The sequence below is a fragment of the Ascaphus truei genome, chromosome 7 (genome assembly GCF_040206685.1).
Source record: "Ascaphus truei isolate aAscTru1 chromosome 7, aAscTru1.hap1, whole genome shotgun sequence".
NCBI classification, from domain to species: domain Eukaryota; kingdom Metazoa; phylum Chordata; class Amphibia; order Anura; family Ascaphidae; genus Ascaphus; species Ascaphus truei.
The window spans coordinates 59,863,182-59,935,270 of record NC_134489.1 but is presented as its reverse complement, the minus strand read 5'-3'; the positions used below and the strand labels follow the sequence as shown (position 1 = coordinate 59,935,270).

General features: G+C 44.6%; 2 protein-coding genes across 6 annotated transcripts in view; both read left to right on the top strand.

Annotated features, from left to right (window-relative positions):
• CARF (calcium responsive transcription factor) overlaps nucleotides 1-7,267 on the top strand; it is a 28,453-nt gene extending 21,186 nt beyond the window's left edge. For all 5 annotated transcript variants that reach the window (XM_075608588.1, XM_075608587.1, XM_075608585.1 and 2 more), the window contains 4 exons: nucleotides 1-14; nucleotides 1,775-1,884; nucleotides 2,403-2,697; nucleotides 4,643-7,267. The exon at nucleotides 1-14 is cut by the window's left edge and continues 62 nt beyond it. In XM_075608588.1, coding sequence (XP_075464703.1) covers nucleotides 1-14; nucleotides 1,775-1,884; nucleotides 2,403-2,697; nucleotides 4,643-4,764 — 541 coding nt within the window. In that variant the 3' untranslated portion in view covers nucleotides 4,765-7,267. The remainder of the gene's footprint in view (nucleotides 15-1,774; nucleotides 1,885-2,402; nucleotides 2,698-4,642) is intronic.
• An 18,414-nt stretch (nucleotides 7,268-25,681) lies between these two features.
• Nucleotides 25,682-50,821, top strand: CNBD2 (cyclic nucleotide binding domain containing 2). The gene is made up of 11 exons (XM_075610045.1): nucleotides 25,682-25,734; nucleotides 25,825-25,878; nucleotides 27,445-27,672; nucleotides 29,461-29,617; nucleotides 30,609-30,760; nucleotides 31,698-31,836; nucleotides 33,513-33,627; nucleotides 34,194-34,377; nucleotides 44,036-44,180; nucleotides 45,625-45,788; nucleotides 50,218-50,821. The coding sequence occupies exons 1-11, from the start codon at nucleotides 25,682-25,684 to the stop codon at nucleotides 50,549-50,551; spliced, it is 1,725 nt and encodes a 574-aa protein (XP_075466160.1). The 3' UTR covers nucleotides 50,552-50,821.
• Nucleotides 50,822-72,089: the final 21,268 nt, after the last annotated feature.

Here is a 72,089-nt window from a genome sequence, read left to right as displayed (position 1 = left end):
ACCAGCCATGGAGGGTAAGAAATGTACAACGCCTAGAACCGTATAACTCTTGTAAGTTTGAATTGGCTGGAAGTGGAGTCTGGCAACCTGATTGGCTATCTGGCACTAATTACATGGAAGCGTTTGGTAAATACTCGGTGAACACAGTTCACAGGCTGTAACATTTTCCCCTTTGAACATCAAACGCACTAGTGAGTTGCAGCGACTGAAAATATGCTTGGTTATGATAGAAAATAGAAAAGTGAACAAAGACTTGTATATAGCGACTTCGTAGGCTGCAGTTATTAGAACTGCACAGCTTTTAAAGAGTAAATCCAAGTGGCACTTAAACAAAAAAACCTTTTTTTTTGTTTTGCTATATGCAAATTTGATTACCTTTATTGAAAACGAATTACCTAAGCTGCTGATTGATTCGTTCACCCGTCATCGATCAGCAAAGACCCTGCTTCCCAAGGTTCACTAAATGGCTGGCTTTCAGTTTCTATCAATTCTGCAGTCAGTGTAACTCAGCAGCTACAATGTATTCTTATATTACTAAGGTAACATTATCTATTGTTACAGTTTGCTGCTGAAAGTGCTGGGAATATTGGCAACAAATGATCACAAACGGGAAAGTGTTGCAAAAATCTTGCACTGCTGGGGTAGTGTGCTAAACCCGGCTATAGAAATCAAAAGGATTCTCAGTATATTAATACTCAATGTCTCACACTTTAATCTGGTCGGCAACTCTTACATATGCCTGTACCATATATTATCTTACTGTGCATGCAATGTCTTGTATATAATGTATACCCTGTTCGCTTAATGTAACTATGTATTTGCAACCATGTATTATTTGTCATCATAACTATGCCCAGGACATACTTGAAAATGAGAGGTATCACTTCCTGCTAACACATTTGATAAATAAATTAAATAGCATTAAGTTAAATAAAAAATGTTTTAAAAGGTAGTAAGTATTATCTAATACTACAGAACTGATTTGTTAAAAAAAAAAAACACATGTAGGAAATTGCATGAATTTTTCCGTTAACATGTAAATATCAAAGGGTTTTCATCCTTTACCAGTTAAGTTAACATCACAATCCATAAAATGTTTCCTTCGTTATTTTAAATGATTAAATGACATAATAAATTGAATAATTACTAGCTTTCTTTAATGAAGACTTGAAAGCACATCCCCCATATAGAAGTCACAGACTTGAAGATCCGTGCTCCTTTAATGCCAAAAGCCACCAGCAGCTCAATGTAAAGCAAAGAACTTGTAGACCTTCTGGCAAAGAAGCATTTAAAGCAGTAGTCCCCATTCTGTGTGTTATGTTTGTTTATTGTACCTGCTCTTAGGGATTCCCCGGAACTGATCCAAGCTCTCCAACCTCCAGGGGCTACTCTATGGTTCCAGTGATGTTGAAGATTTTTTTGTGTTGCGGATTCACCTATAGAAAGTCACAATGTCGTCTCCTGATGACATTGCAGCTTTCTATTGGCCGCCGGAGCACGGCTGACCCCACACTCATATTGTGTCTAGCGAGTTGATATTACTTCCTGGAGGACCAATTAGTTATACCTCGGGAACCAGGCTGGGTGTCCGCAGATCAGTTCTGAGGATCCCCCTGGTTCATGCAGTGTAAAAAAAATATAACGGCACAGACTCCTGATTTAAATGTCCCCGTCCCCCCTTCTCAATTAATTTAAAAAAGAACACACTAACTCATCACACCCAAATCAAAGATATCTATATAAATGTGACACTTGTATGCATTTTCTGTCTCAGAACAAGTGGAAAAAGTGGAATGTCAGCCCACAGAAGACGTGTGTCAAGACACAGCTCAGCTGATCTCCTCACTCACCTCCCTCCAGCCCAAGATCTTTGCACAGCTACAGGTCGGTAACATAAAGCCATAGCATTTGCCGGCATTTTGGACAACTTAACTTGCCTATATTCCAGACCTACAACAACAAAAAACATAAGACCGGATGTGTCAAGAAAAAAATACTATCGCTTTCAATGAGATGTCTATGGTGAATGTGTTTTTGCCCTAGGGATACTGTTGCTTTGATACATAGACTTATTGAATTCTGTTCAGTCATTAGCTGATCACTCTAAGGTCACTGGTGAATCTCAACACACTGCAGCCTTACTACACTGCAGTAAACTTATACAAAATGACTGAAGCTATTTACCCATATAGATGTAGATTTGCAGGGATCCTTAAGTGGATACTTGCAATAAATAACGCATTGAGATGTACAATTAAAAAAATTATGTTTGCTTTTTAATGCTGTCATCTAATGAATATAATGTACTTGTTGCTTAACTCTTTGGTTGCCTTTGGGGCGTAGCAATGTATTACAGGCTCCTGTGTCCGCCTAAAGGTTAATACCTGCTCTCTTTTCTAAAGGGCCTCCAACTGCAGCCATCGTTCACGTCTTCTGATGGAACAACTGCGCTTATCACAGTAAATCAGCCGTCCCTGGGTAGCCCTGCCTGTCTGTTGAACCCTAGAGGGGGTAACCAGCCTCTGATGCTCAGTCATTTGCACAGCCATCTGAGTGACTCCCCTGCTTCTTCTCTCAGCATGGGGCAGCTGGTAACAGTGGAGGATGCAGCTTGCATTGCTGGAGAGGTGCACCAGATTCTGCTGGGGGAGATGCACCCCATCCCAATCAGGATATTAGAAAACCAGCCAACTATTGGTGAGTCGCCACGTCATCATCATCTCCATATCGCCCATATATAACCAGGATGGGTACTTCCTTTGCTTTTGTCATTGTTAAAGCTCTTGAATGTGCTCTATTAAATGCAGTGACATGTTTACAAGGCTGAGAAAAGCTATAACAGGACATGCGAGATCTTGGGCATTTTAAGATGTGCTGCAACTAGGGAAAACAAATGAAAAAAGCAGAATGTCCCTGACCATGAAACTTATTTAAAGATCCCACCATTTGAGTTAAATTGGAAGTTTATAGTTTTGCATATTACACTCTCTCCATGTAAGTGGTGCTTAATCTTCATAATTTAAAGTAATGAGGTGTGTCCCTTAAAGACCCAAATCTATTGTATAAAACTCGGCATTGTAGTTTTGTTGAATTGTCCAAACCAAGGGGGAGGGAGGGGGAGGGGGGATGTGGGTTGAAGGAAACCTCGCTACTGTCCGTGACTTGGGTGCTGCGACCAGGGGAAATGGGCAACAAAACACAAGGAGAAAAAGAACCCCTATAGTGGGAGCACTCGGCTGGCCAATGATACTGATGTGAGAAATTTTTAAAGTAACCTTATAAAGAACACAATAAGCTGTAGTATTGTAAGGTGAGTAATAATTAAAAAAAATTAAAAACAACTTTATTGGGAGAATACCACAAATAAAATAATGGTCCTAAATAATATATCCTAATCAAGCGGCGAATTAAAATGCAATGAAGGTGGAGTGAGTCAATGGAACAATGCGTCTAATGCAGTTATTGGCTATCTGGATGTCCTCTGATGTTAAAGGTAAGTGTGTACCAAAAATTCAGAGAGAGTGCAATGCAGCTGAAGCATAACCATATATATATATATTGCACATAAATCCAGTGCTGCAAGTCCAACAAGATAGCAGGTAAGTTCACTGCCAAAATGTTTTAGACAACGACTTGTGTCCGGAGCCCTCTCTGCATGAACAATGTGAACTGTATGGTTTAGTGCTGCTTATAACAACCAACTGTCTCAAGCAATATATCTACACAATCTATAAGGTCTAGGACTGAAAAGAACTCTAATGAACCAGTGCTGCGAGTCTAACAACAAGGCAGCATAATAATCTGCCCTGATGTTTTAGCAGACAACGACTTGTGCCCGGTAGGGATAACCCTCACACTTGGTAAACATCAGACTCCTGTGGTCCAGATTGTCACAGAATAGAACACACTCTAGAAAATCATGCATGTACAAAAATGAAAGCAGTGGTACTGGTATACAGTGCCCATGCAATGTATCCACATCAGGCTTATTGTGTGGATAATGCTATGTCTTGTGCGTCTAAATACCATATAGTTGTGATGTATAATGATGCATAAGTCCCTAGGCATAGGAGAAGAGGAGGTGATATAATCATGTATGCAGCACAAACCTTAGGCATAAATTGTCTTTACTCTACCCCCCTGAGGCGCATAAAATACAGACCGTGAGTGTCTGTAAAACCGGGAACCTTCTCAGTGTTTGGAGACAGTGAGTAACCGGAAGTGACAAACCCGGAAGTCTCGGGACGCGTCACCAGTGACGTCAGTACGTTCTGAGGTTGCAATGTTGAATTGTCCTCTGCTGTTTTGCACATTATCTGGATTTAAGATGCTACTTTCGGAGCCTAAAGGAGCTTCAAACCACACTCTCAGGGACTTATTCTACAGTCATTCAGCTGATACATGAGTTTGATTGCCTCGGTCTTATTCTATAAACTGTGATGGCTTCGATCCGGTGTTAACGCACAGATTGCCCAAATTGACATCAATGCGTCTTTCCGTGCGATGGCTTCAGATCAGCGCTATCGCCGATTATAGAACAAGGGTCCATATCTCCTCCTTATAAGTTGCATTCTTCTTTTGTGTTGGTACATTTTTTTATTCATATAAATAATGTTCTCTTTTTTTTTTGTGTCCTTTGCAGTTGAATTAAATCCAGTCAATACAGTTTACACTGAACACGTTGAACAACTCCAAACAGAGACATCAGCAGAGCATTTACCTGTTCTAGAACATAAAATCACAGGCTACCATGATCCTGTGTGAATAGTGAAAGGTTATAGGGTTTTTTTCTTGCCTGCCATGGCCTTCATTGCGGGACTACTAGCCCTCATATTGAGGGTGATTTGTAGCATGAAAGACAGACTGGTGATCCACAATTTGGATACTTTCATCAATGAACCTTCTTATTTTTCCTCCACCTCTACTGCTTATAGGGTAATGTAGTGCATTTCTCGTCAATATGTTGCAGCTTCTCTCAAAATTGAAGCATGGAAAAGGATACAGCATTGTTGGCACCACATCAGGTGTTCTGAGTGTCTTTGTGTCCTCAAGTCAGCAGGCTTGATCTGCTAAAGAAGTATCCATATCCTATTCCTACTGGACATTCATGTTGTGAGGCCTGATGAAGAACACAGCACAAGTGAGCGCTGCACTAAATTAAAGGCTAGTGACGCTAAGATTGTTACGTTACAGATTAACAAACCAGGATGGTCTGAGAGGCTGGACCAAACCATAAAGAATGAAGCATCACATTTTAATTCCTATTTGTCCTGTCCACCCTGTAAAAGTCATGAGTTAAGAAGCAGAATTCTCCTTCCATCCGTGTAAAGAACGCCTATTTTTTTGTTGTTGACCATTTTCTAATCATTGATTTCCCCGGGTGTTAAAATGTTCTAAATATTGCATCACTGGCATCACATAATGTTTTTTCGTATTGGCCACACCACGACAAACTTTTTTGGAGGTGCCTGCAAAGACGTAGTGGATAGCAGGACTTCCACAAAGGGGCCAAGTCTGCTTTCAATGAATGTGTGTTGCTTCGTTGTATCACAAACGCAGGCACATTGGAAATTTTTTCCAGTTAGTACATTCCAAAACTTGTGAAAACTTGATTTCCTCTGGAAAAGGGCACACATCCTTCAGAAACTAGAGAAACCAGGAGCCCCGGGGTATAACACTCCCTTAAATACTGTAAAAAATATATATATATATATATATTTAAAGGTGCTGTTTATTCCCTACTCACCTTCCCAAATGGGCCAACGGTAAATACAACAAAACAATCGGAATAGCGCTCAAAAACTGGCACATTTTATTGATCAGGCCATTAGCCTCACCGAAGAATTTTTGTAGAATAGATAAAATGATGATAAAGACCAAAAATACAAAAGATGCAGATAAAATACAAATGTTGGCTATAAATTCCATTTAAACAATAAATGTCATCCTATGGCCTGTCACCCTTCACGCGTCTCTATTGTTACTCCAGTACTCTATTGAGTGTTAGGTGGACATCCCATAGTCCCCATTATTGATCAAACTCTTAAAGTCCCAACAATATTTTGGGATGAATAAGTCTAAAGAAGGGCTAGGAGGGTCTGAAATGTTACCCGTAGACTTGCGATCTGCACCCTCCTCCCCCCCTTCCTTTTCTTCGGATCCCCTCAGGAGCTCAGGCATGATATAAGTGAAAGTGGGTGAAACAGTCCAATTTATTTTGGACTTTCTTTGTATAGGACACCTGAATAACTTTTGGACTAATCTGGTTGGAACGTTTTAAGAGTTTGATCAATAACGAGGATTATGGGATGTCCCTCTAACACCCTAATAGAGTAATGGAGTACCAATAGAGACCATAGAAGGGTGACAGACTGCAGAAGGACCTTTATTCACACACACACACACACACAAAATCTGTATTTTTTGGTCTTTTTTTATCATCTTTTTTATCTAGTCTACAAATTATTCTGAGGCTAATGGCCAGATAAATCAAACTTGCCTGCTTTTGAGTTCTATTCCCATTGTTTTTTTTTTTTTTGTACCTTCAGAAACTATACTTTGTGAGCTTTTTAATGCTTCTTTATGACATTTCGGCTTTGATTTATTAACCCGTGTTAGGCTCTTGGGCCCTTTGTACTACCCATTTAAATGAATGGCCTGTAAGGTGCTTCACGGCTTGGGACTGGGACAGTAAATATAGTGCTATGTCTTCTATTTTGATGCTTGTTCAGTTGTTTGCTTCAAATGTTCCTCCATGTTTTCTTCTCTTGTACCTGTTTCACACTGATGCTAGGACTAAGCTCTGGTGGAACCTGCAAACAGATGTCACAAGTGCTGTGCATTGCTCACCTGTCCTGCAGCAAAGCTGATCACTTGTTTATTCTTTGCAATAGTAGAAATATCAGGCTGGGGGAGATCTTTTCCACGCTTTTCATTACAAGCTCTGACCCACTGTTTATTTTAGACGTGAAACCGTACCAAAAATATCACCCAATGAGTTGCACCATCCAGGGACTTCCATGATGCCATGTTTCCAAAGGGATCTTCCGGTGGTTGTATGACTAAGCTGGGAGATGTGTTTACACAATTCTTTTTTTAAACTTTATCATAGCACATCTATTGAGAAAAGATGATTAGCAAACCAGACTGGATTAACCTGTCCTCCCAACGTTGACCTTCTTAAGCCACCCTAACTTGTTATCCATTGAAACATTCTTTTACGTTTAGCACTTCAGAATAATAATAAATAGATGCCTTTATCAAAAAATCTTTTGTCCATTTTATATCAAAGCCCATAAAGCAAAGCTTCAGAAGTTTCAAATGTTGCTCAAATCTTTCACTTCTTCCTGTCAAACAAGGAGATTTTAAACATCTTGGGGTTTATGGACAGAGGCAATTTAGGAGTAAAATTGACTCAAACAGGCATTTTTACCTTGCGTCAATGTATCAAAGTACTTTCTCCAGTTTTTGCTCCGTGTACACCATGCAAATTGGGAGATGTTCGAAAAGTATTTACCCAACACATATTATAATGGCACTTACAGGCTCTTCCAGTCTTTTTTTGTTTGTTTTGTTTCAGATAAATAATATTTTTCTGGGCCCCCTTAAATCTACAAGTAATATTCATGGATTCAATGCCCAAATACTAGTACTCCAGTGGGGTTTGGGGGGGGGGGGGGGAAGTGTATATTTACTTATAACTTATCAACATTTCGACCCACGGCACGGGCCTCTCTCAAGACTAGCAATTTTGGAAGTGATGCTGTATTCTTCCCAGAGTAAGATATGAAACCTAATAAAAGCAGGTATGTGTGGTACCGTACTTATTAATGTGACTGGTTGAATTAGGTTTAAGTTGATGATATGAAACAAACACTAAATATGGACGAAAAGATGTTAAAGGTGCAACCCACGAAGCTCTAATTTTGAAAAGCCCATTTTCTTCCTCATCCCCATAAAGAAAATGTTATGCTTCATACAGCAAGTCTTTCTTTTATATGGTGCATCACTCCACAGCCCTGACATTTTTAGATCTCTGCTAGCAAAAAGCTCTACGGACACCACAAAAAATGTGTATAGGAAGCTAAAAGTAACACGCCTACTTGATGCTCATTTGCATTGTCAATACCCAGAATCCTCGTCTGAAGCTTAACCACTGTATAAAATCTGATAACAGGTGAATGAAGCAGGTCTGGGGACTTGTGGAAGACATGCAGATACACCTATGCGTATTATTTATTGGCTGTGCTTTTTACAGGGGAACGGTTTTGTCAGGTTTTTTTTTATTTTTTACTCACCATAACTAGTTGTGTGTCTAGATTTACTTGATATTGGGGGCTGAACCAAAATTATTACCTCTGTAAAAAAAAAAAAAAAATACTGGTTTTGTTTGCAAATTGTTTGCTGTTTCTGGTTTTAGTTCTATAAAACAATTAGAAAAAAAAAAAAAAAATGACCCAGATGCTGAATTAGTTGAAGAGTTACTTTGATCTGCTTATGTCTTCCGGAAGAAAAAAAAATGTGGGGAGGAATTGTACCCATTTTACATCTTTGATCTGCATTTTTTTTCCTCGATTTGAACTGATGGGTCTCCCCGAGGAAGAAAATAATTTGCCTTACCCACAGTAGCCACCTGCAGTATTTGCCTTCAACCAGCATTTTCAGATGCTTAAAATAGGGGTTCGGCAATCAGTACTAGTGACCTATGGAGTCTTTGCTACTACATCCAACATGACAGAAATACACAGTAAAATACTTATATATTCTCTTGAAAAAGGGTCATTTAGTTTAACCCTTTGGCCAAAGCGTTGTAAGCTTGCGAGCCACGGCAAGGCAGACCCAGTTCACAAGTCCTAACACTACCAGATAAAATACTAATATACCTCTATTAGGATTAACATTCTCATTTACCTCTATTAGGAGGGAACAAGACCAACATTGGATCTGTATCCAGTAGAATGAAGGGACCTATTCACTAGGGAAGTGGGGAGGGGCGGGCTTAAAAATAAATTCACAAAACCCCAGCAAGCTCTTTTTGGGAAGCCCTGAGCCCCCCACAATATATATATGTATATAAGTGTCAAAAAGGAGAGCTATGGCTCAGGGGTTCCCAAAAAGAGCTTGCTGGGGTTTTGTTAATTTATTTTCAGCTGTCTCAGCTGCTTGAGGTTAGTGGCTCCTCCTTCCCAGATTTTAAGCCCGCCCCTCCCCACTTCCCTAGTGAATAGGTCCCTTCAATCTACTGGATACAGATCCAATGGTGATCTTTCTCCCTCCTAATAGAGGTAAATGAGAATTTTAATCCTAATAGAGGTATATTAGTATTTTATCTGGTAGTGTTAGGACTTGCGAACAGGTGTCTGCCTTGCCGTGGCTCGCAAGCTTACAACGCTTTGGCCAAAGGGTTAAACTAAATTACCCTTTTTCAAGAGAATATATAAGTATTTTACTGTGTATTTTTGTCATATTGGATGTAATATTGGACTTCTCTGTCGCTTGTTGTATACATATGCCACGCTCAATAGCTCTCCTTTTTGACACATATATATATATTGTGGGGGCTCAGGGGTTCCCAAAAAGAGCTTGCTGGGGTTTTGTTTGTTTTGCAAATTAAGGATGAACCAGAAAGAGAGAAACTTATTCAATTTGGCTATTGCTACGTAAATGGGCATCAGTGCCACCACTGGGATTTTGCTGACATTCCCACAAGTAACTATGAAAAAAATAAGTGACAACACGTTCTTGCTGACCATCAAACAAAATGTATTTGAATACAACCTGCCTCCATGCCATCATGAGATTACGATCAAGTCCTTGTTTTCTAACTCTAAGCCCCGTGCATGCTAGTTTACAATTAATGTACGATTACAAGATTGGAAAAGCAGGACTGGATCAAAAGCTCATGGACCTAGGTTGGCAGTACTGGGTCTTCCTATTGGCAGCTTGGCTTAAGATACAGCTTCTGGTTCCGCCACGATCGTTATTGAAATGCCTGATATCCCTGATGTATCTCTCTTAGGCCCTTGTTCAATATGTTTTGAAGCAGTCTTCCTGGCATATTAACTAGGGGTCTTTAAAGCAGTTCTGGGTTTTTTAACACCTTGTGTGCTGTATAATATTTTTCATGTATATAGGGGATCTATACTGCCCACCTTTCTATTCCTTAGAATTCTGCTTCATGGATCATGTATATATGAACAATATCTTGTATAAAGTTTATCAGATCACTACAAATGTGTATTTACTATATAGCCTTCCTAGTTAACATGCAAAAACTACAACTCAATGTTATTCCTGAATGGTCTACACAGCTTTACAAGTAGAGCAATATGTTTACAATCTATTGGTAGAGATTGTGGCCTAGTTTCTAGTGCCAGTAGAGCAGGGGTGGGCAATTATTTTGGCTCGGCGACCACTTCACGAGCTTGGGTAAGCTTTGAGGGCCCCACAGTTAATGTATATACTCTGTTACTCCCCTCACTCTCCCCCATCTCTTTCTCTTCCCCACTCTGCTTTCTCACTCCCCCTCCCTCACTCTTCACCCCCTTCTCTCTCTTCTCTCCCTCTTCTCCCCTTTTTCTCTCTCTTCTCTCACCCTTCTCTTTTTTCTGTTGTACTTCTCCCCCTTCTTTGTCACCCTTACCCCCCTTCTCCCCCCCCCCCCCAAATCTCTTTCATGTCTCTCCCTCCCCCCCAGGCCGCCCCCGGCCTTCCTATCGCTGGCATGGGTTGCGGAGCACGCTGCGAGCCCACCCACGCAGTCATTACGGAAGTTGCCAAATATTTAGTGGGTGTCTAACGACCATGTTAGGCACCACCTGGGTGGGCTTCCTCTGCCGCTATCACCACCACTCTTTTGCCTCTGATGCAGTAGAATTATTCCACAGTAAAATAACAAATATATTTAAGTTTTAAATAGAAATAAGTCTACAAACAACTGTATGCAGCACAGAATAACTTAATTTAAATACAATTCGATCACTGAAGTAAAGACAACACTTTAACGTGTAAACACTGTGCATAAAAGAGTAGATGGTGTTTTCAGTTAAAGCTCCATCATTGTGTGGAGTAGAACTCAGCATTCTGGTTCCGAACCCTGATGTCACAATGTGTCACAATGTGTGTCACAATGTGATGCTACATAAATCATTAATGCTGGGAGAGACGGCTCGCCTGGCTGCGTGACCAAACTGCCAATTATTTATATAATATATTGTTAAGTTAAGCAGCTAGAATGGAAACCATGAGTGCCCTCAAAATCAGACTGAAACGTATAGCAGACGTTAGAACTAGTAGAGGAAAAGGTACAACACGAATTGTTTAGCTAACTGCTTGTTATTGTCTACCAAAAACCATCGTAACATTATTGTGGGTCAGTACTTGGACTCGATGTAGGAATGTACCTAGCAAAGCACTGGGTCTCGCAGTGGTTTCCTCTGTCCTAGACTGCTCTGCCCCTTGAAAGGCTCTTGATTGCCTGCAAAGATTTCAGAACTATTATGTTGTAGGTCCACTTTGCAGAAACAATAATCATACAACTGTTGTTTCCAGGACCTATAGAAGTGGTAGCATCGTCACTGGATGAACAAAGAAAACCCAAGGTAGGATTACGTAGATTTGAGTATTCAAGTCTAGGGATCAGTTGAGTGGTGTCATACCTTCATAGATCCCTGCACTGCAAAGAGGTTCAGATACAATATACTGTATTGTGAATGGAGGTGGGCCACACAGCTTATATTTACTAAGCAGTGCTATTCCATGAGAGTTCTTCCGGTGCTGGAAGGACTTTAGAGCCCGATCACTTGAATGGGCGATAAAGCAGCCTTGCAGATAGCCAATCACCCCCGGCGAGCGACCTGCACGTCCAGCTTGCGCTACCTGCAGCCAGGGTGGGCCTTCTGCCGCCATCTAGTGCCCAAACGCCCGCTCCACAAGTAGGGTCTGCGGGGGAGGGGTCTGAGAGGAGGCATGGGGGGGGGGGAGGGAATGTGAGAGAGGGAGTTTAAGAGCGGAAAGGGGAGTGTGGGGCTTAGTGAGGTGGGGGGGAGAGAAAGAGACACAGTATAGGTTATAACGTTATAGTAATAATAAAATAACCAAAGCTAAGCAGGGGTGAACTGTTACATTTTTTTTTTTTAAATCTTATGTGTCTTCCGGTGTTGCAAGGTGTCATGGGATAGCACTGCTTAGTAAATATGAGCCAATATGTAAAGTCCCATACTGGGTTGGCGGGATGGAGGGGCCATCGGTGCCACTGCACGAGCCCTGCAGTTAGAGGCCCCACGCTCTCCCCCACGATTATTAAACTGCAAGGTGAGAACGTGGGCCTCTCAAACTCTCTTACCATTCCCGGTATCTCCTCCTGCATGGCCCCGCCGTAACATGATGTCAAGGCAAAGCAACGCCATTAATCATCGCGGATCCATGATGACGGGAGGAGGAGATGCTATCGGAGAAGGTAAGAGCCGAGGTCTCGCATACGACCCTGCAAAAATCCCAGCCGGCACTATTCCCACAGTTCCTCCACAGGAAAAAAAATCCTCAACCTTTCTTGCTCTGTTGATTCTGTTCATCAACAAAAGTGCAACGATATGTGTTGGGTTCTTGGGATTTTACATTTATAAGGTACATGAATATAAGTACAACAATAATTCATATAGTTAGAAGCTTGGCAATGCACAGTTACTGATGCCTCGATTCCATTAACTTGATACATTATCTGCATTTCCCCACTTTTCACCATATTGAATAGCATCTTTAATACAACAAATCCTCTGGACAACTTTCTATTTTGTGCTTCCAGACTTTTAAGGAACATTCGTTGGAGATCCTGATCATGTGCAGGGTCTGTACGATGCTTCGCAAGGTGTTGAAAGGCTTCAGGGAATTAGAGGTCAAAGGAGTGCCTGGAAGAGACCAGGACCTAGTGTTATTGGTAAGAATTGTACTTCTGTTGATCACTCATTGCGAGAATAGGAACTGGGGCATAAGATGCATGAATGGAGCTTGTCCTCTCAAAATTTGAAGGGTTTTTATTGGCCAGTGTTGTGAGGCAATGTGTAATTTCTGTTCTCTACTCATTGAACGAACAGCAACCATGGTGGTCAGCATACGGAAAGCATTTTCAAGGATAATTGGTAGGAAAATATGGGATATACCTCCATGTTCCATTGGCTTCCACTGGGTTGAGGGACATTTCTTCATAAATAAAGACATACATACATGGAAAAAGTAAGTATTATACATTGATAAACAGGTAGAGCTGCCCGGGATGTGATCAAACTTCTAACAAACTGATTGGCCAATTGCATTGATCAAAACAACACATTGTACTAACATGGTGATCAATGATATGGTCAGGTCTGGTGGTGATGAGCAGTCAAGAATTGCCACAATATTACGAGAATATGGCACATTGCTCCTGATTTTACCCAGATCTACTCTATGAGGGTGCCCTTCAATTCCATTTTCACTATGGCATAAGAACACATCCCTTTTATCAGGGGTTTGCTTTTGTTGCATAGGACAGTGGTTGATATGTGATGGAAAAAGAAGAAAAAAGTACCGCACAGTCAGGGAGCCAGGTGGTTAAAAAAGTATATAAATGTATTCAACAAATGAACATCCCCAAGGGGGTTGTGCAACCTCCTACGCGTTTCGAACATAATGTCCTTTAAAAAGGAGTATAAAAATACAGTGCCCTAGACCCTTCTTTATATACCTATACCAAATAGCATAAACCAATCAAATTTTCGTACCAAAACAGGGTCCGCGCATGATGCGACCGCCGGAGCGCTCGTGCCCAAAAATATTATCTTACTGGTTATTCACTCAAGATACAGGACTTTACCCACTCCATACTAGAGTCATATTCCAGAGTTTGAATTATTACAATTATTGATACAAGACTGTATATGTATTCCGAATTCATTGGAGCACCCACTTTGTTATATTGATATGTGATGGAACCTAATATCAGAGATTATAACAACAACTAAAAATAGTAACAACTTAGGCTGCGCTTATAGTGCCGATGTCGCGGCCAACCGCTTATAGCTTGGTTGCGATCGCTGGAAGCCAAGTCAATTTGATTTTTCCAGCAACCGCAGCGTGACGTCGCCGGCGCCAGTGACGGGACTATAAGCGCAGCTATACAAGTTCAACCACTTGTATAGAAAAAACACACAAGGGGAAGATAGGGGAGCACAAGGTGAACAGTATTGTAGATGTAACTCCTGTGTGGAGATGGACACAAAATGTGTCGGATAGCTAATGAATAAATCCAATAGAATAAAAATTAGAAATAAAAATGTGTACGAAGATAAGTACTGTGCTTAGTGCTCCAGGAGTTAGAAAACCCCAGTCAACGCACCAACGCCTGTATCACAAGTGAGGTGAATGGAGATATAAAAATATGTATAAATGTCACTCACACGGCCCTGTGAGCGCTGGTGTACAAAGGTATCTTTATCCTTCTGTGGTGTGGTACACGACAAGGCAGAAGATCCCCTTCCACACCTATATCCTGGTTGTTGGTTGTTTGTGGGCAGTCTCCCCCTCGGTATAGATACACACACAGACACAGCCAAATTCAGTGTGGTGGAGAGTGTGGGGTACTGAGTTTTGGTGTTTAAGGGGTCGAATGACCCGATTGAAGTGCCAGTGCTAGTACCCAGAGTACTAGTGATCAATGGTCAATAGGGGGGAGGTAAATAAAATTAAATAAAATTTCACTCACATGGCCCTGTGCGAGTGTTGGTACTCCAAAGGTTTCTTTTAGTCCTGTCTGGGTGGTGTGTATTCGGTCAGGATTCTCCCTCTAACAGCACTTCCCGATTGTAGGCAATTCTCCCCTCAATAAGGATGTGGGTGTAGATGCAGCAAAATAGAATAAAAATTGATTTATTACATATAAAATATAAATCTACACTTGCAAAAAGGAAGACCACGGCGGCACCAAAGGGATCCGTTTCAGCGTCTGCTCCAGATGGGATCCCTGCTCCCACGTCTGGATTCAGGGCTGTGACGTCAGCTTCTTCGTCTCCCTACGGTGGCCGCTTCAGGGCAAAAAGATGAGCTACGCGTTTCGCCTATGACTAGGCTTCGTCAGGCTCGTATGCAAATGGTCAGAATCTGTTCCGGTTTATAACGGGATGCAGTCCAATCAGGTTTTGATTGTGGATCCCATTCAGCTGCTATGCGTTGCCCCAGATCGAAAAAAGTATTGACCTTAAGTGCCATTGTCTGTATACTGTATTAAATGTCCAGGCAAACTCCCGAAGGCCACTTCCCTCACCAAAGCTTACAGATGATTGATTGGCTGTAAATATAAATGCAGTGGTCTCAGTGATAAGATGATTCTTGCCTAAAGGGCAAAGACTCGCATGCTCTAACTGAAACCATTACAATACAATATTGCAGTAAATGCAAACATAACAATAGATACATAAACTACAAACGTGGGTAACATTATGGGCGGGCCCAACTCATTTGAGCCTTGCTCTGTGTAGATGTGCTAATTGTCTACAAAGAAAGCAGAGATGTCAGACAATTGTGATGGCTGTATAAATAAATTATGAGGCACATTCTGGATACAGATGGAGAAAGGTGGCTTGGAGATTTCACAGTTATTTTCAAAATAGGATGCAGACTCCATAAAGCTACTGAGTGGTGTGACTTTTCTAGGGATAACTTTCCCTGCTCTGAATTAATGCTATAAATTAATGCAACCGGCTGGGTAGGGAAATAACCTTGCCAGTAGTCTGCAGAATGTGCCTGAACCCACTGTAACCCTGCTTCCTATCACTTGGCAAGCTGTTAGTCTGTGCTGTGTTACCTGCTGACTCACAGGGCCTGAGCCTCTGCCACGGAGAGCCCGGGGTGCATACAATATATATATGTATATATATATATATATATATATATACAGTGTTCGACAAACCTATACATTTGCTCGCCCCGGGCGAGTGGATTTAACATCGTGGCGAGCTCCTATTGGCCCAAGCAGCACACGTTTGGTACTAGGTGGCGAGTAGATTTTTTTGTGATTTGTCGACCACTGTGTGTGTGTATATATATATATATATATATATGTATATATATATATATGTATATATATATATATGTATATATATATATATGTATATATATATATGTATATATATATATATGTATATATATATATGTATATATATATATGTATATATATATATATATATATATGTATATATGTTCGGTGCAGCGCCTCCACCTGCGACAGATCCCGCCAAAGGGGGAGTTAGTCTTCGCAGGACATCTATACAAGAATTTCTCTTACACGACCATGTTATAAAACCAATCTCGTTTACTGATAGGTTAACCTTACGATACATTACATGCCATGACATTCCGGTGTGCCGGTACACAACATTTAACACGCCATGGAGAACGTCCACATCTATGCGCCTCGGCGGACGTCAACAATAACTTTCCCCCAATCCCGCCACCAGGTGTTCCCACCCCGTGTCCAAATACGCTAATCAGTTCTCTCGTTCCCAACGGCCGTGTGTATGTGTATGGGTGACTGCACAGCCACTAGGTCTTAGGTGATTGAAAGGGTAACGTTGGTGCACTTGATGAAATACCTGCCGAGCACTCCGGTGCTCGGAACTGCTACGGTTCTTCGAAAAGAGTCTCTGAGGGTCCAACGCTACGATATGGGGCGCTTCTCGACAGGGTAGTCCTGAATACGGCAATAGTTAGAGGGCAAAGCCCTTACTAAGGGTGTCCCTAGCTCAGCTTGTCTCTACGGTGACTCGGGGCTAACTGGGCCGGGGGCACCTTGCCTGCGCCTGGGGGGTACAACCTCCCAGCGCAGTATCTCCGTCTCCTCGTCTCCCCACGATGCTCTCCCTCCACGTGCGCGCAATCCCTGCCTATATGCCTGGCAACTCCTCCTCCCATAGGCTAAACGCTCTCACCTGACCCTCCCCGTAGGGCTGCTGGGTCAAGGGACTGCTCTTCTCCCGCCAAATGTTCTCTCCTCCTTCGCGGGCTTTGCAACTACTCTTTGCAAGCACAACCTCCTATTCCTCGGGGTGAATCAGGGGTCACGGCTACATCCTCCCCCCTGTGGATTCCAACGTCCCCGCTTGGAAAACGATAACAACACAGCCATTATATAATGAAAAACACTAATACAGGGGTTCCTCTATCAACTTGTACATTTCACTGAACATGATAATCACTGATTGCACCCGACTGCGAGCCCACTGCTGAGACTCGTAATGAGGTGCCCCGAACTGATCATAAGCCAACCTCGTGGGAGGTTGGCCGGCTCTTTGGCTTCTGCGAATTGGCTCTTCCGCTACCTCCTTGGGGGAGTAGCAGGACTCATCGGGAGTCTCCAACTCAGCCCTTGAAGGGCGGGGTAGATCTGTAAAGTCTCTTTGTGATACAAAACACGGGCTCTGGGGATTTAGTGGCGGACTCACTGGAGTCAGTGTCTCTGTTATGGGGCCAAGGGGCTCTTTGCCCGTAGCTCCTTCGGGAGATGCCCCCGCAGCCGGAAGGCCCCTTTGAGAGGTTCCTTCCTGTGGATCGTCCAGACTATCAGGTCCTGATGACAGTTCCTCACTTAGGGGAGATGTAGGCCACTCTAATACTCTTTCTTCTAGTTAGGGAATGGGGAGCAGATGATTTCGATGCCACGTCTTTATACGACCCTCCGAGTCTTTTATCCGGTAGACTGGAAGGCCAGGCATTTGAGAAACCACTTCGTATACCCCTTCTCGCCAGCGGTCAGCCAATTTATGCTTTCCCGGTACTCCCAGGTTGCGCAGTAGTACGGCATCGCCAGTTTTAATGTCTCTATGTTTTACTTTGTGATCATAGCGCCTTTTGTTCCCGGCATTCAACTTTTCAGTGGATCTCTCGGCTTGCCCATAGGCCTTCTGCAAAGTCTCTTGTAATCTTTGTACGTAGCGAAAATGGTTGGAATTGGGCACCCCATCGGTGGAGACTCTTAACTGTATATCCACTGGCAATCGGGCTTCACGGCCAAACATAAGAAAGTAGGGGGAGAACCCGGTAGATTCGTGCCGGGTGCAATTGTAAGCATGGACTAGAGTTTCCACATGGCGACTCCACTTAGTCTTCTCGACACCTGTTAGTGTGCCCAGCATGTCCAGCAGTGTGCGATTGAAACGTTCAGGCAAAGCATCCCCTTCTGGATGGTATGGAGTAGTACGGGACTTGTTAATGTGCAGGAGGTTCAGCAATTCTTTTATTAGTCTACTTTCAAAGTCCCGGCCCCGGTCGGAATGCAGACGTTGAGGTAGCCCATAATGCATGAAATATTTTTCCCAGAGGACTTTTGCCACTGTAATAGCTTTTTGATCCTTGGTCGTAAAGGCTTGGTTGGGCATAGCGGGTATAATGATCAGTGATGACCAACACGTTCCCTATACCATGGGTGTCGGGTTCGATGCACAAGAAGTCCATGCAGACTAAATCCATAGGGCCCGTACTCTTTAGATGACCCATGGGGGCAGCTCGGGTGGGCAGAGTCTTGCGTTGGATACACCGCACACACCTATGACAGTGATGCTCTACGGATTCTCTCATTTTTGGCCAAAAAAATCTATCTCTTACTAGTCCGAAAGTCTTGTCCACCCCCAAATGTCCGTGTTCATCATGGAGGGCTTTCAGCACTAAGTATTGTAGTAGTTTTGGCAACACTAGTTGGCGGCGATCCGGGTGGTCATGATACTTCACTACTCGGTATAACACTCGATCTTGAATTTCAAATTTGTCCGCCTCCTACATCCCTTGGAGCCTGGCAAAGCAGTTCCCGTCGCTTTTGTCGAAGGGCCTCCAGGATAGTTCCTGCGACCGGATCCTGTTCTTGATAACGTACCATATCTTCCCAAGCAATGATCTGATCGGGGGCGACATGCATTCCACTCGGGTCTCGATAGGCTGCCGGTATAGCGGTGGGTACACACCCTAGGGAGTCAGCCACCCGTAACTCTGAAAAGGCTACTTGCTCATCTATGATGGCTGCCGTGTCGCAGAGGGCTCTTATTCCCGGTCCGGGGATCTCTTCCCACTGATCTTCGTCATTGGCAGGGACCAACCCCGGTCGTCTCGACAAGGCGTCTGCCCCAATGTTTAAAGGCCCAGGTTTGTATTTTAAGGTGAAGTTGTAATTGAAAAGCGCAGCCAACCAACGATGTCCGGTCGCATCCAGTTTGGCTGAGGTCATGATGTAGGTTAGAGGATTATTGTCGGTACGTACTTCGAACGTCACCCCGTACAGGTAGTCCCGCAGTTGATCCACTATGGCCCACTTAAGGGCCAAGAATTCGAGCTTGTGTACCGGATAGTTCTGTTCACTGGGGGTGAGACTACGGCTGATGTACGCTATGGGCCGTAACCCCTCAGGATATTTCTGATGCAACACGGCTCCTAAGCCGCTCAGGCTGGTGTCCACGTGCAGGATGTAGGGTTGATCGTAGTTGGCGTAGGCCAAGACTGGAGCAGCCGTCAGGCTCTGCTTCAGGTCGTGGAAGGCTTGGTCACATTCAGGGGTCCATTTATCCCCGAAGGGCTGTTTGGCCGAGTGGGTCTTCTGGCCCGTTTCAGACGGGTATATGCGGAGCAGACTGTTGAGGGCTTTGGCCCTTCGTGAATACCCCTCCACAAAACGCCGATAATAGCCACAGAAACCCAGGAACGAGCGTAGCTCCCCCACATTATCGGGACGAGGCCAGCTAACGACAGCTTCTATCTTAGCGGGATCAGTGGCGATTCCAGCGCCGGACACTATGTGACCTACATACGTTACTGAGGTACAACAGAACCGACATTTGTCCAGAGAGAGTTTGAGGCCTTCTGCGGACAGCCTATCTAATACCTTCACGAGACGACTCTCATGCTCCTCCAAAGTTTTCCCGAAGACTATGATGTCATCTAGATATACCAAGCATTCTCGGGGGTTGAGGTCACCCAACGTTTTCTCCATTAATCGCTGGAAGGTGGCGGGCGCTCCGCATATGCCTTGAGGTATGCGAGTGAACTGATAAAACCCAAGGGGGCAGACGAAGGCAGTCTTTTCCTAATCCTCTGGGCTCATCGGGACTTGATAGTATCCAGACCGTAGGTCCAGTACGCTGAACCACTGGCTCCCGTGTAGGGCATCCAGGATCTCTTCTATACGAGGGAGGTTGTACTGATCCGGTACCTTACGATTGTTCAGCGTCCGGTAATCTACACACAGCCTCATAGTTCCATTTTTCTTTCTCACCACCACTATGGGGGAGGCGTAGGGGCTTCGGGACTCAGTGACAATTCCGGCGGCCTCCATGTCATGGATAACAGCTCTCACATCCTCCACATCCCGGGGAGCGAGTCGGCGCGAACGTTCTCTGAATGGCTTCTCATCCATCGTGCGAATGGTATGCTGAGCGTTGCGGCTGCACCCCACATCCATCTCCTCGGTAGAGAATACGGACCGTCTTTTTTCTAGTTGCGCCCGTAACCAATTCTTCCAGGTTCCCAGCAATTCGGCCGAGCCAAAATCGAAGTCCAGGGCCGTCCCCGTTTCTTTCACTCGAGTCGTATTTGCTTGTACTGCCTCTTCCACTGAACTAACCGGATAGATTCTTCCTATCTGCTGGCCCACATCAATGGCCAAGGGGAAGGGGGATAGATTCTGCACCATCACATCAATCCGCCTAGGGATGGCGCCCTGCCAATAGCGAAATTCGGGTACGAACCGATATCCTCGCCTCACATCTTCTCCGGGAGTACTTTCAAGTGAGAATTGTTGATCTTCGGCTAGACGCTCTGCATAAGCGCACCAGGCGGACATTCTTTGCGTTTCTCCGGGACGCAGCTTTGTCCACCCCTTTCGCCCACAGAACAGCAGTCCGTAGTCATCGGGATGAGGGGAAGACTGGGCTGGATCGGATTGAACCAATTGCAGCTGCAGACTGGACATGGGGAGGTCTTTAGTTTCGTGTAGATAAGCCCGGATGACCGCTTGTACGATATCGGCATTGGTGCCTAGGATAATAGGGTACTTGGGGGTGTCTCGGGGTTCCGGGCACACCAAGGCATCCACCTTCATGGGGTGAGACTTGCCCGTGTTGAGCTGTTGGATTTCCAGATCCACGGTCACTAACCCATCGATGGGATAGTCGTCGTTGCTCAACCCACGTACCTTGATATGATCCGCCGGTCGTAGAGGTCGCTTCTGAAGATGACGATCGTAGAACCCTCGGTATATGATGGTGACTTGGGATCCGGTGTCTAGTAGGGCAGAAGAGTAGATTCCATCCACTAAAACTCGGATCAGCGCTACCGGTCCCACTCGATTCCCATCTTCTAGGGATTCAGCGCCTCCACCTGCGACAGATCCCAGACTTTGAATAAAAAATAAAAAATGATGTTAAAAACAAAAGGGCTATATTTTGTCCCAGCTCATATGTCTCTTGTTCCAGTTCATGAGATTGATGTGCTAGAATTGTAGCGGACGGTTGTGGTGTCAGGATGAGGCAAATGTTGGTTGTGACTGAGAGTGGTGTCCTTATGTAGCCCTTTTTCTGAACCCTCCCAAAGGAACTACTGGTCGCTGTACAACACCTGTGGCTCCAGGAGATATGAGCCTCCGCTAGCTGGGAGCCTGGGGTAACACTCATACACTTACTTAGCGCAGCGCCTCTACTTACCCAGGATCCCCGTGATGTGAGATTCCCCTGGGCAAGAAATACATACACACACATGTAATGCAATCAACTTTACTGTATTAACGATAATGCAGAGTAACATTATCACTCTATAATGCAACAGGTAACCTTAGTGGCCCAGCCACTCTCATCAGGAGTAACGTGTCCGTCCCCTCACCGCGTGCCCCACACACCGTGTCCATATATAGTACTATTGGTATAGGCTCAGTTTTTTAGCCACTCGCTCAGTGTCCCTAAAGAGTTAGGCCTAAGGCGGGATCAGCGCCTGTTGACCGGTGTTGGTGCACTTGATGTTATAATGCCTTCCGGTCACGGCGGTGACCGGCAACAACTTCACAAAGGGTCAGACGCATCCAACACGTAGCCTCCAGATATCACGGTGTCCAGCCGTCTGGTTCCAGATGACTGCAACCGCCGCAACTCTGTGCTTTGTCCCTAACTAGTACTCAGTAAGGGGTGATGCTCGCTCTCACTATAGGCCGTCCCTGCAGCACAGCAACCTATGGTGATTCAGGGAATACTCCTAGGGCTTGCAAGGTAGAACTGTCCTATACAGACGGGTCACTGACCCCCCTGCACCCACACTACCTCTCCCTTCACCACCCGGATCCCCTCTGACTACTCAACCTAAACCTACAGCAAACACACTGCACTCACACAGTACCTGCAGCAACCGCACTGCACTCAACCGGTACCTGCAGCAACCGCACTGCACACACACTGAACCTGCAGCAACCCACTGCACTCACTCGGTACCTGCAGCAACCGCACTGCACTCAACTGGTACCTGCAGCTACACTGCGCTGCCTACTTGTCAGCGCTCACAGCACTACCAGCCGTGACACTGACAAGACTGCACACTCACTCTTAAGGGCAGAGTCCCTAACCTAGGGGCCCTCCCTCAGTACCTACCCACTACCCTGGTGGGGATTGGGGCCTGCCTGGGATCTGGGGAACTACCTTACCTGGTGTAGGAGCCACTTGCTCCCTACACCCTTCCTTCCCCTTCCTGCTCCCAGCTTCAACTGCCAAACATGCTCCCTGCAACATTGTAGCCTTCCTCCACAGGAGAAGCTGCAAAACCCTATTTGCTGTCTGGCTGCACGTGATGTGGGTGAAAGGGCAATCCCCAGAGGCTTCTGGGAATTGTAGTCCACTCAGGACCTCTTTAGCATTGGGACCGCGTGCGCTACCCGTACTACGCCTGCGCGACCAATGCGCACGCTCGCGCAACCTGTCATGGCGGCCCACGTTAGCCGGGTGTGCCGCAGAGCCTCGGAGCGCTACATGGGGGGTCTCTGGGGCTGGAAAGAGACCGGGGTTACATTTATAATAGCATTTTATGCTTTGGAGGCGATGGTGTGTTGTATAGAAAAAAAAGAATGTTTTAGAGCAGCAGTCTAAGCTGCCATTTTTGTAAAATTATTTTTTTCACCTTTTAATTTGTGCATCAATATAATTCACACTTATAAGTAATTAGCTAAGTTGCAGATCGATCCATTCTGCTGTTATCGATCGAAGAAGCTTCGGCTCGGGGGTTCACTAAATGGCTGTCAGTGCAGCAGAAAAGGAACAAAGATGCAAAGTTCAGTGGGGACGATCATGTGACCAGGCAGTCACTAGATACAATTGATGCACTGCTAGAGAGAGGGCAGGGCTCAAAAAGGGGTGTGCCAGAGCCTGTTTCAGAAGAGGAAGGGGATGTGACTTTGTAAATGGTTGCAATAGAAACAAAAAATGCTTGTTACATAATAGTACATTAAAAATGTCATTTAGACTAGCTTTTAATAAACAATGCTACAAGTATTTTCTCAGTACAGTATTGATTTATTAAAGCTACAATTCATGCTGCCGTTTGATTTTTTTTTCTCATTCAATATGTGCATCAATGCAATCTGCACACTGACAAGTGATTAGCTAAATTGCAGATCGATCTGTTGTACTGTAATCGATCACATTGCCCTGGGTTATTTAGTTCAGTTATTGCTGCAAACCAGTACCCACAATGCAAAGTTCTGTGTGGAAGATCATGTGACCAGATACAATTGGTACACTGCTAGAGAGAGGGCAGGGCTCAAGAGCCAGAGCCTGTCTTGTAAATGGTTTCTATAGGTTTTTTTTTTTTTTTTTTTTTTTTTAAAGTATTTTCTCATAGTAAATAATTGATTTATGTAATAAAAAAAACCATGTAGGATATTGCTTGATCTGCAGCTTTAAAATGACTATTTTATATTCTTAAAATATAAATGTGGCACTACAGAGTGTCAAACAAGGTTTATCCCATTTTAAATTAACTGCTTTCCTACACAATAATGATCATTTGTCATTGATTCAGACACAGCAGGGTACACAATTACAGGATGTATTTTCTTTAATGGCATAATAAAATGTATGTTTCCTAGACAGAATCAGCAAATAAAAAATACCACTTAGGAAAATATGAGCGCTCTATCAGACACAGTAATGCAAGACACCCATCTTAAAATAATTAATTGAGTGTACATTTCACTGTGGCAAAAGACATTTGCAGCTGGGAATGACTCCGTTTCTGGTAATTGTCTTTAATGCAAAGAAGAAAAGGCTAATTTAAAACAGTGTTTATGGCAGTGCCGAAAGATAGCCAAATTCTGACATAAAGTGGTACAATTTATGAGAAACAGCTTTAAAGTAGATATTGAAAAATCATTTGAGGGGCTAGAACTAGGTAATTTTGATCAATTCAAAAGAACAAAACAAAACACCAATCTCACAGTTGGCTGTAGTATTCAGTACTGTAGTAATCCAAAAAAATATGCTGAGAGATTGGATAAAGAAAACAACACCTAGAATTGTGGAGATTCAGAATGAATTGTTAAATCTGATTCATTTTGACAGGTTTTGTGGATGTTGAAAGAGGTACCAAAATATTCTTTAAAAAATGAGGTTTATATCTAGATTTATTCCTCACAGAAATAAAAGACCAAATGTTTAGAATCTTGGGCAGGAATTGCCGTCTCGGAAGATAAACTGAAAACAAAATAGAGAGGTTCTTGCCATATGCATAGAAAATATAAAGAGTGGTGTGGGTTCTTTTTCTGTAAGGTTGTCAAATGTCAATTGATTGGTTATATTCCTAAGGCTGCGTCCATGGAAGGACAGGCAGCGCTCAGCCGTGCGGACGCTCCGCGCTGAGCCCCTGCATCCTCAATGAGGATGCCTTGAGAGGGGGTTCACACGAGCATCCGCAAGCATGCTGAAGCGTTGAATTTTTCAGCCGACAGGCGAAGCTGTTTTTCAGTGCGCTGTCGGCTGAAAACATCCAATCACAGCACAGCAACGTCAATGTCACGGGCTATTGGCCCAGCGACGTCACGGCCCCCCCCTCCCCCCCCCCATCGCACATGCTGGCTCGCCTGTATGTGCATAGAATCGCACAGGCTTCAGCAGGCGAGCCTCAGCGTCAGTGCGGTTCCGCACTGCTCCAACCTCTATGGACGCAGCCTAACATCCTTGAAACTACTAGAATGTTAACCGCCATGTAAGATAATGCCTGACTAGGGTGAATCTTGTAAGGTTATAATGTAAAATGACCAAGCATTGGGATTTGCAGCTTAATTCGTAATTTAATTTGTGTGTATATCTTTTATGTATGTAAGTTCCTGTGTGTTCTGTTAGATTTTTTATATTTCTATTTATTTTTATATTTTTATTTATGTAATGTTATGTATGTACTGTACTGTATTGCCAAAATTTGAAGAAAAAAATATTATATATATATATATATTTATATTAAATACCACTTGTGAGCACACTTGCATGTCTCGAACAGGTCTGCAACCCTGCTTTCTCTCATTATCTCTTAGGATACAATGCTTCCACTGCAGCCAGGGATTCTGGGTAATGACATGCAAATGAGAACAGTGTGTCACTTTTGCTTCTTGTCCACTTTAACATGGACCCCTATAAGCTTATGCATGTCGTATTACAGCTTTATCAGCACAGCCTGGGTTACAGAAATGCGTGGTCAGTAAACCTCCTTGGATTCTAGACAGAATCCAAATAAACACACAACCCCGGCCTTTCTGACATACAATTTTTTATTTTTTTTATTTTCCAGGAAAAGAAAGAAGGGAAAATGGACATTGATCACACTTTGTTCAACTCCAGACAGGTAACACGGATTTCACTTTTCTAAACAGGAGATTTTTTATTTCTTTAAATGGACTAGGGCTCAGCCCATGCGCGCTTTGCGTGCCAACCCCGCCCTCCACAATATAATGATGGGTGTGACTTTCTTCTTTACCCACCTTCTCTCTATCTCCCCCACTTTCTATCTCTATCTGCACCCAATCCCTATCTCTTCCTCCCTTCTCCCTCTCCATCGCATGTTTCAACTCCTTATGATGTCATCAATTCTTTCCGCCTCTCTCTCCTCCAGCCTTCTTGTTTTCATCTCATGTCAACTGACCCTCTCTTTCTTTCTTTGTCTGCTTTCTGTCTAAACTTTATAGCTATCAGACTCTTTGTATCTGCCACCAGGCTATGTGCATTATGATGTGCTATATCTCATGTAGGGGCTGACAAAAGCTTTTTATATTATATATATATCATATATATATATATATATATATATATATATATATATATATATATATATATATATATATATATATATATACAGTGTTCAACAATTAATGATAACCACACGTCCCTGGCGAGTGGATTTAGGCCGCTGGCGAGTGGATGCTTTTTTTGCCAAGAATGGATGAGATAAATTATTAATTGTGACTATTGATTACTGGAGTGGATGGCATCATTGGAGACAGACTCTTAGGTGTTAATTCTATATTGGCCAAAGTTGTAGTTCGTGCAATTTCAGGCCTGAAAATCCCCACTGAAGTCAATGAGTATTTTCGGCCAAAATCCACCCAGATGACTGGTTCGGACAATGTAGAAGTACCCCCTTTGTGGGTTCCTGTCCAGAGTGGAACGAAATAGGCAATTATATGGCAGATTTGGCAAGATTGGGTAAGGCCAGGTCCCCACTGGCCATGCTCCCTGGTGGTTCAGCCAATGAGGGTGAACCTGCTGGGTGACATCACAGCCGCGCCCCCATCACTCCCCCGTCATGCCCCCCCCCCCGTCATTTCCCCTGCAGCTCTCTGCAGACCGGGGAAATCGGCTGCACGCGCCGCCAGCCTCTCAGGCGCGCGTGCAGTGCAGGCACTGGGGCCATAGCCTATGAAGTTAAGATCGAGGAGATGCATCAACTTGTGCATTGAAAAGGTTGCCCAATCTCTGAAGTCAAGTACAACTTCAAATATATGCCACCCATATTGTCAGACAGAACAGAAAGATGGGGACATGGGACATGTTTCTTTGTATCCTACTCCTAATTATTTATTTTAACAAAAAAAGAAAGAAGACGTATTCTGATAAACAGTCCTAGTCTCCAAAGCCACTACTCAATATGGTGAGAAGTAGAGGAAGGCGTAGTTTACGGAGACAACTTCTCTTAAGATTACTGCATCATTATATGTGCATTACTCGACTTCTGACCAGGCTGAATAGGGGTATACGGTCTCTATTCAGTATGCTGTGTAGACACCTTCCCAATGTTGGGAAGAGATGATCTCCATTGAAATGTATGGGACTTATATCTTCTCCAGCACGGGGAAGAAGGATTCACAGCACGTTGAATAGGAGCTTGATGAGAAAACACACTTATTTTTTCCAGTAAACGCAGTAGTGCTCCAGGCGACAAAGAGCGAATTCACTTCAACTGCTGCTGGATTTTGCAGGATCGTTTCCCCAGGAAAGCTGAGCTCATCACCTTAAAGAAGTCAGAATGGAGAACACAAGAAGAAGCCAAGTTCTTATGCAGCTTACTGCAGATTCTCCCAAGTTACCAGAGCTACAGTAACCACCTGCAGCTGTTGCTCGCCATGGTGCTTCGCTTTGAACGGTAAATGACCCACCCAGTGACAGTGATCTGACAGGCACGGTGCAGCTTTTGGTGCGTGATGTACACAGCTAAAATGACTTGTGCTCACTAAAAGAGGATTGGCATTAGTGCCATTCATTAGTGCCCTAATGACTACCTCTGGGAAACGTTGGCCATAAGTGAATACAAAGTGGGACGCTCAACAAGAGACCACATGAAATTAAATAAAAGAATTGTGTATTAACTCAGAGGTGCACAAACTGGGGTGCGCTAGATTTTCGGGGGGGGGGGGGGCGCGGCAGTTATAGATGTCCTGCGCTCTCCCCCAAGGCATTTAAATTAAATGCCGGGGGACCGGGCAAGGCCTCTATAACACAATTACCTTCCCTTCCAGCGATGCATCGTCATGGTAACTTCGACGCCGGGTTAACGTGACCATGGCAACGTGACATCACATGACCCCACGCGTCATTTGACGTGGGGTGGGGGCGAGGCACCGAGGAGAGCAGGCAGGGGTGCGCACGGGGAAAAGTTTGCGCACCCCTGTAATTAACACATGGTATGCACAACAACACAGCAACAGATCAACCCAAACAAACAGCAACACTAAAAAAAAAACTCCTTATGAAATAACACTCAACAATTATTTTATTTAACTTCATGTGGTCTCTTGTTGAGTGCTTTTTCATAATGAGTGCCGGCTTCCCACTTTGTATTCCACATGTATCTTTAGATATTTAGGGGTCCCTGTGGTTGCCTCACACCTTCTCACTTTGCCGTATTTTCTCATTGGAGTGCTGATTGCCACTTGTTTTGTTAGCCATAAGTGAGTTGCCCATGGTCACAATCTGTTTTAAAATTCCCTTACTGTATTAACATCTACCACAGGGGTGGCCAGCTCTAGTCCCCAAGGGCCAACAATAGGCTAGGTTTTAAGGATATCCCTGCTTCAGCACTGGTGGGTATATATGTCAGTCAGCGACTAAGCCTCTGATTGAGCCATCTGTGCTGAAGCAGGGATATCCTTAAAACCTGTCCTGTTGGTGGCCCTTGAGGACTGGAATTGACCACCCCTGCTGGGAAGCTATTCCATGAATCAGTAAAAAAAGAAAACAGACGGCCACTTACAAGGTGTAATGCCGTTTTAACAGCTCAGTGCTGTATTGTATTCCACCACATTTTGTGGCAAACGGATACGGGGTGTACCCATACAACACAGGTGTGACTAAGGTCTTATATACACTATCATTTTGCCACAAGTTTTTCTAAACCCGGAAGTAATATGCAAATGAGAGAGGGGATTTGTGACATCATGCATACTTTATCTATTTTACATATACAAACACAACCCCTCCTTAATACCTATATCACGAGGGGGAGACAGGACAAAAATCCAAGGTATATATACCAGATGAAACACAACGTGTACAATCATATACTAGCAATGGAAATATACACAGATTGTTATATTATTAGATTGTCGGCCTACAAAGTGTCATCAATATGGCTACTTTAGCAACTAAATAAAAGCGTATAAATAGTCAGATCATCCAACATTTCCAGTATTCCATGAATCCACCACCCTTTCCCTGAAGACGTTCTTCCTCATGTTTTCCCTGAGCCTCCCACCCTCCAGCAAGGAGAATTGCCTCTTGTCTAGCACTCCTCTTTCCCCCGAAATATGCATGCCTCCTGTTGAAACCCTTGATGTGTCTATCACAACTCTCCCTTCTCTCCTGATAACTTTAACATCCACCCCACTTGGATGAATGTGACTTCAATCGGACTTCTGCTCTCTTACCCTGTTAGGTTTGGACGTAGAAGAGTGGTCATCAAAAAGGGTCACCGCGGAAGCAGCTTTTACTTCATTTATTCAGGCCGTGTTGCCGTTTGTAATGATGAGGATGGGAGTAGCGCCTTTGTAGCCCAGGAGCCGACTCTGCTGCAAAAAGGGGCTATATTTGGGGTTGGTAAACTAAACATCCCACATGCTCTGTATCTGGAAGTTTGCTGTAGCGTGAATATCCCAGTGTTATATCCTTAAATACTGCAGATTAACTCATTTACTGTCGGAAGGACCATCATGCATTGTAAAAGTAGCAAAAGAGGTTAATTCAGGTGTTTCCTAGCAGAACAAAATGTAGGTCAGGGGTGGCCAACTCCAGTCCTCAAGGGCCACCAACAGGTCAGGTTTTCAGGATATCCCTGCTTCAACACAGATGGCTCAATCAACCACCTGATTGAGCCACCTGTGCTGAAGTAGGGATATTCTGAAAACCTGACTTGTTGGTGGCCCTTGAGGACTGGAGTTGGCTACCCTTGATGTAGATATATCAGGTGTTTTAAATCTCCAATATTGGCTGAAGTTGCCCTTTAAAAGCAGCAATCCCCCAGCATCCTTTATGCCCCGGAGTCATCCAAGTGCGATCCGCTGTATGACTCCTGGATTGGCTAATATCTCTGATTCGTGTTCAATACAGCGGATCATGCTTTGATGACTCCGGGGCTATGAGTTTAAACTCGTATAACGTTCATATCTTGCCCGCTGATCATGTCCTATTTTATTTATTTTTGTCAAATCATGGTTTCCTCCATGCCTAGCTGCTCACATTACCATGGCAACCTTTAGACTCCATTGGGCTCTGCAGACAGCTTCATTTTAACCTCTCCCTTACTACATCAAAAGCTTATAACTCCTGAATGGAGCATCAGATGTTAAAAATAAAAACAGCATTGAAAAGGTTAAAGAAAGTTAAAAAAAAATGGCGAGCTGCGTAGGCTGCTGCTTTACTATGGGATCAAGTATACAACATTCTGATTATCTGGGGCAGGTTCAAACTCTCCTGGCCTTGCAGCTCTGATTCCATATAGAGCCCAGTGCAGTTTTATCTAGTGAAAATGTCTTGGAATTAGCATAAAAACAGGACAGGCTGCGTCTTCTTCCTTTCTTCCTTCAGGATATTGCACTGATTAAAGGGCAGCGGAGAAATGCTACAGTCGTCTGTATGGAAGAGACTGAATTTTTAGTGGTCGATAAAGAAGATTTCTTTGCCCACAAATTGGATGTAGAACTCGAAAAAGAATTCAGATATCGGTTTGACTTTTTTAGGTAATCTCCTTTGGTTTGATAAGGGCAATTTACGGTTGCAAATAGCTATTTCAATTCTGTAAAGAGCTGCGTACCCTGTTGGCGCTCTAAATAACATACACAAATATATTAATCACTAGTCTACTGCAAATTGTGGCGTGTAACTTTTACGGGTTCTAGTTTCCTCAAATCAGCAACAATATTCTTCTAAATACAATATCAAGAGATAACGATACTCAGTTGTCTTATTACTCTGTAACAAGGTAAAGCAAATAGAGACATGTTAGTTGGAGAAAGAACCTCAGTGAATTATCTTCTCACTGTCCTCAGGTCTCTGGACATCTTCTCTCACTGTCCTCAGGTCTCTGGACATCTTCTCTCACTGTCCTTTTCAGGTCTCTAGACATCTTCTCTCACTGTCCTTTTCAGGTCGCTAGACATCTTCTCTCAGTGTCCTTTTCAGGTCTCTAGACTTCTTCTCTCACTGTCCTTTTCAGGTCTCTAGACATCTTCTCTCGCTGTCCTTTTCAGGTCTCTAGACATCTTCTCTTGCTGTCCTTTTCAGGTCTCTGGACATCTTTTCTCACTGTCCTTTTTAGGTCTCTGGACATCTTTTCTCACTGTCCTTTTTAGGTCTCTGGACATCTTTTCTCACTGTCCTTTTCATGTCTCTGGACATCTTTTCTCACTGTCCTTTTCAGGTGTCTGGACATCTTTTCTCACTGTCCTTCTCAGGTCTCTGGACATCTTTTCTCACTGTCCTTCTCAGGTCTCTGGACATCTCACACTGTCCTCAGGTCTCTGGACATCTTCTCTAACTGTCCTCAGGTCTCTGGACATCTTCTCTAACTGTCCTCAGGTCTCTGGACATCTTCTCTCACTGTCCTCAGGTCTCTGGACATCTTCTCTCACTGTCCTTCTCAGGTCTCTGGACATCTTCTCTCACTGTCCTTCTCAGGTCTTTGGACATCTTCTCACACTGTCCGGCCAAACACATTGAGAACATTTCGGAAATCTGTCAAACCATGATATTTTACCACGGACAGCTGGTAATACCGGATACTAGTGAAAGTAGCAGCATTACCTTTGTCACAGAGGTAAGCTCAAAAACATGTTAATTAACCCTTGTGCTGCCAGAGGGACCGGCAATGCATTACTGGTTACATTCCAGATTCCTATTGGTATAAATAGTCCCAAATAAATATAGTATTCATTTTTATTTTTGGTACTTTTAGGGTTTCCTTTTTTGGGGGGATTACTAATTTTTACCGATAATGTCTAGCCTTATCCAAAATAGAAATATAGATGTATTTATAACATATCCATCTATATGAGTATTGCTGGCTTATAAGAATTAACTAGCAAATATATGTTTCTAGTCTTATCCAAACATAAGAATATAGATGCATTTATAAGTTATCCATCAATAGAAGTATCTCTCGCTTATAAGAATTAATATAATAATACAGGCAAAACTAGTACTTAAGGAAATAGATGTGTAGATATCTGTTCCAATAGGATACACATCCACACATGCACACCCTGGTTTATGAGAGTTATTAACACGATGGAGATGGCTTCAATCAAATAAACAGAAACGTATTAGAACAGCAACAAAATATAACAATAACACGGTTGTACTAATTATACTGCCTTATAAGTTTTGTACTTATTACAGGCCTAACAAAGCAATACAATGCAGTTCATCCTACATCACAATACATTGATATAAAACACAGATATATATATACAGATTTACAAGTGCACAAGAATTATGATCATAATTACTTTAAATGATGTCAATAAGAATTCCAATCAGTCTTTCTGAGCACTCTCCCCCTAACTCTTCTCTCCTTTCCCTAACTAACTGAAACCCTGTCTCTGGTTTAAATGTGTTTCTAAAGCCATTGATCAACATGTAGGAGGTTTCTGATTGGTTGAGGAAATATGCTCAAACTAAATTATGTGGGTGTTTCTTTGAAGTTAATGGGAAAACCTAGTAATAAGTGATCTATTATATGATGGCAATAAATGTTGGACAGGTCAACAATACCGGAGTTTGATCTGATTGGGAAAAATAGCATCTGTTTCCCCTGAAGCCTAAATGTTAATTCAGGAAACACAAGTCTTGTTTTGAAGTCCCTGAAAATAAACAAAATAATGTTTATTATCAGAATATGGAGTAAATAAACCTTTTGTTTGTCAATTTCTCTCACTTCATGCATCTCAATGGAATGTGTATCCACGTGCAGATATCTACTTCAAAGACAGTTTGTGATTCCTGCACAAAAGCAATTCTCTTGGGTAACATTATGATTCCAATAAAACCAGTGAGAAGAAAGCTTCGATTTAACACTGCTGATGGAAGGGTTAATGCATTTTGATGATAGCATCACTATTATGATTCATAATTTAAAGCAGCAGTCATGCTTTCTTTAAAAAAAAATTACATTTGAAGCAAGAATCTGGATCTGATCCACGTTTACTTCAGCTTCGAGACCCCCTGCTTCCTGAGATATATACCTCCGTAGTGGGTGCCTGTAGCAGCTCTGGCTGGGCTATGTGGGGCCGTCGGCTTAAATGTCACACGTCACGTGGGCCAATAAGGATGCTGTGATGTCATCCCTTGCGACTTCCTATTAGCCCGTGTGACCAGGACATTTAAACGTGTGGAGCTGCTACGAAGGTAAGTATTTCGGGCAGCATCTGCTCCTTTAAATGCTTCGATGGTAGCAAAATGGGACTGTTATGTGTTTTCACTTTTACTTTTTAGGGGTCCTGTGAACTGTTAATGCTGGTGAACCTCACAAACTGCCCGTCCTACCATAAATATCTGCAGCGGCAAATGGCACTTCATCTAACAAATCCATCACCCACCCAGCAGCCCAGTATGTACCTGTTTTATCAAGCGTATATATTTGTTTGCAATGTCTCTTCTTCTGGGCTGCAAATCCTTATTTAATGCTATTTAACAAGCATGTATTATTGCTGTTATATTATTATATCACCGAGATTAATGGTAGAGAGAGGTGAATTTTTCTCTCTTTTTTTTTTGCAGTTTCAAATAAATATAGTTGGGATGGGAAATTTGAACGAATTCGTGCTGGGTTTATTAAATTGAGTTTTTACCCTAAAACTTATTTAGAAATATTAGCACATTTTCTATTTTTTTTAATGTAAAAAACCCCCACAGAGTAAATTTCAAAACATTTGCCGATCTCTTTTAAATGGGAATATATATATACATAATTTTTTTATAATCTACTTTGATGAAAATGTATCAATTGCACTGCTTTCTCCCTGATATAAGTTCCGCTCAACAGTAAGCAAGTCAGTGGAAGATTAGATGATCCCCTTCAGTTTTTTCCCACATATCCTTACACATGTTGTCCAGTATGATGGTGCTCGGTCCATACAGCAATGGGGCATTTGGTTTTAATGTCTCATCATCCAGGGCCAATATGTACAAACCGGTTCAAGAGCATAATGCTGAATTCACGTCCGCTGCTGGAGCCAAATTATGAGAGGCCCACACTTCACCGCCCGACTGTCAAAGACCGCTGCAAGAAGATGCAAAGAGACAGTCTGGCTTTTCCGCTCATAGTCACCGCAGAACACAGTGATGTAGAGAAAACTAGGTAAGGGGGATGGGGGGGGGGGAGGGGAGGGGGAGATTGGTAGTGAGCTTCAATTGGGGGCATTTTCCACACTAACTTCTCAGGACATGATACAATGTGCATGCAAATAGTCTCAATAGTAGCATCCCCCCAGTTATTCCAGATTATTATTGAAATCCTTCTGTGTAGGAGAGTGCTGGCACAAAAGGGTTCATTTGATGCACTAATTGCTTGCCATCTAATAATACCATCTAGGAAGGCCCCATTAAAAAGGTTGCTGCTCCTCCACATATTCAATCAAACGAAGGGACAATACGTGCACTGTATAAATTAGAATTTTCTTTTTAATGCTAATTGCTCATTTCATTGTAAAATCCTCAATTAAGTTTACGAGATAAATGGAAGTTAAGTGTAATGCACCGTTCTGAATGGGAAATAGTGCAATGTGAAATACATGATTCGCCATCCAATCAGCGCACACCCCCATGACTAGCAGCAATCCCCCAGAAGCCTCTATGAATTTAACTCATCAGTGCCGGATTTATGCAGAAGCTAACTAAGTTACAGCTTAGGACCTTAAAAAGAGAAACAAAATAATGCATATCAACTTTTAAAATCAGATAAAAAATGAAGATATGGTAAAAAGAAGATTCTCTATAAATATGGATATTTCAGCTCAAATATGACCCTAAGCATCATGTGCATTGAAAGTGACTAACTTTGTAGCTTATCATTTGAAGACAGCATCAATGACTTTGCTCTCCAAAAATCACGAAAGAAAATGTTTTAATATTAAAAGTAATGTGATGTGCAAGCACTGTTCATTTTAGCTGTACATCATCATCTTTGTATATAAAAATGCTAGTATAATGCTTTCATTCATTTCAGTTTCATATTTATATTTTTTTTAATGGTCTCTTCAATCAGAATAATACATCTATTTCTAATTTTTGGGGCCTCTTCAACTTAAAATAGCTGAAGGCCTCAGAAGGTCAAAGTCTGGCCCTCCTCATAATGTTAGTATCTTGCTCCCTGAACATGTCCTGCTCTTTTAGGGAAAACATTTTTTATTTGTAGTGCTAAAAAACATGATTTTCTTAGAATTCAGCTCCTGTTCCTTTAGAATGGACTCTGGGGAGAGATTTATTTTAACATCCTGGACACTTAGGCCCAGATCTACATAAAGGTACGAAGCACTGGTCATTCCTCAGCTCCAATTCTTATGAATGGGAGTAAAGGCTGCTAAAGCTTAACACCAAATATTTTTTATCCGGGCGTTAATATTTCAGTAGCTTATATCTCTTGAACGAAGTATTAGATGTTAAAATTGTTTTTAAAAAGCGGCCTTTTAAAGTAAAATGGCAATCAGTGTGAACTGCTGCATTAATTAGAGAAGACACTATGAAAAAGCATAAGAATGTCTCACAACAAACCACTTCATATTATAAGCTGTAAAGAGCATGCATAAAATGCTCCACTCATATACTTGTATGTCTAGTGCACTGGTCCCTGTAATGTATTAGTATTTGTCTGTTTTTATTAAGATGTTCAAGTATAAATGGGAAGGGAAGGGGTACAGAAAAAAAGAAGGGGGGGGGGGGGGGGAAACAACCATTTGTATCAGAATTCTTACAATCAACAACAGTCACATTACATAGCATACAACATTTTATAAACAACATATCCTGCACTCATCACTCGCAGTTCCTCTATCCTATTGGGACCTTACCCCTATCCAACATCCCAGGGATCCCAGACTCTAACATACTTCCATGTGGTACGATTCAGGAATGAGGCGTTGTAGAGGGAGAAAGGGGGTGGCCCGGTATTAAAGGGGTTGCACCCCATATGGCCATCCCCTGACCTCACCAGAGAGACAAGGGGCTAACTGGACTGCGGTCCAGGGATGAGGTTTGCACCTTGTTGTACCTTGAAAATGTAGTTTCCCCTGTTCCCATGTTTCATTATAAGCATGTATTTTAATGTTTTAAAGTGCATTTCTGTATCTCCAGTTCTGGAGGTCACAGAGAGTTCATATTTGGCCAATATGTGGAGTCACTGTAGGCATTAAAAAGTGGCAAAGGTCGACCCACTGAGCCCACCAGAATGTAACTTATTAATATGTGTAGATATTAAAGTGTATATGTATTTTATTTTGGATCTGTTCTGAAAATGAAGGGCAGACGGCTGAGTAGCCTAAGCACGGTGATCAAAAAGTAACTGCCTTGATTGTTACCCAATGTCTAGGGATTAAGTATTAGTCAATCAACAAACTCTGCCAGTCTAATTGTTACCTGAGGGCATGGGTTAGTCTGTTAGTCTGTGTCTCCACATTAGAGACTGAATACAGATAATTGTTCACCAATAGGCTGTGTTCAATGTTAAGAATAGGGTTGCACAGGTATATAAACTGTGTCAACCCTACAGTTTTTAGTTGTGCTGGATTGCTGGAGCTGTGCTTCTGATACCATCTTGAATGTCACTGGATTGCTGGAGTTGTACTTTTGATTCCACCTTGAATGTCACTGGACTGCTGGAGAATTGCTATTGGATACTTCTCCATTCCCCAACCCTAAGTAAGTGTTATCTTCTTGCCTGTTAATTGTACTATATTGCTGTGTTCACCTTATTTAAGGAATAAATTATATTTTATTATATCTAAGCCTCGTTCAGTTCAACCCAGATATTTGGTGTTCATTATATCTTGTCATAAGCTACCATGACAAGCTCTATAATTAACTGGTGGCAAGCGGTGGGATCTGAACTGAACCTGTATTACAGTGTACGGTAATTACCCTGTAATATAGTGGGAACTCGAAGGGAATTGCGAGTTCCTGGGACTAAAGATATTAATCACACAGTAGTGCAACAGTTAACACAAGTTGAAACACCACCTCACTGCTGCGACTGAACCATGAGCGAGGCTGAAGGCTCATCCAACATGTGGACCCGAGCTCAGCTGAAGGACAAGTGCCGTGAATATGGACTGCCCTATGAGAACCAGGAGGTCGCAGACATGGTTGACTCAATCGGTGACTATGAAGCCCGGCTTGCAGAGCCTCAGGATACGGCTCAGCTTGCCTTTAAACAGCCACCCGGAGATCAGGGAAGGAACCCAGTGCCGGGGCGGCAGAATCTCGGGGAGGGAACGAGTGCACCTCCCGGGAGCAGTGCAACAGGAGGGGTACTGGTTGCTGCGGCTACCAGTCCGTTCACCCCTGAAATGTTGGCACTGATTACTGCGTGGGGAGACAGAGGGTCACCGGAGGAGCGGCTGCAGTTTATCACTATGGCAGTGAACAGACCCGCTTATTGCCCCCCTGTCCAACCCAACACAGATGAACTCAAACTGGACCAGCACAGTCTCACCAAGTTCGTGGAAGGCACTGACTAGATTGACAGTTTCTTAAAGAACTTTGAAACGCAGTGCCGGCAGTACAAAGTGCTTCCCCAGCATAGGGTTGCACGTTTGGACCCCTTACTGTCCGGATTGGCTAAGCAGACAATGATGGCGCTTCCAGATGAGTATGCTGATGACTACGAACACCTGAAAGAACTGTTATTGTTTCAGTACGGTTTTACCCCTGAAGCCTACCGGGGTAAATTCCGGCAGGAAGAGAGGCAGCCCCAGGAGTCCTATTTTACCTACGTGACCCGCATGGCTTTGTACGGGATACGCTGGGTGGAGGGCTATGAGGCACGGACTTACTAACGCCTGCTGGACCTCATCTTCCAGGAGCAGCTCATGGAGCAGTGCCCGCCGGCGGTGAGGGCTTGGGTGTACGACAAGAAGCCCAAGACTAACCAGGAGGCGGCGAGGCTTGCAGATGACTATGTGGCCAGCTGAGCCCTGATGACCGGCAAAAAAGTAGCCGTGGCAGCGGCACCGGCCAAAAGGTCTGCCAATACCCCCCAATGGACTCAGAGGCCGCCTGCGGGCAGCAGTCCACCGAAGGCGGGGGAGCTCCGGCACGAGCGCCGGTGCTACAACTGCAACCGCCCTGGTCACATCCAACCAGATTGCCCGTAACCCCTGCGTTCCGGCGGACTCCATCAGGGGCAACGCACCCCAGCTGCGAAGCCGGTAGTCCGCGTGCGGGTAGCTTCCACCAAAGATTCCGGACCGGTCATGGAACCAACTCCCAGCGAGACGTCCCATGCCACACCTGTCCCGGTTTTATCGGTGCCTACAGCCAGGAGCGGAGGACATCTCAGCGCGGACCTGCAGCAGACGGACGGCCGGAGCAGACATCTCACCCCGGTCACAGTCGGTGACCGGCAAGCAGCCGGCTTGCTGGATTCATGAGCTGCAGTGACCCTGGTCCGACCTGATATGGTCCGGCCAGAGGAATTGATCCCAGGCCCTGGGATACAGATCACTGTGGCCGACGGAGAGCCACGTTTCTTGCAAGTGGCCAGAATCTTTTTGTATTGGGGGGAGGGCCAGGGTGTGCGGGAGGTGGGGGTTTTACCCGGTTTGGATGCCGATGTTCTTCTTGGCAACAATCTGGGACCGATGACCTGCACCTATGACCGAGTGCCCAAGCCCGCTGCAGTGGCGGCGGTTACCCGGAGCCAGACAGCGGCAATGGCGGCGGCGCCAGTCCCCCAGCCTTTGGGACCAACGTTAGCGGAGGGCGCAGAGGAGCCCGGGGAAGTAAGCCAGGATCAGTTGCAATCACAGACTGACTTACTGTTCCCCCTCACCCTTCCCCATTCTCCGGACAATGACCTGACTGGGGGGTGGCCAGAATTAGGAGCCTAGTTTAGGGAGGCAGTGAAGACAGACCCTACCCTGGCCGGCGTGAGACTTCGGGCGTCCAAATCTCAGGCAGGGGAAGGCACTGAGCACTGCCTATGGTATAAGGGACTCCTGTATAGAGAAGAAGGGAACCCAGGGATAGAGGAGGGATTGACCGGTAAGCGACAGCTAGTAGTGCCCCAGGGGTACTGACAGCAACTGTTACAGGTAGCTCACTCTATTCCGTTAGCGGGACATCAGGGGGTCAACAGAACGCGAGCCCGGTTATTACAGCGTTACTACTGGCCGGGGGCATCTCGAGATGTGGGCAATTTCTGCCGCTCTTGTGATGCCTGCCAGCGAGTGGCTAAGGTGGGTGACCGTGTGAAGGCACCCCTGAAACCCCTACCGATAATAGGGGAACCCTTCCAGAAAGTAGCGATGGACCTTGTAGGACCCCTTATGATTCCTAGCAGGTCAGGGACGCGCTACATCCTCACGGTGGTGGATTTTGCCACCCGGTACCCTGAGGCGGTAGCGCTTGGCACCATAGATGCCAAGACAGTGGCAGCAGCTTTGCTGAACATTTTTTCTAGGGTAGGTTTCCCTAGTGAGGTCCTAACCGATCAGGGGTCACAGTTCATGAGTGAACTGTTACATTGTCTCTGGGATGCATGCGGTGTACAGCACCGGCGCACTACCCCTTACCATCCCCAGACAAACGGATTATGTGAGAGGTTTAACGGTACCCTGAAGCAGATGCCTGGGACCTTTATAGAGGCGGAGGGGAAAGACTGGGAGATTTATTTACAGCACTTGCTGTTTGCCTACCGAGAGGTACTGCAGGAATCTACAGGCTTCTCCCCCTTCGAGCTACTATATGGCCGCAGGGTACGTGGACCGCTGGACCTATTCCGTGAGGGATGGGAAGGGGAGGCTACTGCTACTGATGCTTAAGTGATACAGTATGTAGTAGATCTCCAAGACCGGTTAGAGATGCTCATGGGGGTGGCCCAGGACCACTTCAGGGCCGCTCAGACCAAGCAAAAGCAATGGTATGACCGGAATGCCCGTAGCAGAGAATTCATCCCAGGACAGCAGGTGCTTGTTCTCAAACCCACTCGGGAGAACAAGTTAATGGCTGCCTGGTCGGGACCGTACCCGGTCATCCGAAAGGTGAATGAGTGCAACTATGTTGTACAGTTAGAGCCTGAGAGGCACAAGACATATCACATTAACATGTTGAAAGAGTACAGAGCACCGAGTATGGGAGCAGTAATGGCCATTTGTAGCCCACTGCTGGAGAATCCGGCGAGCAATGCTCTGCCTGATCTCCTAGGGGAGGCTAGGCAGGGACACACTGTGGAACAGGTGGAGATAGGGGCACAGTTGAGTGCTAGGCAGAAGGGAGAAGCCAGGGACATGCTAGCTAAGTATGGGGCCCTCTTCACTGACATGCCAGGGACCACACATCTCACAAAACACCCAGTGCTCACAGGGGACCTTCGGCCTCTGCATAAGCATGCTTATAGAGTGTCAGCAGAGGTCAAGACAAGTATGGAGAGGGAGATAGAGGAGATGCTGACCCTAGGGGTTATTACTCCGTCCCAGAGTCCTTGGGCAAGCCCGGTAGTCCTAGTTCCTAAGAAGGACAAGACCACCCGGTTTTGTGTGGACTACCGCTTGCTCAACGCTGGGACGGTGTCAGATGCCTACCCCATGCCCCGCATGGATGAGTTACTAGATGAACTCGCGGGGGCAAAGTATTTGACCACTATGGATTTGAGCAAAGGCTATTGGCAAATCCCACTGACCCTGGAGGCTAGGGAGAAGTCAGCATTCATCACTCCAAGTGGCCTCTATGAGTTTTTGGTGATGCCATTTGGGATGAAGAATGCCCCGGCTACCTTCAAACGCCTGGTCAATAGGTTACTGGAAGGGATGCAGAGCTATGCCAGGGTTTACTTAGATGACATTGCTGTCTTTAGTAATTCCTGGGACACCCACTTAGGACATGTAGCTGCGGTGCTGGATAGGATCAGGGAGTCTAGGCTTACCTTGAAACCCACTAAGTGTATGGTAGGGATGGCAGAGGTCCTGTACTTATGGCACAGGGTGGGTGGAGGACACCTCAAACCAGAGCCAGCCAAGGTAGAAGCCATAGTTCAGTGGCCGGTTCCAAAGACCAAGAAACAGGTCATGGCATTTTTGGGCACCGCAGGGTACTATAGGAAGTTTGTCCCAAAGTACAGCGCCGTGGCCAAACCCCTGACTGATTTGACTAAGAAGCAACTGCCTGTGCTTATCACCTGGACTCCTGCCTGTGAAACTGCTTTCCAGGCACTGAAAACTGCGCTTGCTGGGGCCCCCATACTGGCTGCCCCAGACTATATCAAACATTTCCTCATACAGACTGATGCCTCGGACTATGGCATTGGGGCTGTGTTGAGCCAAGTGGGGGACGACGGTAGAGAGCACCCTGTTGTGTACCTCAGCCGAAAACTACTTCCCAGAGAGGTGGCCTATGCCACCATTGAGAAAGAGTGCTTGGCCATTGTGTGGGCACTCAAAAAACTCCAGCCCTATGTGTATGGAAGGGCTTTCACGGTCCTCACAGACCACAACCCCTTGAGTTGGCTGCAGAGGGCATCAGGGGAGAATGCCAAGTTGCTAAGGTGGAGCTTGGCCTTGCAAGAGTTTGAGTTTACGATTCAGCACAAAAAGGGTAGTGAAAACAGCAATGCTGATGGACTTTCACGTCAGGACTATCCCTCTGAGACTGAGTTCGTTAAGGGTGCCAGCAGTGCCCCACTCCCCGTTAGGGCCAGTGGGCCACAGGTCACCCATTAAGAAGGGGAGGTGTAGAGGGAGAAAGGGGGTGGCCCGGTATTAAAGGGGTTGCACCCCATATGGCCATCCCCTGACCTCACCAGAGAGACAAGGGGTTAACTGGACTGTGGTCCAGGGATGAGGTTTGCACCTTGTTGTACCTTGAAAATGTATGTTCCCCTGTTCCCATGTTTCATTATAAGCATGTATTTTAATGTTTTAAAGTGCATTTCTGTATCTCCAGTTCTGGAGGTCACAGAGAGTTCATATTTGGCCAATATGTGGAGTCACTGTAGGCATTAAAAAGTGGCAAAGGTCGACACACTGAGCCCACCAGAATGGAACTTATTAATATGTGTAGATATTAAAGTGTATATGTATTTTATTTTGGATCTGTTCTGAAAATGCAGACGCCATTTGCTAGGCTAATAAGTCATGAAGGGCAGACGGCTGAGTAGCCTAAGCACAGTGATCAAAAAGTAACTGCCTTGATTGTTACCCAATGTCTAGGGATTAAGTATTAGTCAATCAACAAACTCTGCCAGTCTAATTGTTATCTGAGGGCATGGGTTAGACTGTTACTCTGTGTCTCCACATTAGAGAGTGAATACAGATAATTGTTCACCAATAGGCTGTGTTCAATGTTAAGAATAGGGTTGCACAGGTATATAAACTGTGTCAACCCTACAGTTTTTAGTTGTGCTGGATTGCTGGAGTTGTGCTTCTGATTCCACCTTGAATGTCACTGGACTGCTGGAGAATTGCTATTGGATACTTCTCCATTCCCCAACCCTAAGTAAGTGTTATCTTCTTGCCTGTTAATTGTACTATATTGCTGTGTTCACCTTATTTAAGGAATAAATTATATTTTATTATATCTAAGCCTCGTTCAGTTCAACCCAGATATTTGTTGTTCATTATATTTTATCATAAGCTACAGTGACAGGCGTGTCTCTCCATTAATTGTGCATTGTTAACCCTTCTAATAACCTCTTCCGGGGGGCGGCAGTCTTTTTCCACGCTGCTGCTGCTGCTGCTGCTGCCGCGTACCTAGCCGCCGTCAATATATGCAAAATTAATTTAGCTGTGTAATAAATCACATCTTCCATAGGCTTAGCCAAAATGATTAAAATTGGGTCTAGGGGAAACTGTCCCCAGTCCTCCAGTATGTCTGCATTACTGGACAAAACCACCATATGTGCTCTGTCCAAATCCCCTCCAACATCTGTCAGAGGCCTCCGGGAACATCTGCTTTAGCCTTTTGAGAGTGTAATACCACAGTAATAACATGTTATAAATATTCTCTTTTGTTATTGTACATATAGAGGGTTTACCCACATTCTCCCAGATATCTACCCAGTCCTCTTTTGTTATTTCAGTACAGAAGTCCAGAGCCCACTGGTCCATATACTTTTGGACCGGGGTATCCTTCTGGGGGATTAAACCTTGGTAAAGGGATGAAATCAGGCCTTTTTGATATTTTTTTGTTTTGCATAAATCTTCGAATCGTGTGTATCCAGGGAATTCCTCCTCATAGAAACCCTGGCGCACAAAATGTCGGACTTGCATATATTTAAACACCTCCGTCAGGGGTAAACCGTATTTTCTCATCAATTCCTCAAACGACATCAACTTATCTTTTTCTAAAAATCTCCCATCTCTAGATGTGTTTTTTTTTTTTTTATATTGCTTGTATACTTGCCAAGTAAAATGATAAATAAGTGGCAAAATCTATCTAAAAACTAAAATAACAGAGGGCTTTAAGTGCAAAAAAAAAAACATACTAAAAATCCAGTTTCAGAAGTCAGTGAGCAAATTGAATAAATCGTATTTATACTTTCCTGCAACAAACTTTTTGGGCCTATAATATTCCAAGTGTAGTACTATGTATATAAATTTTATTACTATTATTATGTTTTTTTGTAATCAATAAGGGTTTTGCACATGAAACTTCCCATAAGGTAGTCACAGCAGGGTGCAGATTCAGACGCATCTATTGTGAATGCAAGTTGATACATTGTTAACTTTGCATTTCCCACTTCTCACCATCTTGAATAAGGGGGGAGTGTGAGAAGGCTCTTACCTCACCTTGTTCAATTCCCCCATCAGATCTCGTATCAGATGGGCTGAAGCATTTGTTTCTGAGCATCGGGATGTCTCAAAGGCGCCAGCTCGAACTTTCGAAGACATCCAAAAAGCTGTAGCTGCTGCCGTTTACCTTCGAATAGACCTGCTGCATCAGGGGGAGTTCGTGGTGAGCAGACCGATGGGCCTGGATGCCGGAGCCTGTTGGGTTGCCCTGATAAGAAGATGCAAACGGGTGTAAAGGTTGACCCTTATTAGTCTATTTAGTGCTGGAGGCCACCTGGAATCCACTGCAGGACTTTGTTGTGACACACAAGGGGATTTAAACATGCTATCCCATGTAACAACCGTTTGTAAATAATTTACCAGTCCAATTGGCTTCCCTAAACAAATATATCTAACCATGCTCATGGAAAAGATGTTTTTTTAATTACACGTTGCCTTTGCTAGGGGCCTCTGAATGTGGAAGGGATTATCAATAAAGTGGTTTTTTTTTTTAAACCCATACCCCACCCTGTCCTAATCAGAAAGCAAAAAATATATAAGGAAAGGGGGGCTTAGGAAGTCTTTGCAAACTCTTGTTAAACACACAGTGACTTCAGACAAAAGGGAGTAGCCAGAAAAAATCAAACCCCCTCCAAAGTCTCAGCTCACCATGTCTACAAAAAAACTTTTTTTTAAATTATGTAAAAATAATTGTGTGTCGGATCTGGGGGGAAATGGCATCAGTCACCCAGATGCGACCCTTAAACGTCACTGCCATTAGTACACTTTGCTCCTGAGAAACCCAAAGTGCTTCTTCATATGCCTGAAACACCTTTATGAGTCAATCACCCACTGATTGGGTGCCAATTCTTTTTGGTGCGCAGATATTCCTTACAAGAAGTGGAAGTAACCCTGGAATAATTAGGAATCAGGGTAATTGTGTTTGCAGTGGGCAAGGTATTCACTACTTGCTGGCTAAGAGCTGTCAATCAACAGTGCTGAATATCCCGTCTCTTCTTGGCAGAGATTAGGGTGCCATTATAGGAAGGTACCTTAAGTCATACAGTGCAAATACCAACAATATCCCATTATTAAATCTGCCACAAGTCCTGCAATTAGAGCAAATCGCTTTACATTGTTGCTTCACTTATTATGAGCATGTAATTACTCTCGTTATCTGGACATAGTTTACTAAACTCACCCTTTACTCTGGTCCTGCTGTAAACAGTTTACAATACATCTGAAAGACCCAATATTGCATCAGTACAATACAACCCCCATGTAGAATATCATCAGTATTGCATTCTGCAGCAAGCATTTTCCTGCACCGTTGGTCAAGCGATGTGTGAAGGTTTTGACGACCTTTCTTCTAATATATTCCTGCAGCAGGCTAGCAATGGCTCAGACTATGACTTTCCTGCTTTAACACTAGACCAGGGGTGACCAACTCCAGTCTTCAAGGGCCACCAACAGGTCAGGTTGTAAGGATATCCCTGCTTCCCTCAATCCTTGAGCCAACTGGGCTGAAGAAGGGATATCCTTACAACCTGACCTGTTGGTGGCCCTTGAGGACTGGAGTTTGTCACCCCTGTACTAGGCTAACCCGTTCTCATTCTGTTTGGATTTAGGGCCTAAATGAGTATCTTCTGACGGAGAGTCAGAGGGACACACGCAGCAAGGTGCTCGTCAGCAAAGGCACGAAAACCATCCTACTTAAAAAGGAGCAGTTTGAAAGATTTTGTGATGCCAAAACACTAGAAAAACTGCAGAGGTATCAGCGGAGCTACCCCAGGTATCTGAAATAACCCTGTGTTTTTACTTGTACTGTGATTGCCAAAAACATTGAAAATCCAGTTGAAAAAAAGCCATCCTTGTGCTATATATTTGTTGCTTCTGGTTTTTGGTAATGTTTTATAAACTTGTTCTTGTGCATGGTGATGTCAATCCACAGCCCTCAGAAATAAGTGAAATTAACAACATTTGGCTTCCATAAGGCTGGCAGTATATACTTGTGCACTCAGAAGGAGCCTCCATCCCACAGAGATTACAACCTAATTTTGGTGCCTGAGGGAGGTAAAGTGAGTTGCCCAAGGTCACAGGTCGAGCCGTAATTCAAACCGGTTTCTTATTAATTCAATAGAATATATGTGTGTATATGCCATATTTCCTCGACTGTAAGACGCACCTTTGATTTAGCACTTACAAAATCGAGGAAATACGGTAATAACAATTTTCGTGGAAAAAACAACAACCTCCTGCTCAGCCAATCAGAAGCAAAGTGGGTGGGCAGAACGGGCCAATCACAGGTGGGGGCATGGTTACTTCCCCGGATGGTTGAGAAGGAGTGAGGTTAGTGTTGGTGGGAGGTTGGAATGGGACAATTTGTAGAGTGATTAGAAAGCATGGTCTCTGCTGCATCGAGCCGTTCAGGGCTCCACATGGCATGGTTAACCTCCTCCCTCCACCAGCTACAGGTAACCTAGCAGCCTTCCCCACTGCGGCAGCTCCGGCTTCCCGCCTGGCCAGTACTCCAGCAGCGCCCCCTTGCAGACACATAAAAAAAAAATTTCAATCAATTCTTAGGCTGCGTCCCCGCTGGCGCTGAGCACACGGTGCTTGCCGAGGTTCCTTCTTGCAAGATGAATTCTGACGTCCCTCCTCACATGGCGTGCGATTGTGCACAGCACGTACGCTCTCCCAAGCTCGGGAGAGACAAACTAAATTGAGATTGAAGCGCGCTCAGCAGAGGTAAGTGAACACAGCCAGCCACACACACACAGCCCCGATCCATGCCCCCCGCTCCCGCTTGCAAAATTAGGCTGTACACCCTGCACTCATGCTTTGAGAGTTGGTGACGTCACGCCAATGAGCTCGGGGACGCAGCCTAAGATGCATCACAATTTTAGACGTGAAAATGGGGAAAAAAAGGTGCATCTTAGAATCGAGAAAATATGGTATTCAAAAGTTTCACACATTCCAATCTGCTAGCTTTCGACATAAAATACAAAGAATAATGACGGCAAGAGAAGCTACTACTGGTACAGTACATTCTAATATGCCTATTTTGCTTACCTCAGTCCAAAGAGAATAATAATTAATAGTGATTGAGTAGGTGGTACATACCTCCAAAATCAACAGGCACAACCCCTCTGATTACTGTCTAGCTTCATATTCTTTATACAAAAAAAGATATTTACTTGCCCATGCATGGTCAGAAACAAGTATTAGCGTGTCTTAATCAGAGTCCTCCTACTTCAGTGATAGTACCATTGCCATTGGGCCTCTCCCAGTGGTTGATATTGCTCTGAAAAGTAGGGATACTGTGCCCAATGCCAGAAATTCTACATTTTCTAACCCTTTCACTGGCAAACATGTCTGCAATAGCAGCAAGGAAAGGGTTAAACAAAGGAATTTTACAAATGCCTAGCCCTATACAATATTAACCCCGCAGAAACAAAAAGGGAGCCCTGATAAAAGTGCACCCTTATGACGTACCTGGTACATCATCATCATTTTATTGGGGTATAGAGCACAACAATAGAGACAGAGGTCCCTGGAATCAGTGCATCAGAGTTACGGATTTGTGTTATGACAACATATTTGCTTAATGTCATTAAGGATACACAATATGGTGAGTGCAAAAACAAAGAGAAGGGAAAAAACTAAATTAGTACAATCACATAGTATGGCATATTGCCAAACAGTACAGAATGAATGGGAATTGTGGGGATGGTGAATAAATAACTCATTGAGTTCTCCTGCCATCTTCTTTTGAGATCACCTCTACTATCAGTGACCATCCAGACGAGGCTGCTAACGGTGTGATGAGCATTTATCCACCATCCCTTCCATTCCCATTCATTCTGTACTGTTTGGCTATATGCCATACTATGTGATTGTACAAATTTCGTTTTTCCCTTCTCTTTGTTTTTGCGCTCTCAATATTGTGTATCCCTACTGTGTGGGGATCCTGGGAAAGCCTCTTTCGGCTGACCAGCAGCAAGCAATTTTGGCCAGTATTTTGTTATTTATTTTATCCTGTTCCACTAGACATCTATTTCAGGTTTTCACCATTATTTAGGGATTATTCGAATTATTGTATAAGGAGCGCCCCAGTTTCTCTTTGTATCAGTTGTCTTAATGTCATTAAGTTGGAGGACAGACTATTGCATCACCAGTGAGTAAAGAAAATGACTTGCTTGAAGAGCTCATTTAGTGGGGTATATAGAAAATGCCTGGATCTGGCATTTGAGAGCCAAAAACTGTGAAAACAGCTACTGATGCAGCGGCCGTTGTTCGAACACATCTCGGCGCCGATTTTGAGTTCTCTGCTGTTCCCCACGCAGCATGAACACGGCCAATCGCCCCAGGCACCCGCGCTTATCGCGGATGTTTTGTTTGAATTTGACGGATTCTGTTTCTTCATTTCCAATAAAATGAATGAATTGTAATGTGTACAGTGCTGTGCTACTGTGTCAATTTCATGTTTTTAATAGCCAGAACACTAAAATCCGTTTTTCTGCACTCGCATCTTAGTGCGGGAAGGCTGGAAATCATCCCGCGGTTTCAAATCGGGATTCCGACGTGTGAAGTGTTCGAATAACGGCCGCTGCATCAGTATGGTTCAATGACTCCTATTATTACAGGCAAATCACCCTAGAGCTTATAGTATGTATAAGAGTTTAATCTTCATTCATATGAGTGAAGTGCAATTGTAATTGTAGTATTCACAATGTGGTGAAATCTGTCCTCAGATGCATGCATCCAGCCAGGAAGTAGAGATGAAGGGAGATCCAAATATGGAGAAAAAGCAGCGCACAGCATTCCAAGAAACTGGGGCTAAGCAGATCAAATGTTAAAAAACGACTTTTATTAAGAGGGTGACAACATGGAGGTAGGCAAAGGTTTGATAAAGCGCAATAGTAGAGCGAAATGCATCAGAGTACTTACCTGCCTACCTCCATGTTGTCACCATCTTAATATAAGTAATTTTTTAACATTTGATCTGCTTATCCCCAGTTTCTTGGAACGATGTGTTCTGCTTTTTTTTCCATGGTTGGATCTCCCTTCACTTTATTGGGGTCAATCAGGGTGGCTGTTTCGATCGAAACAGAATTAAAAGCACCTCCACTTTTGTTTCCACCATGCATGGCCTGGTTGTCATCAGACGATCGCTTCAGGAGCGATCACATGACCAGAAGTGCTCCAGAGCTGAACTGCGCTATATTTAGTTTTTCGAATTTTAGTTGCCGGTCTTACTTCCTGGACGTTTAAATGGTCGTCCAAAACTCCTCGAGGATCCCCCCTGTTCGAAACACTGTAAAAAGCAATACTGTAAATGTATTTAACATTAGGGGGAAAACAAGTTTGAACAAAAGACAAAGAGCCTCAATGCTACATCCAACATGACAAATCATATAGTTAAATACTTAAGTATGATATACTATATAATTTGTCATATTTGGCCGTGGTCAGAGTAGACGCGACCGCGCACACGACACTGCAAGCGGTAGAAACAAACCATTGCTTAAACCGGTCTGGCCATACTGCGCGTGATGCGACCCACACGGCAGGATTTTGAAAGCGAAAAATGTATTTGATTTTTCGCGTCATGTGAGCCGTTGGAACCAATGAGGGGGAACCTCAATTTCTCAGCCTGCTTCCTGTCCATGTTCCAGTCACGTGCTGCGCGCTTCAATGGAGGTCACACATCGGCTCAGGTGACAGCCGTGCAAACCTGTTTCAAGGTCTGGCGCACGGTCGCTTTTACTATGGCCAAGGCCTTACATGTAGCATTGGGCCTCTGTCTTTTGTTCATACATTGTCACAAACCCAGTAGAACTCATTTTTGACAAAACTATATACAGTATGGTGTGGTGGGTCTGGGTTCTGAGCTTACAGGGTGTTGTGTATGTGTTTGGGAAACTATGTTGACCATCTTTTTAAAAGGTTTGCGCAATATTTCTGCTTAGAACAATGAAGGGGAGAGAGGCTTGGTTAAAGGTTTCGTTTTCTTTAAAGATAAAGTGAAACTGTTAGTAAATAAAAAAAGCAGTGGTACTCTGGGTTTATAAATAAAAAAAAGCAATGGTACTTCATACCCCCTAAGGGGTTTGAGCACTGCCTATTTCCATCACACTTTGACCATGGATCACACATAATAACCCATGAACTAAACTGTTTTTGAGATTACAATCTGTTTTATTCTTTTGCTTTCTCAGTGACGACGACCTGTGCCAGCTGTTCCTGGAGAAGAACGACTGGAAAATATTCAAGAAAGATCTAGTGGCCTCAGTCCTGCAGCCTCTTGCATCAACTCAAGCCCAAAAGAAAAAAATGAAGAAGGTTACAACAAACTTCCAGCGAGCAGGAATTTTAGATCTTTGTTCCATCTCCCCAAACAGTCAGCAGGGAAAATCCCAGGAGGAACGCAGGCTTATTGTTATCCCAACTCACGGCAGAGAAGGTTATTTGAAACCTCCTGATACCAGTCTTAGGCTGATCCATGGAATTGCTGTACCAAGAAGACCCAAACTTAAAGGGTTAATAGGTTAAGAAGTGAACCTGTCACATTTATATAAGGTTTTTGGTTGATGCTTTCTAGCAGCTGATTAGCACAAATAAACTTACTGAGCCAAGAAGAAGCAAATCAAATATGGTCTTGTTGTATATAAGCATCATTTTAGTAAAGGAGCCAAAGCATACTAATGGCAGTGACGTGTAAGGGGTTACATTTGGGTGATGCCTTTTACCCATGTAACCCCCTTTCCCTATGCCTAAGGGAAACCGCGGGCGATTACGCATGCTGCTGTTACCTGTACGCTCACAGGAGGCCTGAGCCTCCGCTTCTGGGAGCCTGGGGTGAGCTCTCTTTCTCTCTTTGTCAAGGGGAGAATCTTGAAGCGGGTAGGACCTCGGTGGCCGGAACAGCGGGGAGCAAGAAAGGATTGCTGGGGTCACGGGCTGAGGTCGGTGGCAGGCGGCAAGTAGGAATGTCGGGGTCACACACAGGGGTCGGAGGCAGGCAGCAAGCAGGAATGTCGGGGTCACATGCAGAGGTCGGAGGCAGGCAGCAAACAGGTACGTCGGGGTCACACGTAGAGTTCGGCAACAGGAAGGCAGGAGCAGGACAGGGGAGCAGGAACAGGGCAGGGACTTCCTAGCAGGAAAACAAACTGGGGCAATCTAGCTAAATAGCAAGGGCCTTTAATAGCAAGGGAACAGTACTCAGATACAGATCAGAAGCATAAGCATGGGCATGGGAGTTTGAACATAAAACAAAGGCATGGGGAAACAGGAAACTATAAATACAGACAGAGAAGGAGGACAGGAACACCAAGAGGAGATAGACAGAGGAAACCCAGAGCATACAGAAACAAAAGCACACCCGGTGGACAGAGAAAGGAACTGGGAGGAGAGGGAGAACTAGGAACATATACTGTATGTCAGGGCTATTTCCTGACATTACTCCCCCCTCTCCAGGGAGGTCTTCCGGACAACCTTCCAGAATCAGCAGGATGTCCTTCATGGAAAGCAGACTTGAGATGGCCCTCCTCCGGTGGTCTATTGATGGGCAAGGTATTTGTCCCCACCGCGACGGCGCACAGACCAGCAACCGGCTGTCACGCTGTGCTGCCCGCAGACCAGACCAAACCCCAGCACCGAGGTGGAGAGTGAGTAAACAACGCACCCGCAGCAGTGAGGGCGCGCCTGGAGCATGGATTTGGTAGCGGGGCCAAGGCCAGGGCACAAGGGATTAGCCGTAGTACTTGCCAGATCCGGGCGCAGAGAGTGAAGCGTAGTGATGTCCGCAGCCATGGGTCGCGGGCAGCAGAGGTTTGAGTCATAGAGGTCTGTGAGCCGTGTTCGTGGGGCCCAAGAGGTAAGCGAGGCCAAGAGGTCGCCGGAATTGAGGAGCCAGAGAGGGCAAGCAGACAAGCCGGTTCGGTAACGAAATCTGAAATGTAAGAGGGAGCTGGGCATAGGATCCAAACAGCACGAGGCAAACAAAACTATGCAGAGTGACGTTGCATTGGAGCTATAGGGGTAACAAAGCGCAGTGGGCCAATCAGAGGAGGAGGCAGGGCAGAGGTGAGCTGAGGAGCCTCCCATGATAGGACAGGGTAAGATGAGCAGTCTTGCTGCAGCTGGAGGGCTGGGGGTCGTGACCCAGGAACCAGTCATCCGGTGGGCGGAGCAAGCCGCCGGGTGCAGTTCATAAATTAATTTATGCCGCACGCGCCCTGTAAATGGAAGCAGCGCGCGCCTATTGATTGAGACGGCGGCGTGTGAGAGAGCCGCGGGGGAACGGGGGGTGGTGCGTGCCGCCCTCTGCTGCGTGGAGCAGGAGCGGAGGGACCCGCGGCCGGACGGAGAGGTAAGGGAGGGCGGCGGCGTGTGCCCTGGTTCCTTACACCGGCACATCGGGTGCGGCTAGGAAGCTCCGGACGGGTGTGTCCAATTTAAATGCCGAGGCATGGACATCAGAAACACGGGCACATCAGACTCTCCGTGGTCTCTTTTTGTGACTGCCGTTTCGTGGTATCACTTAGTAGATAGTAGAATGAGACTTAATGAGAATTTAAGACCAGCTATTTGAGTTTTTAGCTCTTGAAGCTGTCCTTCTGCACTTCTTTTCCTGCTCAATGCAGTTACCAGTTCAGCTTCTTTGGAGTTGAGTCGCGATTCCATATCTCGCAGCTGACTCAGAGCAAAGCTTAAATCTGTTTAATTATTTCTGACCTGCAGCTGCCGGTACTCCTCCTGGACTGCGTGGTCCAGCAATTCACAGGCATTGGTCATTTTGACCTCATAGCGCAGTGTCAGGCCGGCCACTTGACGGACGGACACCTCTTCTCTCTCTTCCTTTTTGGCGAGCTGTATCTTGAGCTCAGCGATCTGGGCCTGCAGCACTGTGAGTTGCTGGGATGTGTATTCAGCTGACAGCTTTTAGCTCTTCCCTTTCTAGGCTTTGCTGCAATTTCCACTCCTCGGCGATAGACCCCTGGTTGAGTGCATCCTGCAATTCTCCTCTAAGGACCTTCATCTCTTCACTGTGATCATTCTGAGCTTGCTTCCACGCATCCTTCATTATGTCTTGGAGCTCTGCTAATTCCTTTGCTAAGGTCTCAGCAGCTTGCCTTTTCCAGGTCTCTTTCTCCTGGGTGTACTGACTGTTAGAGGAGCAGAGACACTGCTCCATCTCTAACTCTTGGTTCAGTTTCTAACTTTTCTGGGCCAATTGTTTCTTCTCCTCTCCTAATTCATGGAGTTTTTTTTATCTCCTTCAGTGACTCGGACACAGAGATTCTTGCACTCTTGGGTTACAGTTTCAAAACTGCTATTTAACCCTTCGAAGATCTCTCTCAATGAACATAGTTCTGTGTTGAAGTGGCAACTCTTCTCCTCAGGCTACGCTTATAGTGCCGGCGACAGTAACATCAGGCTGCGGTTGCTGGAAAATCAAATTGAGAAGATTTCCAGTGAGCAAGCCGTCACTCTGTCACATCACGCTTACTATAAGCGCACGCGATGGCAGCAATGCATTTGTTTTGACGCGACGTCGCTGTCGCCGGCACTATAAGCGCAGCCTTAGAGGCTTCCAGCTCTGTACTAAGCGTGTGAACTTCTTTCTGAGATGCTTCCAGCGCTGTGCCAACTTAATCAATGAAACTCTGGTCTTGGGCAGAATCAGTGCATGCCTTCTCCAGTTTACTTGACAAGATCACCCTGTCCCTCTCCAACTGATCCTTTTCTTTCTCCTGGAGTACACACTCAGCAATTGCTGAGTACAGACAGCTTAGTAGTGCAGCTTTGGCCTCTTGGCCTTTATCTAGGCGTCCATGGAGGCAATCAATCTCTTTCCATGCAGATTGAAGTGTCTGAATTAAGGCTTCTTTACCTTGGTTAAGGGCATCCTCTTTCTTTTCCACTATTCCTGGGATGATTCTGTGAATTGCCTCAGGCTGCAGCATATCTCTTTCGTCTAATGCAGACTTTCCTGAGGTTAAAGGTTCATCCTTAATTCCTTCTGCAACTTCCACTGTAAGCCCTCCTCTCTTCTTTTTCTTTCTCTTTGTTTTGAGAAGCTCTGAAGAATCAGTGGTACTGTGTTCATATGTATTGCTCAGGACTGCTTTCAAAGTGGGAGCCATAGCTTCAGACATGGGGAAACCAAACTTCCAAAGAAACCAGTAAAGAGGAAATGTGTATTTAAGGCAGAAGCATTGGAATGAACAACAGAAATATTAGGCACAATAGGCAAAAGACAAAAGATAGGAGAGCTGAACTTTAGATTTTAGACCTTAGCATCAGTCACAGAGATATCATAAATAGCAAGGAAATCCATAGACAGAGAAACTTGTAGTTATATCTGAAACTTTAGAACTTAAGCATAGGAATATCATAGACAGAGAAAACTGCAGTTAAATCTGAAACTTTATAAATCAGGCACAGGAATATCACTGGTTGCACAAAAATCACAACATAAGCAACCAAACAATGGGAGTTCTCTTTTTGAAATGGAACCTTGTAAAACAGCAGTGGTCCAACCAGGGTAAGCAGAGAAATACAAGCCTTGTCCAGGGAATGAAAGTCAGAGTATACAATGGGGATAACAGGTACTGCAGGGGTTAACCCAGGCACTGCAAAAAAAAAAAAAAAAAAAACCCTCAAAGAAAGGTGCACTGGTCTCTGCAGCAAAAAAAACTTCAGGGTCCCAAATGGGTCTTCCAAACTTTAACAAAAAGTACTTATTTTCCTCCCACGCACACGGGAGGGGTCTGCTGAAGCATGTAGGTTTAGAATCTGTCCCAGCGAGGTCCAGAAGTGGCTTTTGTTTTCTGTCAAGGGGAGATCCTGGAGTCGGTAGGACCTCAGTGGCCAGAACAGCGGGGAGCAAGCAAGGATTGTTGGGGTCACGGGCTGAGGCCGGTGCCAAGTAGGAAGTTTGGGGTCACACGCAGGTTTCGGAGGCAGGCAGCATGCAGGCACATCGGGGTCACGCAGTGGTCGGAGGCAGGTAGCAAGCAGGAACATCGGGGTCACACGCAGAGTTCGGCAACGGGAAGGCAGGAGCAGGAACAGGCAGGGGAGTAGGAGCAGATCTGGGACTTGCTTTCAGGAAAACAGACTGGGGCAATCTAGTTAAATAGCAAGGGCCTCTAATATGAACAGGACTCAGAAACAGAACAGAACGGGTACAGGAACAGATCATACGCATGGGCATTGGAGTCTGAACATAAAACAAAGGCAAGGAGAAACAGGAAACAATAAAGACAGACAGAGAAGGAGGACAAGAACACCAAGAGGAGACAGACAGAAACAACAGCACACCTAGTGGACAGAGAAAGGAACTGGGAGGAGAGGGAGTACTAGGAACATATGTCAGGGCTATTTCCTGACACTCTTTGTGCAGCGCTTCCACCTATGAGGGATCCCAGCATTGGCGGGATGATTCCACATAGAACTCAATACACTCAGTAATAACAATACCACATATATATATATATATATATCTTGGTTTTACTGTAACCCCACAGTATGCAACAACACAATACACAAATACAATAACACACTGATTCAATACCACAATACCCCTGTGTGTCTCCCCCAAAGTACTGAGGGTGCCCTGGGCACCTAAACACCTGGTGTCCGAAGAACAATTCCCACCCAAATTTGAGTTAGCGCTACCCCCTGTGAAGTGGTGGTGCACGGTGGGTACTTTCCTGGTCAATGGCCTAACCAGGGAATGCTTGATAATGGTGTTGGATCTTGTCCCACGCAGCGGGACCTCCAACACAATTCCCCACACACCTTATCCAGGAAACAGTCTGTGGTGAAGTCTCTAGCCGGAGGGTTCCTGTCCTGTGCTGCCACGTTCAGCCTGGTCCCCGGCCGCGGCACAGTAGTACAGCTGAGGTTCTAAAGGGAGGGTCACTATCTGGAGCCTTCCCTATGACACTCCACTTCTTTGGGGGGAAGTAGGGCCTAGGGGCAGAGTTCTGGCATAGTCCAGGAGGTACAGGAAAGTGCACTACAACTGGAGGCGCTGCTGAGACCTCAGCCCTGGGGTGCCCTACTTAGCAGTTCAAATTGGTGAAAACCCTTAGACCATCATGTTCACGCCCACTCAGCAACAGGCCCTTGACTGAGTCTTAGAGCACAGAGAACCTCCGCGACACATGGTCGCAGTGGGAGGGGTCCCCGCCCTCACCTCAATGTTCGCTGTCCGCGACCAAGTAAAAAGATCCCCTGGAATTGCAATTTAAAATTACTACATAGAGCATATTATGCATTTGATATCCAATATTAACAGATAGAAAAGGATATATATATATATATATATATATATATATATATATATATACAGTGTTCGACAAATCACCCAAAAATCTACTCGCCCAACCAAAAAATCTACTCGCCCAACCAAAAAATCTACTCGCCACCTAGTCCCGCCCCCCAACTCCACCCCTAGTCCCGCCCCCAACTCCGCCCATAGTCCCGCCCCCAACCCCGCTTTAAAATAAAATATATAAATAAAATACATTTAATAAATTCCTAGTCAGAACATTCGTTTTTGACATAAATGTATTTATTGTATTACATTATACTACAATTAGTCGTGTGTGTGTGTGTGTCTCAATGTCGGATCTAGAAATAAAAGCCAGATGTGAATGACTAGTTTCCTGAACCCCGTAACCAGTGTCTTGACGTCGGCGCTTCACAGAGAGAGAGACAGACAGACACACACACACACACACACACACACACACAGAGAATGAGAGACAGAGAGTGCGACAGAGAGCGCGAAGAAGAGAGTGCGAAGAAGAGAGTGCGACAGAGAGCGAAGAAGAGAGTGCGACAGAGAGAGCGAAGAAGAGAGTGCGACAGAGAGAGCGAAGAAGAGAGTGCGACAGAGAGAGCGAAGAAGAGAGTGCGACAGAGAGAGCGAAGAAGAGAGTGCGACAGAGAGAGCGAAGAAGAGAGTGCGACAGAGAGAGCGAAGAAGAGAGTGCGACAGAGAGAGCGAAGAAGAGAGTGCGACAGAGAGGGAGAGGGTGGGTGACACAGGGAGAGGGTGACACGGAGAGGGAGAGGGAGGGTGACAAGGAGAGGGAGGGTGACGGAGAGGGTGACACAGGGAGAGGGAGGGTGACACAGGGAGAGGGAGGGTGACACAGGGAGAGGGAGGGTGACACAGGGAGAGGGAGGGTGACACAGGGAGAGGGAGGGTGACACAGGGAGAGGGAGGGTGACACAGGGAGAGGGGAGGGTGACACAGGGAGAGGGGAGGGTGACACAGGGAGAGGGGAGGGTGACACAGGGAGAGGGTGGGTGACACAGGGAGAGGGTGGGTGACACAGGGAGAGGGAGGGTGACACAGGGAGAGGGTGACAGAGGGAGATGGTGGGTGACACAGGGAGAGGGTGACAGAAGGAGATGGTGGGTGACACAGGGAGAGGGAGGGTGACACAGGGAGAGGGAGGGCGACACAGGGAGAGGGTGGGTGACACAGGGAGAGGGTGACAGAGGTAGATGGTGGGTGACACAGGGAGAGGGAGGGTGATACAGTGAGAGGGTGACACAGGGAGAGGGAGAGAGGGTGACACAGGGAGTTGGTGGGTGACACAGGGAGATGGTGGGTGACACAGGGAGAGGGAGGGTGATACAGGGAGAGGGTGACACAGGGAGAGGGAGAGAGGGTGGGTGACACAGGGAGAGGGTGACAGAGGGAGATGGTGGGTGACACAGGGAGAGGGAGGGTGATACAGGGAGAGGGTGACACAGGGAGAGGGTGACACACTCACACTCACTCAGACACACTCACTCAGACAAACTCACACACAGTCTGTCACTCACACACACAAACACTCACCCGTAAGGCAGGGGGTCGCACATGGCAGCGGGGGCCTCCGCACGGCAGGAGGGCTTCTGTAAGGCAGGGGGGGTCGCACATGGCAGCGGGGCCTCCGCACGGCAGGAGGGCCTCTGCAAGGGGCCGCGCCCCCTCCAGAGTGGGACGCCGACGCCGCAGTATTCACTGATAGATGTAGAAGGGCCGGTAGGGATTTCCCCTGCTTAGAGCAGGGAGAGGCTCGGGTTAGGGGATTTCCCCTGCTTAGAGCAGGGAGAGGCTCCGGTTAGGGGATTTCCCCTGCTTAGAGCAGGGAGAGGCTCCGGTGAGGGGATTTCCCCTGCTTACAGCAGGGAGAGGCTCCGGTAAGGGGATTTCCCCTGCTTAGAGCAGGGAGAAGAGCCAGTTAGGGGATTTCCCCTGCTAACAACTGAGCTGGCCATCGGGTTTCCTTCACAGCTGACAGATCGGCAGAGTGTCCGTAGAGGCGGCACACCGACGCCGCGTGGGGTGAGGGGGGGGTCACGGAGGCCGGGAGAGATTGGTGTGAGGGGGGGGGGGTGGCGGATGGCTCGGTGCGAGGGGGGGGGCGGATGGCCCGGTGCGAGGGGGGGGCGGGTGGCCCGGTGCGAGGGGGGGGCGGGTGGCCCGGTGCGAGGGGTGACAGATGGCCCTGCAGGGGCCTGAGGCAGACAGGCATGGAAGCGGCTAGCTGCCGGAAGGGGGAGGAGTAGAAGCGCTGAGGAGGGAGGCCACTGCTCAGAGAGCCGGAGGCGGGGTAATCTCCCCCAGCAACATGAACCCGCCTCCGGCTTTTTTTTTCTTTTTCTCCAGTGCGAGCGCGGTAAAAACAGCAGCGCGAGCGCGGGAAATTTAAAAAACACATGTGTGCTGCTTGGGCCAATATTTACTCGCCCGGGGGTTAAATCCACTCGCCCGGGGCGAGCAAATGTATAGGTTTGTCGAACACTGTATATATATACACACACACACACACACACACACACACACACACACACACACACACACACACACACACACACACACACACACACACACACACACACACACACACACACACACACACACACACACACACACACACACACACACACACACACACACACACACACACACACACACACCATAATACTGAGTTAAGTTATGGTGAGTAAAAAAAGTGACAAAAACCCTCCACAGGAAAGCAAATATGCAAATACAACTGTATGCTCATCTGCATGTCTTAGGCAGGTCTGCAACCCCGCCTTTCCCCATTATCACCCAGCATACAGCACTTCCACTGCAGCAAGGGATTCTGGGAAATGACATGCAAATGAGCACACAGTGTCACTTTTTGCCTCAAAAAACATTTTTAACATGGTTCCCTATAGGCTTAAGCTTGCTGCATGGTCACAGCTTTGAGCACAGCCAGGGTTAAGGTGCATACCCAGAAAACCACCCACAGACAGCTGTTTCGACCTAGATGGGTCTCATCAGTGTGGGGTTGATTTTACTGGGAATGCAAGAGAGGCTATGGGATAGGCTAAACCATAATACTGAGTTAAGTTATGGTGAGTAAAAAAAGTGACAAAAACCCTCCACAGGAAAGCAAATATGCAAATACAACTGTATGCTCATCTGCATGTCTTAGGCAGGTCTGCAACCCCGCCTTTCCCCATTATCACCCAGCATACAGCACTTCCACTGCAGCAAGGGATTATGGGAAATGACATGCAAATGAGCACACAGTGTCACTTTTTGCCTCAAAAAACATTTTTAACATGGTTCCCTATAGGCTTAAGCTTGCTGCATGGTCACAGCTTTGAGCACAGCCAGGGTTAAGGTGCATACCCAGAAAACCACCCACAGACAGCTGTTTCGACCTAGATGGGTCTCATCAGTGTGGGGTTGATTTTACTGGGAATGCAAGAGAGGCTATGGGATAGGCTAAACCATAATACTGAGTTAAGTTATGGTGAGTAAAAAAAGTGACAAAAACCCTCCACAGGAAAGCAAATATGCAAATACAACTGTATGCTCATCTGCATGTCTTAGGCAGGTCTGCAACCCCGCCTTTCCCCATTATCACCCAGCATACAGCACTTCCACTGCAGCAAGGGATTATGGGAAATGACATGCAAATGAGCACACAGTGTCACTTTTTGCCTCAAAATTTTTTTTTAACATGGTTCCCTATAGGCTTAAGCTTGCTGCATGGTCACAGCTTTGAGCACAGCCAGGGTTAAGGTGCATACCCAGAAAACCACCCACAGACAGCTGTTTCGACCTTAATGGGTCTCATCAGTGTGGGGTTGATTTTAACTGTGTGCTCATTTGCATGTCATTTCCCAGAATCCCTTGCTGCAGTGGAAGTGCTGGGTGATAATGGGGAAAGGCGGGGTTGCAGACCTGCCTAAGACATGCAGATGAGCATACAGTTGTATATGTATATATATATATATATATATATATATATATATATATGTATATGTATATGTATATATATATATATATATATATATATATATATATATACATATATACATATACATATATATATATATATACACATAAACATAAACATATAAATATATATATACACACATATATATATATATATATATATATATATATATATATATACACATGACATGACAAAAGTGGTAACTGTAAAGGAACCTCTATCGGTTTGATTTGGGAACGTGGAGGGGTGGAAAGAAGTTAATGGGGACTCAGGAATCCCAAGGATTGCTGAAATTATACTACTGGCAGCTAGAAAGTCTATAATGGTGCAATGGGTGAAGCATGAGCCCCAAACTTGGAAACAACTAAAACATCTCACTCAGCTAATGACCTTAGATAAAATGGAAACGGAGACCAATAAGGAACAAAAAACTGCGAATTTCTTTACAAAATGGAAACCCTTTATTGACTCCCTACCACAGATTGAAAAAGACCAAATATATCAGGCTTTCGCACACACATCCTGGAGTCTCTTGCGGCAAATTGCAAGGTCATAGATGAGGTAAACAGAGGGAGAAAAGAACTGGGTTAAACAGGTATCAAGACAGGAGAACAGTATATCTGAACCCAACGTCTGTAATATGTGTCTGACTAAAGTTATGTTTTGTACATTCTGTGAGTTAATTATTAAATTTTAAAATGGTGTATTTACCTCCTCTCCGGCGGAACCTTCCACAAGAGTTTCCCCACCGAACCAGATCTCAATGCCCTCTTACAACCTTGGGGAGTGGAGGACCATAAATATGGCCACCACTACTCCGGCTAGACCTGATGTACCCCTACCCCGGGTAACCTTCACTTCAAGTACCACGCAAGGGGCCACCAGCTAGGCCGGGAGTCCACCGCAGTCACCTCCCTCACAAGTCCAGGGTCTGGACCCGATAGTTGCTTAGCAAGTGGCGGCTCTATCCTAGGCGTAACCTTACAACAATTAGTGGAGGCCCTAACCATGTCATCCAAAGCGCAAAACTACTGGAAATCAAAGGCTTTCTCCGGGACGACCCCTACCCCCGTGGGCGAAGGGATCGATTCCTGGAGGGAACACACCCTCAAGGTGCTTGACGAATGGCCCTGCTCTGAGGCAGTGAAACGACAGAGAATAATGGAGAGCCTGCAACCTCCAGCATCTACCATGGTCAGTATGCAATGTGATCAGAACCCCGACCTCTCGGCCCACCGGATCGTGGATCTGCTAGTGCGTATCTATGGAAAGAATGAAGATGAGAGCGAGCTGTGGTCCAAATATTACGGCCCCGGACAAAAGGACCTGTCCATCTTCATCCAACTGGTCCTCTGGAAGCTGCGCGATCATGACAACATCCCAGCCTCCACGCTGGATGAGTACCGTCTCAAACAATTCTTGCGAGGGGCAATCCCCTCACATCAATTCGTGATTATGTGCTCCCTACTACAAGGACCTCCCCATACCTTCGAGGAGCTTTTGGGGTTAGTAAAAGGGCACAAATCATACACACGCTTGCACATGCCCACGAGGACCAAAGAACGCCCCAAGGGTGGACTCAAGCGTCGGCTCCAAAGTCCAAAGAAACCTACAGCACAGAAGGGGATTCTCTGCCCAAGTCGCCCGTGAGAGCATCCCCTACCTAAGGGGCCCTCATGGAACCAAGAGGCATCATCTGCTATAACTGTGGCAGGAAGGGCCATTTTTCAAAGGATTGCCCAGACAAAAAAAAAAACAACTCCAACTAAGAATTTCCACCCTAACGTAATGTTCTGGGGGGTTCAGATGGCCCAAACAACTGCCACACCGGCCAAAACCACTCCCGAGCCAAGCCCCAATGATGGAACCCCACCATTGGACGCTTACAATCAGGTAGGACCTGCCACTATCATACGCGTCATCGTGGATGGTGTCTATTCATCGGCGGTGCTGAACATCGGGTCATCACAAGTGACCATTGTGTACCGAGAGTTCTACAACCAACATCTCCAACACCGACCCTTGCAGTCAGCGGAGAGCCTGAAACTGAGGGGACTTAGCAACGAGGATTATCCTGTCGACGGGGTAGTGAAGGTTCGCCTAGAGATACCTCAGCTGAACACCGGCAAATCACACACTATGGATGTGGAGGCGCTGATCTGCCCTGAGCCCCGTGAGCATCCCAGTTCCCCGGTAATACTGGGAATCAACACAGATGTTGTGCGAGCAGTGATCTGGGCCTACCTGCGAGAAGCTGGCGAACTGCCTCTGGATACTCTAGCAATCCATCCCATCCTTCTGGAAGAGTGTTGCAAGATATCTGCACAAGACCGACATAGAGATCTCTTCAACCTGCAAGCTGGATTGGCAGAGATTCCACCAGGGGGAGTGAAGCCCATGGACGCATTGTGCTGCTACCCCAACCAGGACGAGGCTGATCACCTCTTTTCTCTGGAAAGTACACCCGAGGAAGATGCCCAGCAAGGCTACAAGATTGTGCCCGAAGTGCGGGAATGGACCTCTAAGATTCCTGGAAGAATCAAAGAGTTCGTCCAAAATATCTCGCCCTATCCCATGACCTTTGATCACGGCCGGAAACTGGGACAAATATACCCCAAAACACCGCGGAGCACTCAGCCCTCCTGTTGCCAAACAAATACAGCACAACACCTAAAGAAGTAGTCAGAGAAGCATACCCCACCTCAATCTCACTTAGGTGGGGGGGGGGGTACAAGGGCTACATGTATGTATGTATGTATATATATATATATATATATATAGATATATATATCTATCTTAACCCAGTTATAACCGCCGCGTTATTACAATTTGCCATCCGCAGCATGAGTTTGCAGAGCACGGCATTCAGCAGCTGGAGTCGGCGTCTCACTCATCTCTCCTCGCGGCCGCGATTTGATTAGACTCCTCCCCTGATGATGTCACTGTTATCCCTTTAGCTCCTGCTCAACTCTTGACGGCTGGTGTAAGCCCCACCTAAACTTATGCGCCCCCCCTTAGTTCTGTCCCTGCCTACAAGTATTCTTAAATTATTTTTTAAAGTCAGTTTGCAAACATGATGAGCTGAGACTTGGGAGTTGTTTAACTTTGTCTCGCTGTCCCTTTTTGCCTGATGTCAGTGTTTCAACAAGAGTTTGCATAGACAAGACCCTTTCTTCCTTTAATTGCCTTTCTGATATGCTCCGGGTGGCATAATGGTAGAGAAAATACTTGATTTACAAACCCTTCCCACATCCACAGGCCCCTGAAGAAATTACTTTCCAAAACACATGCTGCCAAGTATTCACTTCTAGCATGGTTAATTTGTTTAAGGAAGCCAATTAGATGGATACATTCTTTACAAGAGGTTGCATTTTGTCCGGCTGTGTGGGATTAAACCTTTAATTAAAAAAGTCTTGAAACAAATGTTGCAAGGGCAGAAACACTGACGGTATCCAGGTTACACAACCCATTCTAAAATACAGACCAGTCTGAAGTAGCCATTGATCTTGGATTACTTAGCAAAACACTGTGAATTCCATTGTCCTTTCATGTGGAAAATGCAATGGAATCCTCATTGATGAAAAGTCCTTTTGAACAGGGTGTCCAAAGTTCTGGGAGTTTCATGTCACCCTGATGTTAAGAGCAAAAATAACACACAAATACTGAGCTGGCATATCACTGTCAGTCCAAATTTAACCCATATGCTGCCAGATAGGTGCATGGCTGGCCAATTTGGCAGTAAAGGGGATAAACAAATACGCCTTAGGTAACTATGACACTGACACTAAAGGAAAGAACAATACAATATTAATGGCCTACACAGAACTGAATATTCCAAGACTGTATATTTGATACACAGCTCACTTGACACTGTGCTGTATGAGGCTTGGTATACAATTACATTCAGAAAGGAGTACCATCCTAACTATATTTGTGTCTTAACCCATGTGCTAAAAAAACTACAAGTTAAACAAAACCTGGTTAATAATCTGATGAATCAACAATGGCATTTTTGTAATTCTAGCCTGGGTGCATTGTAATAATCAGTGTTCGACAAACCTATACATTTGCTCGCCCCGGGCGAGTGGATTTAACCCCCGGGCGAGTAAATATTGGCCCAAGCAGCACACGTTTGGTACTAGGTGGCGAGTAGATTTTTTTGTGTGGCGAGTAGATTTTTTGGTGATTTGTCAACCACTGGTAATAATCATGTAATATCTAGGTTGGCAGAAGTACTCAAAGTATATATTAATGATGCAAAGGTTTTATGAACAAATCATCAACATTTCGGTCCGTCCAATTACACATCTTAAGAAAAGAGCTTGGAGGGACCAAAACCTTTGCATCCTTCCAAAGTCTCAAGTCTCCCTGGCATAAAAAGTCTGATGTTATTCTGTTGACCCTTCCCTCTACTCTTAGACAGCGAAACATAAGAGAGAATGGCTTTCTCCTGCAAACTATTTAAATTAAACTATGGTTTTGCCTTCCAATTAAACAGTGCATAACATAAGTGAAATTCATTTAGAGGTCTGCTTGAGCACAGATAGTTTTATATTCTGTAACATACATATGGACATGTCGAACAAAGAGGCCATTGAGTGACTGCTAAAGGACATCTCTATTTTGGAATTTCAGTACATAAAAAAAGATGAGTGGTGCCATTTAGCTAACTTCTCTAAGTGACTTTGTAATCTTAGGGTCCAGAAAAAAGAGCATTCACGATATTGTTGATATACTGCCCTGGTGCATAGCAGAATCAAGTCTACCAGCCAGGAAGCCTTTCAAACATCAGGAAAGAAGAACAGCAGTACTCAAATGCTCTTATGCAGAAGAATATGCAAAATGTATTTAAAAGCATCAACGTTTTGGTCCAAACACAGAGCTTTGTCATGACAAAGGTCAATGGTTGGACCGAAATTTTGATCCTTTTGAATAAATTTTGTATATTCTTCTATAGGAGACCATTGGAGTGCTGCTGTTCTTCTTTCCTCTAGGTAGTCGTAGGGACAACTTACTGAGCATGTTGAGCAGCAGTATCACAAGGGAAGGGTAAATGCTGTTTGGCACTGTGATGTTAACCGCTTCGCTGCTGCATATGGCTGCATTTTCTTTTGTGTATGGGAAACCATACCTAATGATTCTGTGATTCCATTGCCAGTTAATAAACCAGTGAAATGAAGTTGGAACATTCCATGCTGGTATTTCAACACAAACATGGGCCATGCATCTACAGTAGCAACAAGGCTTCCTGTTTTGGCATTTAACTGACACTTATAAGCCATTAAATTGGCACCTTTGTTATGATTCTTTGCTCATTTTTTTACAGCCTTTTTTTGTGTCAATCACAACTCTGTAAACCTTAAGAATTACATGTTATTTTTTTTTATTGTAAAACATAACACATAGTTGTAAAGGTAGGTACAATAGTGGCTGATTGATAAATTACAGAGACATAACAAATCATCTTCCTATTTACATTATCCCTATACAGTTGTTATTCTTACATTGTTGCTATATATATATATCTATAGATATAGATATGCAATGATTAAATATATTTAATAGTTGTTTATATTACGTTTGTTTTCATTTTAAGGATATCCAAAAACAAAATTGACACAGTTATATGTGAGAAATGTATGTCTACAATTTCCTAAATGATGTTGTTTGAGGTCAATTTATACCATTTTCTTGGTGTTAGTTTTACTATTTCAGATATAGCATAGTATTTCTAAAAACAATGGGAGCACTGTCTAATTAATGTTCCATGTGTAAATATAGTTAAATATTTAACAGGGTTTCAGCGCCTTTACATTATAAAAGTCTGTTTTAAAACCTGCTGTTTAATTAGGGCGGCAAATGTAAAATGTTTTCACTTGAGAAACGTGGAATGCTGCCAAGCTTATATTTGCAATGATACTAAAAAATATACAGTGTATGCACTACAGTTTAGAATATACAAAGAAGACCTTCAAATTATGATGAATGAAATCGTGAAAAACAGGCTGGCAGTTCATGAGTGGTGGTTTTATATAGGTAGCCAAGACTACAAACAGAGGTCTTTTGTGAAAATATGTTGGTAAAATTAACTACATAAACGAATCTGTAAAAAAACCATAGAATCATAGATATCTACTGATACTTGTTTCCAGTGAGTGAGAGCACCTTCCAGTAATACTAAGCAACACTCCCAGTGAGTGAGAGCACCTTCCAGTAACACTAAGCAACACTCCCAGTGAGTAAGAGCACCTTCCAGTAACACTAAGCAACACTCCCAGTGAGTGAGAGCACCTTCCAGTAATACTAAGCAACACTCCCAGTGAGTGAGAGCACCTTCCAGTAACACTAAGCAACACTCCCAGTGAGTGAGAGCACCTTCCAGTAACACTAAGCAACACTCCCAGTGAGTGAGAGCACCTTCCAGTAACACTAAGCAACAGTCCCAGTGAGTGAGAGCACCTTCCAGTAACACTAAGCAACACTCCCAGTGAGTGAGACTGCCTTCCAGTAAGACTAGGAAACGATCCCCAGTATGAGAGACCACCTTCTAGTAAGACTAAGAAAGGATCCCAGTGAGTGAGACTGCCTTCCAGTGAAACTAAGCAACACTCCCAGTGTATGTATACAGTATATATCTTTAATTATATAGCGCCATCCAGGTACATAGTTTACAATACATGTGATATAATATGATGTAACCCAATTGTGAGTGCGTGCAGCTGACACACACACACTGCCCTCTGACTGCTTCCTCTCTTGTGTGTGCTCAGAATGTGATGGACAGGGTCTCTGCCAATGACATTGGACTCTGGAGAGACGGGACTAAGGCCGCGCTTATAGTGCCGGCGACGCGACGTCGCCGGAAAACAAATACATTGCCGCCGCGTGCGCTTATAGTGCACGCGACAGCGACGGAGCGACGTTGCGAAAACCTGAAGCCAGCAAAATTTGATTTTTCAAGGGCCGTCGCGTCACGTGACGGCACTTGAACAAATAAAATTGCCGGAATCCCGCGACCTGGCCGCCCGGCGAAAGTTATGTTTCCCCCGCTGTGTCGCCGTCGCCAACGACGGCAGTATAAGCACGGTCTAAGGCTGCGTCCTTGCTGACGCTGACCGTGCTCATGCTTGAGAGCGGTGACGTCACCAACTCTCTAAGCATGAGTGCCGGGTGTCCTGTGTATTTTGCAAGCGGGAGCAGGGGGGCATGTTGAGCGCGCTTCAAAATCACATTTTTTTTTGTCTCTTCAAGTGCCAAGCTTGGGATGAGCATGCGCGCACCGATGTCTACATAACGAGTACAAGAAGAAAAAGCGGCGAGCGCACAGCACGCTCAGCGCCAGTGGGGACACAGCCTAAGGGAAACAATCTTCAAGATTCCCTGGCAGAGCCAAAATGGAGAAGCCATGTGTGAAAAACTAAGTATACCTTATGATTCAATAGCTTGTAGAACCACCTTTAGCAGCAATAACTTGAAGCCAAGCTTTAGCTGTCGGACAGATGGCCTCACATTTGACTCTAGAATACTTTGGTATACAGAGGAGTTCATGGTCGACTCAATGACTGCAAGGTTCCCAGGTCCTGTGACTGCAAAACAAGCCCAAATCATCACCCCTCCACCACCGTGCTTGACTGTTGGTATGAGGTGTTTGTGCTGATATGCTGTGTTTGGTTTTCGCTAAACGTGGCGCTGTGCATTATGGCCAAACATCTCCACTTTGGTCTCGTTTGTCCAAAGGACATTGTTCCAAAAGTCTTGTGGTTTGTTCAGATGCAACTTTGCAAACCTAAGCCGTGCTGCCATGTTCTTTTTAGAGAGTAGAGGCAACCCTTCCAAACAAACCATACTTGTTCAGTCTTTTTCTAATTGTACTGTCATGAACTTTAACATTTAACATGCTAACTGAGGCCTGTAGAGTCTGAGATGTAACTCTTGGGTTTTTTGCAATTTCTCTGAGCATTGCAGTCTGACCTTCGGGTGAATTTGCTGGGACGTCCACTCCTGGGAAGATTGGTAACTGTCTTGAATGTTTTCCACTTTTGAATAATCTTTCTCACTAGAATGATGGACTTTAAATTGTTTGGAAATGGCCTTATAACCCTTCCCAGATTGATGGGCAGCAACAATTGCTTCTCTAAGATCATTGCTGATGTCTTTCCTCTTTGGCATTGTGTTAACACACACCTGAATGCTCCAGACCAGCAAACTGCTAAAACTTCGGCTTTTATAGAGGTGGTCACACTTGCTGATGATCAATTAATGAAGGGCATTTGATTAGCAGCACCTGTCTGCTACTTAGCATCTTAATTCCTATGGAAGCAGTAAGGGTGTACTTAGTTTTTCACACATAGCTTCTGCATTTTGGCTTTATTTTTGTTAAATAAATCATGACAGTGTAATATGTCATGTGTTGTTGTTCATCTGAGGTTTTATTTACCTATTTTTTAGACCTGCTAAGGAACAGATGATTGTTATTATGTCCTGTTATGTAAAACCAGAGAATTCAAAGAGGGTGTACTTTTTTTTTCACACAACTATATATATATTTTTTATGATATGGGTTAGGCATTATGAAATCATGGTTTATAATCTTATAATCTTATCATTTTATCTATTTACCTATAGTCCCTCTTACTCATTTATTTTATCCTGGTATATTAATTATTAATCTTTTACAATTAATGACCAAAGTTTTTAAATAAATCATTTAATTTTTTTTTATATTTAATTAATATATTCAAGTATTTAATTAATTTAATATTCAAATCCTTCTGAGATTTTTTTATTTGAAGCATCTTCAATACAATATTCTACAATTCTAATTATCCATTTTTTAATTTACATTCTATTATATATATTCTTCAGTGTACATCCCTGTTTTTAGATTTATGGTTCTCCCTAATTTATTTATTTATTCATCAGTAACATTGTCAACCATTGGTATTATTAAATGTAACAAGTCAGACATTTTATTTCAATTACGCTATAGGTTTTTTGATCTCCTCAAAGTAGGCGTTCAAATTATATTATAATATTATTTTAATCCTTATTCTATTTGGGGAGTTAAAGAATCTTTCACACCAATATGTATGTATGTTCCAATTGGAACAGTTATTTCAATTGCAAAAACCTGTAGGTTTATGTTTATGGTGGATGCTATAGGTAACAATACCTTATTTATATGGAGCAAAGAGGCTGTAGATATACAAATCCCCTGACGAAGAGGAAGTGTTTCCTTGAAACGCGTAGTACTGTATCTCTGCCTGGCCTGTCAGCTGTGAGGTACATTGGGACGGTACAAGGCAGTAGTGGTGGTGTGCGGGAGCTGATCGTAACTCCTAAAAGATCTGATCATCCGCCCCCTTGATGACGTAAGGATGTCACGTGACCCGGAAGCTAATCGGCTGTGCGTACAGAGGGGGAGAGACTCAGGAGGCATGGGAAGACCCAGTGGAGCACTGTGGGTGCTACTGATGGACAGGTCAAACCCCACAGCCAGGTTTCTTAACACAATTGTGTGCCTGAAACCTACTTATGTCTGTAAGTGCTTTTAATCGTTATAAAAAACAATTGTTCCCTGCACACAAAAAAGGAAAAGAGAGGGGAGCAGTGAACAATAAGTTTTAATGAACAAAACACAAAGTGAATGAAAAACACAATGCAACAACAGGGGAGGAGGGAGGGAAGGGATGGGGTATGAACAAACGTAAAAAAGTACAGGGGAAGCGGGGCGGTTCAAACTTAGGGGCAAGTCTGCACTTTGTTGCATTCTGCAAATTCGCCTGAATCTATTGATACACATCAAGTTATTCCTAGTATTATAGAAATAAAGTCATAAAAATGTCAGCCAAGTAGCTGATTTACGACAGGGGAGGGTCTTACTGTATGTGTTTCAATGCAGGAATGCCTGGGCATAAATGTGGGCATGTTTAAATAGAGAATCAGAATTCAACAAAGAGGTGTGTCACATGCTCACAAGTGTGCTGTCCATGACAGATGGTTTATGGAAGATGGATTGAGGGGAGATATTGTTCATTTGAGAGTCCTTTAAGGAATATGAAAAGTGGGCCAGCTAGAGAGCTGTGTATTAACCCTTGTTCCGTATGCAGCTCACGTGCTCACAAGTGTGCCGTATGGGACAATGGGAATAAGCGTTTTAGATATAAAAGATAGAAAAAGGAGTCCCTGCCGCGAAGAGCTTACAATCTAAGTGGGGGAACTTACAGAGACAGGAGGGTGTTCCGCGTGGCGCATCTGCACGGGGCCAAGGTCAGTGCATAAGATGTATAGTGTAAACCAGCGGCGCTACCCATATGCTTCATTAAAGAGGTGCGTTTTAAGAAAGATCCTAAAGGTGGAGAGAGAGGATGCCAGACGGATATTGAGGGGAATGTTATTCCGGAGGTGTGGAGCAGTGAGTGAGAGGTTTTAGGCAAGAGAGGGCGTTTAGATACAGAAGGGGTAGACAGAAGACATCCTTGAAGAGAACACAACAGTCAGGCGTACAGCGAGAAATGTAGGCTGAAATGTAAGGAGAGGTACAAGTATAGCCTTAAAAGAGAGGAAGATCATTTTATAAGTGACACAGAGTTTAATAGGAAGCCAGGCTGAGACAGATTTAGGAGGGAGTAAAGTCATTCTAGCATCAGCATTTAGGATAGATTGAAGGGGAGACAGGTGCGAGGCAGGAAGGCCGGAAGTAGGTTACAATAGTTGAGACGGGAGAGAATGAAGAGAATGTATTTATTTATTTATTTATTTATTTATTTATAAAATATTTTACCAGGAAGTAATACATTGAGAGTTACCTCTCGTTTTCAAGTATGTCCTGGGCACAGAGTAAAACAAATAATACATGGTTACAAATACAGTTACATAAATGAACAAGGTATACATTTATATACAAGACATTGCATGCACAGTTAAAGAAAATATATATTATGAGCGTATGAAACAGTTACAGACCAGATTAAAGTGTGAGACAGCCTTAGATTTGAAAGAACTTAAGCTGGTGGTGGATATGAGAGTCTCTGGTAGGTTGTTCCAGTTTTGGGGTGCACGGAAGGAGAAGGAGGAACGTCCGGATACTTTGTTGAGTCTTGGGACCATGAATAGTCTTTTGGAGTCTGATCTCAGGTGATAGGTACTGCATGTGGTAGGGGTGAGGAGCTTGTTCAGGTAGCTGGGTAGCTTGCCCAGAAAGTATTTGAGGGTGAGACAGGAAAGGTGAACTTTGCGCCTAGACTCTAGTGATGACCAATCTAGTTCTTTGAGCATTTCGCAGTGATGTGTGTTGTAGTTGCATTGGAGAACAAAACGACAAATTGAATTGTAGAGGGTGTCAAGTTTGCTAAGGTGGGTTTGAGGAGCCGAGCCATATACTATGTCTCCATAGTCAATAATTGGCATTAGCATCTGCTGTGCAATACGCTTTCTGACCAGGAGACTTAGGGAGGATTTGTTCCTGTAAAGTACCCCTAGTTTGGCATAGGTCTTGGTTGTCAGGGTATCAATGTGCATCCCGAATGTTAAGTGGGAGTCAAACCATAAGCCCAGGTATTTAAAACTAGTGACAGGTGTTAGGGTGGTTTTAGCGTTGGTAGTAGAGCAGCGGAGGAAAGGGCATATCTTTACAATGTGAGGGAGGGAAAAACAACAGGTTTTAGCTACTTTGTAAATATGAGGGGGGAATGTGAGAGAGGAGTCAAATGTGACACCTAGGCAGTGTGCTTGTGAGTGAGACCTCCTTCCAGTGAAACTAGGAAACACTCCCA

What these genes read in the sequence shown, in the direction of transcription:
- CNBD2 (XM_075610045.1), top strand. Translation starts at nt 25,682, where the DNA reads ATGTCGTATTACAGCTTTATCAGCACAGCCTGGGTTACAGAAATGCGT. An exon ending in AAAAAGGGGCTATATTTGGG is followed by an intron (nt 29,618 to 30,608) that starts GTTGGTAAACTA and finishes TTCTTCCTTCAG; the next exon opens with GATATTGCACTGATTAAAGG. An exon ending in ATCACCCACCCAGCAGCCCA is followed by an intron (nt 33,628 to 34,193) that starts GTATGTACCTGT and finishes CTCATCATCCAG; the next exon opens with GGCCAATATGTACAAACCGG.